The sequence below is a fragment of the Mus caroli genome, unplaced genomic scaffold (genome assembly GCF_978045245.1).
Source record: "Mus caroli unplaced genomic scaffold, Mus_caroli_1 scaffold_17, whole genome shotgun sequence".
Lineage (NCBI taxonomy): Eukaryota > Metazoa > Chordata > Mammalia > Rodentia > Muridae > Mus > Mus caroli.
Genome location: NW_028227272.1, coordinates 9,682,983 through 9,755,071, shown reverse-complemented (window position 1 = coordinate 9,755,071; position 72,089 = coordinate 9,682,983). Strand labels below are relative to the sequence as shown.

Genomic DNA, 72,089 nt, shown 5'->3' with positions numbered 1-72,089 from the left:
TATGGGGTATGCCAGGGCGGGAGGATGGGAGTGGGTGGGTGAAGGAGCACCCTCATAGAGCCAGGGTGATGGAGGATGAGATGGAGTTTTCAGACTGGGAGACTTGGAATGGGGAAAACATTTGAAATGTAAATAAATAAAATCCAAGGCGGGGGGAGGGGATATACCTTCTTCTCAGGACCTCACAGCACCTTCTTCAAAACTGACCATATAATCTAATCGGTCACAAAACAGGCCTCAATAGATACAAGAAGATTGAAATAATCCCATGTACCCATTCATATCACCATGGACTAAGGCTGGTCTTAAATACCAGCAAAAACAATGGAAAGCACACATATACATGGAAACTGAACAATGCTCTACTCAATGATAACTTGGTCAAGGAAGAAATAAAGAAAGAAATTAAAGGCTTTTTAGAATTTAATGAAAATGAGGACACATCATACCAAAATTTATGGGACACAATGAAATCACTGGTAAGAGGAAAACTCATAGCTCTAAGTGCCTCTGAAAAGAAACTGAAAAGAGCTTACACTACCAGCTTAACACCACACCTGAAAGCTCTAAAACAAAAAGAAGCAAATACACCCAAGAGGAGTAGATGGCAGGAAATAATCAAACTCAGGGATGAAATCAACTAAATAGAAACAAAAAGAACTATACAAAGAATCAACAAAACCAGGAGTTGGTTCTTTGAGAAAATCAAACTTTTAGATAAACCTTTAGCCAGACTAACCAGAGGGTACAGAGTCAGTAATGAAAAGGGAGAAATAACAATGAAATATATCTTAAAATAATTATTCTGTTTGTTGAATATTAACAGTTGAATACATTAAAACCATGTTCTACAAACATCAAAAAATTACAATTTTATATATTCTTTAAATATAGATCAAAATTAGACAGACTTTAAAAAAGGGGGACTGAAAAAATTAGACGCTGTATTAGAGACCATAGGACAGAGATTAGAGGATTCTTTGAATCAAAATAGGGAACTTTCACGAGACTCTAATGTGGAGCTTACAACAACATCAAAATGTTCCAGATCATGCTTATTTATACACATTCAGAATTCCAATGGGCTTCTGCCTCGAATTCTGAAAAAGATGATTCTGAGATTGATGACGGTCTTAGAGATCGCTGTGAAGATTTTGGCTGATGGTGCTTCATTTTATATACATTAAAATGCAACAGTTTTTTTGACATTATAACATAGAAAAGGTTACAGATATGTCTTACAATCTTACAGGGAAAACAGTTATGGATAAATCTAATGAAAAATTTAAAAAGATACTCATAGAACATAAGGGGATAAGGCTACAACTATAGGGACAGCCCCTGCTCCAGTTGTTGTGGGACCCACATTGATACTGAGCTATATGTCTGCTACATATGTGTGTGGGGCCTAGGTCCAGACCATGTATACTTCTTGGTTGGTGGCTCAGTCTCTGAGAGCTCCCAGGGCTCCAGGTTAATTGACTCTGTTGGTCTTTTTGTGCAGTTTCAGGCCTTCAGGGCCTTCAAACTTTTCTCCAGCTCTTCCATCAGAGTTCCCAGACTCCTGCAATGTTTGGCTGTGGGTATCTGCATCATTTTCAGTCAGCTACTGGATAGAGCCTCTCAAAGGACAGTTATGCTAGGTTCCTGCTTTCAAACATAACAGAGTATAATCAATAGTGTCAGGGATTGATGCTTGATCACGGAATGGGTCTTGACTTGGGCCTGTTATTGGTTGGTCATTCCCTGAGTCTTTGCTCTATCTTTGTCTCTTCATTTCTTTTACCCAGGACAAATTTTAAGTTAGTAATTTTGTGTCAGGGTTGGCATCCTTAGCCCTTCACTGGGGGTCCTACCTGGTTACAGGAGGTGACCTCTTAAAGTTCTGTATTACCACTGCTGTGAGTCTCGTCTGAGGTCACATGCATTGACTCCCCCATCCCAGATCTCTAGCACTTCCTAGAGATTTCTCCCCATTTCTACCCAGCAGCTGCATATTTCCATTCATTCTCCTGGTCCTCTGTCCCTCTCTCCTGTCTCTCCCCAAACCTGATCCTGCCCCCTATTACCCTCTGTCTCCCCTTTCCCACCTAGTTCCTCCCCTCTTTCTGCCTCCTATGATTATTTTATTCCCCCTTCTGAGTGAGATTCAATCATTCTTGCTTGAATCTTCCTTCTTATTTAATTTCTTTAGGTCTGCAGGGTGTATCATGGGTATTGTTGTATTCACTTATCAGTGAGTACATACCATGCATTTTCCTATATTTCTTTAAGGGATTTCTTCATTTCCTCTTTAAATGCCTCTATCTTCTTAAGATGAGGTTTAAGATCACAGTCATGCTCTTCAGGTGTGTTAGGATATCTAATTTGCTTGCTGTAGTAGGACAGCTGAGTTCCGATGGTGCCATATTGCACTGACTTCTGTTGATTATGTTCTTGTGCTTGCCTTTTGTCATCTGGTTGTTTTTAGTGTTGGCTAGACTCACAGTCCCTGTGTGTCCCAGGTTGGAGTGGGCTTCCTAGGTGGCAGGCAGAGCTGTGGGGTGCAGAGTGATGTGCTGTTCTGAGATTGCAGGTGGAGGGGTGGACCAGAGGGAAGATGGAGATCTGATAGGACAGGACAAAGCTCATGGTTGGGCTTGCTGGGACCCCAGCAGACAGGGGGATTGGGGTATAGGAGTTTTACCTCTATGTTCTGAGTATAGACATCAGCATGGTCTCAGGTGGCAGCCTAGGCCACAGACATCTACATGTCCTCCAGTGGCAATATGGATCATGAACCACAACATGATCTCATGCAACAGCACAAACCATAACCAAGAAAATAAAAGATCTTTGCAAGGAAAACTTCAAATATATATCAACATGGCCTTGGGTGGTAACACGGAACATAGACACCAGCATGACCTCAGGTGGCAGCACAGATCACAAATATCAACACAGTCTACTTTGGCATCATGGATCATGGCTTCCAACATGACCTCTGGCAGCAGCATAGGCCACGAGTATCAATATAGCCCACAGTGGCAGCACAGCCCACAGACACTAACATGGTCCCCAGTTACAGTAGAGACCACAGACACCAACATGACTTCTGGTGGCAGCATGGACCATGGAGGTCTTTTGAGGAGGTCTATTTTAGAAAACAAACCATTCCCCATCTCTGACATCCTGTAGTTACTCGGATCCAGGGTGAACAATGAGGCTGGGCAGTGTGTTTGTGGTCAGAGCCTGCCAGAGCTCCAGGCTGATGCACACCACCCTGCCTGCCATTTTCAGCAATGATGTGCTCCTCTAGCTCTCTCCTACATGTCACTGCTATCACCACAGTGTCACTAATTCTGCCTCTCTCCACCTCCCATACACGGATCCATTCTATCTTTCCCATCTTTCCATCACAGATTTATTTATCAAAGTGACATTGCAAGCTGCAGTGTGTCATACAGTATACTCTCCACACACACACACACACACACACACACACATGCAAGCACGCACGCACGCGCACGCACGCACGCACACACGCACACACTCACGCACGCACACACGTACACACACACATGCACGCACACACGCACATACACAAGCACGCACACACTCACGCACACACACACGCACGCGCACACACACACGCACGCACACGCGCGCACACGCACACACACGCACGCATGCACACACGCGCACACACACATGCACGCACACACGCACACACACACGCAAACACACACACGCACGCATGCACGCACACACACACACACACACGAACAGCTTTACATGAAAATACTTATTACAATGAGTCACTGGTCTGGTTCGAGGTTTCTGAAGCACCATAAGTACTGGACTATAGCTGAGATCCATTTAGGATATTCTGTTGTTGACAAGAGTCAGGGTGATCTTGGAGCTTGGCAGGGAGTCTGGGGGCAGGATCAGAGAGAGTTCCTGGGTGCTACACAGCTCTCTGCTCTGAGTGACTGGTGTCCAGAAAGGCAAGCAGGGGTGGGCAGCATGATATGCAGCAGCAGTGGCTTCATGCCGAGTCTCCTGGGAGACTAAGAACCACTTCCACTCAGAAGCAATACTACTCTTTTGTCCCTTGCAGTCAGTCTCTCATACCACTTCCATACCTGTCACCACCACAGCAGAGTATCTACCTTACTTCTGTATACTCCTCTCTGCCATTTTTTTCTTCCAATTTCATGAGACCACTTTTAAAAAGCATCTTCCCATAAGACTTGCCTTTAATTTTTTTAAAGATTCTGCTAGCTCCTCAGACTCATCCTCTGCTGCCACATTTCCCTTGGAGCATCCATGGGCCTATCAGGCTCCTTGGAGCTACTTCGATGTCCCATGGCCACCAGTGGCTGCCACCATTTTTAGTTTCTCTGAAATTGCGATTCTTAATATCTATACAGAAAACACAAGGACAACCAAGTTCATAAAAGAAATACTACCAAAGCTTGAACTACATATTGATCCTCACACACTGATAATAGGAGACATCAATATGTTACCTTTGCCAGAACACAGATCATCCAGACAAAAACTAAATAGAGAAATGCTGGAGCCTACTGATGTTATAAATCAAATGGACCTAATATATTTATAAAACATTCCACACAAAAAGAAAATACTTTTTCTCAGAATCTCATGGAACTTTTTCTAAAACCGACTAAATACTCAGACACAAAGCTAGTCTTGATAGATACATCAAAATTGAAATAATACTTTTCACTCTATCTGGCCACTATGGATTAAAAATGGATACCAGCAACAGATACAACAAAAAGTTTACAAATTCATGGAAACTGAACAATTTACTACTGAATGACTATTGGGTCAAGGCAGAAATTAAGAGAGAAATGAAATACTTTCTAAAATTGTGTGAAAATAAATACACAACATACCTGAACTTATGGGATACAATGAAGGCATTTCTTTTTTTTTTTTTTTTTGGTTTTTTGAGACAGGGTTTCTCGGTGTAGCCCTGGCTGTCCTGGAACTCACTTTGTAGACCAGACTGGCCTCAAACTCAGAAATCTGCCTGCCTCTGCCTCCCAAGTGCTGGGACTAAAGGCGTGCGCCACCACGCCTGGCTAATGAAGGCATTTCTAAGAGCTAAATTCATAGCACTATATGCCTACATAAAAAATATTGACGAGATCTCATATTAGTAACTTTACAGCACACCTGAAATTTCTAGAAGAAAAGGAAGTAATTACACCCAAGAGGAGCATACAGAAAGAAATAATCAAACTCAGGCCTAGATAAACAAATTAGAAAAAAAACAACAAAAGCAATACAAAGAATCAATAAAACAAATATTTGGTTCTTTGAGAAAATCCACAAGTTAACTAAAAGGCAGAGAAGGAATATCTAAATGAACAAAATTAGAATTGAAAAGGGGAGACATAACAGATACCAAAGAAATTCAGTGAATTGTAAGAACATACTTTAAAGACTTACACTCTACCAACTTGGAGATTCTAAAAGAAATAGACAGTTTTCTCAATGGGTACCACTTACTAAAGTTAAATCAATGTCAGATAAGCATTCTAAACAGATCCATACATCCTAGTAAAATAGAAGTGGTCATTAAATACATCTGCCCCCCACCCCCACCCCCAATCCTAGGGCCAGGTGGTTTTAGTACAAGGCTTTCAAAGAAGAGTTAATGCCAATACTTTTCAAGTTATTCCAGAGACTAGAAACAAAAGTAACCCTGCCCAATTCATCTTATAAGGCCACAGTTAGCCCAATAATACAAACAACATAAAGATTTAGCAAAGAAAGAGAATTACAGAATAGTTTCCCTTATGAACATAGATGCAAATGTTCTTAATAAAATACTTGCAAATGGAATCAAGGAACACAGCAAAAAGATCATCCACCATGATCAAGTAGATTTCATCCCAGAGATGCAGAGATTGCTCAACATATGTAAATTGATAAATGTAATTTACCATATAAACAAACTGAAAGACAAAAACTATGATCATCTAATTAGATGTCAAAATACTTTGACAAAGTCAACACTCTTTCATGATAAAAATCCTGGAGAGATTAGGGATACAAAGGATGTACCTCAATATTATAAAGGCAGTTTATAGCAAGCCCATAACCAACACCAACTTAAGTAGAGAGAAACTCAAAACAATTCCATTAAAACCAAGAACAAGACAAGATTGTCTGCTATTAGCTATACCTATTCAATATAGTACTTGATGTCTTAGCTAGAGCAATAAGACAACTGAAGGAGATCAAGGGGATACAAATTGGAAAGGAAGCAGTAAAAGTATTTTTATTTGCCTTTGATATGACAGTATACATAAGTGGCCTAAAAATTCCCATGGGATGCTCCTACAGGCAAGAAACACTTTTCAAAGTAGCTGGGTACAAAACCAACTGACAAAGGAATCAGAGAAACAACGCCTTTCACAATAGCCTCAAATAACATAAAATGTTTTGGGGTAACTCGAACTAAGCAAGTGACAGGCTTGTATAATAAAACAACCTCTAAGACATTGCAGGAAGAAAGTAAAGAAGGCCTTAGAAGGCGGAATGGTCTTCTCTGCTCTTGTAAGGTAAAAAATGTCCCTTATAATAGATGCAATGCAATTACCATCAAATTTCCAACACAATTCTTCACAAATCTTGAAAAGACAATTCTCGGCTTTATATGAACACACACAACAACAACAACAACAACAATGAATGTCTAAAAACTAAAATAAATACTGAGAAAACTAAAATAATCTGAATAATAAAATCTGGGGTAAAACGAAATACTACTTAAGCATCAACAATAACAACAACAAATGAAGCAATAGAATGAATTTTAATGTCCTTCCGCTGTACTCTTAGAACAGTGCCTTGCTCAACCATCATCAGAGGAGCTTCCTCCTGAAAGAAATGGGAACAAAGACAGAGACCCACACCAGACAATAGGCAGAGAGTGAGAGACCTTGGAACCCTCAGCTCTAAACAGTATGTCTCCATCAAATTACTCTCCTTGGGCTCAGGGAACACCACCAGAGAGGAGGCTGAAAGAGTGTGGGAGCCAGAGGGGATGGAGAAGAGTAAGAAATCAGCATGTCCAATGCACATCTGAACTCCCAGAGACTGTGGCCGCATGCTCAGGGCCTCCACAGGTCTGCACCAGTTGGGTTCCTAGAACTGAAGTAGACTTATGGCCCCACCCCAACTCAGAAGCAATCTCCAATTAATAACTACTTGCAAATAAAAATTTAGTTTCCTCTTGGAGTCTAAGTGGGAGAAGAGCTACCTTTCAGCGTTGGCTGCATGCCCAGAAGTAGATGTCAACAGAGAACAAAATTGACTGCATCTTTAGAGGTTCCTCATCTCATAATGTTGTCTTGGCTCTGTCTTTTTTTTTTTTTTTTAAGATATCTTATTTTTATTTTTTATTTTCTTTAGATATATATTTTCTTCTTTCTTTTTACCCTATAAGTCTTTGTGTATATATTATGGTTTTCAGTTTAGTGTTTTCATTGGATTATTTTAAAATTTAATTATATTTATTTACATGTCAAATGTAAATTTGGGAAGAGGACCCTCTTCCCAAACTCCCCTCTGCAAACTCCCATCCTATCCCCCCTCCCCTTTGCCTCTAAGAGGGTGCACCTCCACTCACCCACCCACTCCTGCCTCACCTCTCTAGCATCCCCCTTCCCTGGGGCAACAAGTCTCCACAGAACCAAGTACCTCCCCTCCTAATTGATGCTAGATAAGGTAGTCCTCTGCTACATATGTAGTGGGAGCCATGGACCACCCATGTATACCCTTCGGTTGGTAGTTTAGTTCCTGGGAGCTCTGGGGGAGGGGTCTGGTTAGTTGATATTGTTGTTCTTCCTATGGGGTTAATCCCCTTCTGCTCCTTCAGTCCTTACCCTAACTTTTTCATTTTTTGGGATCCGTGTGTGAATGAGTGAGTCTTTGTTTCTTGGTCCTTCTGGGCTCTTTGTCTTCTGTTTGTATGTTTTGTCTAATTCTAATGTGTTAGTTTTTGTTTTGTCTTATTATAGTACATCATTATCCCATAGAAGCCTGTTTGCTTTTTAATGAGGGACCATAGTTATTCCTACAGGAGTAGTTCTCAGTGGGTCCATTTTGCATTTGATACTTTCTAGAGATGCTTTGTCAGAACATGGAATGGGTAAAGATTTCTAGTAGAATATATAGTGAGGAGGTATCAGAGGTGCCTCAGAGAATATGGTAACCGTGGGACAGCTCTTCAGGAAAGAACTCCAAATGTCAGTTGTGCTGCCAGTGCAATCCAGCTGTGATTGACCTTTGCAAGGCTGGCAGAGGCAGTGCAACAGCTTTAGAGCAGATGCAGAGAAAAGCCCACTTAAACCTTTACCTATAGTTTACCAGTCTAATGTTTGTCTTAAGAACACAATTCATCAGAGCCTCCAAGAGGACAGTTGGAGAAGAAAGAGCTTGTGGTGGAGAATTAAAACAAATAGGAACTCTACAACAAAAGAGAAAGAAGGTATCAGTGACTCAAATATAATTCTTGTCCACTGAAGACAAATCACTCCTGTAGGCTCCAATAGTGTCAGCTACAGAGCAGAGCTATACACACAGCAGTGTCTCTTCAGCACCATAAAATTAGAATTCATAAAATATAGTCAGTCTTTGTTTGTGAACGTGGCTAGAAGTTTTTTGTTTTTTAATAAAAGACTATTTTTATTTTGTTCTCTCTCTCTCTCTCTCTCTCTCTCTCTGTTATTTCTATTTTTTAAGTCTACCCCACAAGAATGCAGTGCATATGGAGGCCAGGAGAGGGCGTTGTGTCCACTGCAACTGGTGGTTGTGAGCTGCCATGCGGGAGCTAGAAACTGAACCCAGGTCCTCTGGAAGAGCAACAAGTGTTATTAACTGTGGATCCACCTCTCCAGCCTTCCAGCCCATTTTATTCTGATCACTTTACATTTGACCTTGCCAGAACCCTGGGTTTCCCCATATTATCTTAACTTGCTAGTTTTTATTTTACAAGATACTTTTTTTTTCTTAAACTGCTTCTTGTAGTTTTCTCAAATTTAAATTTTTGCTATGGGGCGATAATAAAAAAAATTGTCACACACTTGTAAATATTGATTTTTGTTCCTTAAGCCCACGTCCTAGAAAGACAATTTGACTATATGTGTTTTATAGTTAATGATCTCTTCCGTGTAAACCAGGGAATCTCATCCTATTGAGATTGTGACAAAACATTGCCACCATCAACAAATATGTTAGGTCACATTCAAAGATAAAGTGAAATGCATGAGGTCCAGGAGACACAGACTGAATATACCTGGTAAAAAACAGGGTCAAGTCAGTCAAGTCACGGTGAAAACACACACCTGTTTCCTCCTGTCTGATCAGTATTAAGTTTTTGTGTTGTTTCTAGCTTGCATAGCAATTAAAGTCACCTCATCTAAATGTATTGTGGTGGAAAATTTTTGTCTTTACTCTTCATAGTTTTAAGTGGAAATCGTTTTCATGTTTGGGGTTTGTGGCAACTTGAAGGTATGCCATTCATTTGACAACCCTCCTGGGCTTCTGTGAGCCAGTAGCTTTTATCACAGCACAGTCTGTGTCATTGGGATGTTTTGCGTGACTTGGAATGGTGACTGGCAGTGTGTGCGATGGCTGCTATCACATCCATGGCCAATTTATGGAGCAACTAGAAGAAAATGAAGGTCAACTTTGGATTTCAAAACAAAAAACGCCTCTGGGTCACCTCTTCTTACTGTGAATGGCAGCAATAGCACCAACAGCTTAGTCATCATCACTAAATAGAATCCAGATTAACTATTTTCTGGTAAAATACAGAGATCTGTTTGGCTGCAGATTTAGGACCTTGGGGAAAGAGTTTGCTTCAATAGAGATGTTATTGCTAAGTAGCAGATGAGAATAACAGAAGAAATGCCATTCTTCAGTTCCAGAAGAAACATATTTATCTCCCCACATAAGTCAGGGGCATGGGCAGGCATGGTCTGCTGCTTGGGGTCTCACAGGCTATGGTCATACTGCTAGCTAGGGTTCCAGGCTCATCTTATGCTCACTGGGGAAAATCTGCATTGAGAGCCACTGAGGTTTAAGAGCACTGTTTACACTTGAGGATATCAAGGGCTTTTCTGTTTGTTTTTCTATTTTGGCTGTAGAGCAGCCCTACAAACATAATCCTCTATTGCCAGTGTGCTTTTAACTTCATCAAGGCAGCAGAGAGGAGCAAGCTGCCTTGGGCTGGATGACTGGCTTTGTCTAACTCAGTGAAGCACTGTGGCCATGCCTATGTAAGCACATACACAGCATCCCTTTTTTTCTTCCCAGCCAGAAAGAGTATGAATTGTGGATTTTTCAGCTAACAGAGGAAATGCTGTAGCCACAGAAGGCAGCAGCACACAGCAAGCTTTATTCAGGTGATCTTTTGATATGCTCATGATGGGGGGTCTCTCGTGGCAGGAATCCTTCTAGATCCAGGGCTGCAGGCCAGCAACATAAGGGAGCCAGAGACAAGAATTTCTAGAGAAATTGGGTTTGGGATAGGAGGACACTCACCTAGGTGTCTAGCCTATAAGGACTAACATACAAGGAGAACTTCAGTTCACCTATGAAACAGCAACTCACAAATTGTGCCTACTCTAAGGGGAAGAGACTCTATAGTGTGAATTCCAGAAAGTAGGGTCTTGGTAGAGGGGTAGCATCTTGAGCCAGGTGCTCACATGGGGTGGAGGAGGATGCAGTCAAGAGAAGGGTGTGCTAGGCTTTGTGTTTACATAGCGAAGGATGTGGGCAAGGTCAGTGGTTGCTGACTGTCCTGCTTAACTTCAGAGTTCCAAAAATGGCCTTCAGGGCTGAGTGTAGAGCTTTGAGAAAATGCAGAGTCTCTAAGGAATTGTGAGCAAAGCCAACAACCCAAGAACATCTTCAGAGGGCTACTTGTCCATGGCTATTCTGGAATATTCCTTTCTATCCATTTTTCTGTCAAAGTTCAGGAATTTCAATATATATATATATATTGACATGCATATATATATATTGACATGCATATATATATATATATTGACATGCATATATATATATTGACATGCATATATATATATATATATATATATATATATATATATATATATGCATGTCACCTTTACACCAATGGAAAATGGACATGCCAGATCTAATTCTCATTATTTATTAATAAGGCAATATAGCAAAGAACCACTTTGCAATGGTTGGTTTTGTCTGCCCAATAAGCTTTCCCACCTGCTTCATTTCAGCAGCATGCCTGCCACACCCATCCACCCTCAAGAGTCCCGAGCCTTCCTAGTCAGAGCATCCCAGTTCCCTCTGCACACTGACTGACCATAGGTGGATCAGGTGTGATGTCACCATCTGGAGAGCTACAGTAGTTTTGAACTTACCTTTGTACTCATAGGCTACAACAATAAGAATGCAAGATGGATTGAGCAATGCCAACCTTGTATGATACGTGGAGAGTTCTGTGCCACCATAGAGGATAAGACCAAGATAGGAGGAGAGATGATGGTACCAGAGCAGGAAAGGAAGAAAGAGGAGGAAGAGAGAAAGCTGGAAAGCTGGAGTCCAGGTTTTTTGTTTTTTTTTTTTTTTTTTATTCCTACACAACTCTTCTTCTAATCTTCTGGAATTGTCTATGATGTTTTCTACTTTCATGAATAAATACATTCCAATTTCTCTCCTGTAATCCAGACCCAGATTTCTGACCCTTATCATCGGAGTAGTCTTCCCCAGCTCTTTCTCCCTGCTTCACCATATGCATTTATAAGTGGGACAACCACAGAGTTGACCCCTGAGGGTTGCTGTGGTGAGGAGAAAGCTATGAGCACAAAATAACTGTTTATTCTTGTTGTTATTATTTATTATTAATTTAAAGACCTAGAAGCTAGGACTTGAGAGTGTATGTGCAGAGTCTGTCTTTAATATTATGAAAGGCTGTGATTGATAGAACCTAAAGTTGAATTAAAGAAATAGCTTTCTGATACAGTATTGAAAATCTTACGTTAAACTACTGAACAGGCCTTTCTGATTTTTAAAATTAATATTAATTATTTTATTTATTCACATCCCAAATGCTGGCCCCTTCCTGGTTCCCCCCCTCACAGAGTTCTTCCCTCCCATCTCCTCTCCCCTTGACCTCTGAGAGGGTTTTCCCCATAGCTCCCCACCCTGGGGCATCAAGTCTCTACAAGATTAGGCACATCCTCTCCCACTGAGGCCAGACAAGTTAGTCCTCTGCTACGTATCTACAGGGGGCCTCAGAGCAGTCCATGTATACTCTTTGGTTGGTGGTTAACTCTCTGGGAGTTCCCAAAAAGTCCAGGTTAGTTGACATTGTTGGTCTTCCTGAGGGGTTGCCATCCCCTTCAGTTCCTTCAAACTGTTATGGATACCTCTGTGCTGCTTGTATTTTTCATTAATTCTGCTCTGGGGGGGGGGGAGGTGGGGGAAGAGGGGGAGAGGGTGGCTATCTGGAATGAGGGGTGAGTCATGTACTCAGGTGGCTTCTTGCGAAGCAATCCCCTAATAAATAAAGGAGCCAATCACTGGGTGAGTAGGCGGGACTTCTGGGTTGGATGGAGGAAGAGGAGAAGCAGGAGAGAGTTAGGTCCTTTTGGACAGGTATAGCATGAGAATAAGGTGTAGCTCCTGGTTTTAATGGCGGATTTACCAGGATTCACCGCCAGAGGATTTAGATTTTTTTTTTTGAGGATTTAGATTTAATAAGGCTTACAAGATTAGGATTTTAGTTGCTGCGCCCAGCATTTCAGTTACCATCTTTTCTTAACTTAGTTTATGTTGTGTTTTCCTTCATGCAGCAGCTAATCTGGGTTCAAAAGAGAAAGGTACAGCGGCAAAGTGTGAGTTTGCCTAATGTGCACCACAAAGACTGTGGGGATTTGAAGCACGAGCTGGCCTGGTAGCGACCCTCCAGTGAGAACTTAATAAGCTGGGTGGAGATGTTTTGGGAGCTCCGGGCGAGAGAGTTTCCACAAGATAAAACAGGTCGGTCATTGCCCACCAGTGCATGACTGGCCAGGCAGCAGGGGCTGAGAGTAGCAGAGTGTAGTGCGGGAACTTGCAGGTTCTTTTTAATGATTCCCACGTCAAACCTTGCCTTAACTCTTCCATAGGGGTTCCTGACCTTTGTCCCACATGTCATGGTTAGGGTTTCCTTTGCTGTGAGGAGATGCCATGGCCAAAGCAACTCTTATAAGGACAACCTTTAATTTGGGCTGACTTACAGGTTCAGAGGTTCAGTCCATTATATCAAGGTGGGAAGCATGACAGCATCCAGGCAGGCATGCATGGTAGGAGCTGAGAGTTCACTGGAGGGTTTCTACTATGCCAGCCTCATGCTTCAAATGCCCCACAACCTTTGTGGTGCACATCTGGCAAACCCACGCTTTGCCGCTATACCTTTCTCTCTTGAACCTAGATGAGCAGCCACATGAAGGAAAACACAACACAAACTAACTTAAGAAAAGATGGTAACTCAATTGTTGGGCGCAGCAATTAAGACCCAAATCTTGTAAGCCTTTTGAAATCTAAGTTGTCCAGTGGTGAATACTTTTATTTCAAAGGGAAACAGGAGACGACTGGCTTCCAGATGAGGGTCTTGAAGCTCATGCCCACAGTGACACACCTACTCCAACAAGACCACACCTCCTAATAGTGCTGCTCCCTAGGCCAAGCATATTGAAAACACCATACCATTTTTAACTATGGTTATATGCAGCTGTGTCAGTTAGCTGCTGGATAGAGCCTCTCAGAAGACAGACATGCTAGGCTCCTGTCTGCAAGTACAACATAGCAACAATAATAGTGTCAGGGATCTCTGCCTGCCTGAGGAATGGATCCCAAGTTGGGCCAGTCACTAGCCAACCATCCTTCAGCCTCTGCTCCACATCTGTCCCTGCATTTCTTTTAGATAGGAACAATTTGAGTCAAAAATTTGGTAGGTAGCTTAGCGATCCCATCCCTCCAGTGGGGATCCTGCCTGGGTACTGGAGCTGATCTCTTCAGGTTCCATAGCTCCACTGTTGGGAATTTCAGCTAAGGCCACCCACATTGAGTCCTAGGAACCTTCCCCCATCCCAGGTCTCTGAGACTTATTAGAGATTCCCCCCACTCCCAGCAGCTGCATATTTCTATTCATTCTCCTGGCCCTCTGAGCCTCTCCCCTGCCTCTTCCCAAACCTGCCCCTGCCCCAATTTCCCACCCTTTCCCACCCAGGTATCTCCTTCCCTCTGCCTCCTATGACTATTTTGTTCCCCCTTCTAAATAGGACTTAAGCATCCTCACTTGGGCCTTTCTTCTTCTTTAACTTCTTATGATCTGTGAGGTGTATTATGGGTATTCTGTATTTTTTGGCTAGTATCCACTTACCAGTGAGTACATACCATGTATGTCCTTTTGGGTCTGGGTTACCTCACTCAGGATGATATTGTCTAGTTCTATCTGTTTGCCTGCAAAATTTATGATCTCTTTGTTTTTAATAGTTGAATAGTATTTTATTGTGTAAATGAATCACATTTTCTGTATTCATTCTTTGGTTGAGGGACATCTGGGTTGCTTCCAGTTTTTGACTATTATGAATAATGCTGCTATGAACATAGTGGAGCATAGACCTTTGTGGGATGGTGGATCATCTTTTGAGTATATGTCCAGAAGCAGTATACCTGGGTCTTCAGGTAGAACTATTTCAGGTTTTCTTAGAAACTGCCAGATTGATTTTCAGAGTGGTTGTACCAGTTTGAAGCCCACCAGCAATGGAAGAGTGTGCCTCTTTCTTCATGTCCTCACTACCATGTGCTGTCACTTAAGTCTTTGATCTTTGCCATTCTGATTGGCATAAGGTAGAATCTCAGGGTCATTTTGATTTGCATTTCCCTGATGTCTAAGGATGTTGAACATTTCTTTAAGTGCTTCTTGGCCACTTGAGATTCCTCTGTTGAGAATTCTGCTTAGCTCTCTACCCCATTTTAAAATTGGGTTGTTTGGTGCTTTGTAGTCTAACTTCTTGAGTTCTTTATATATTTTGATTATTAGCCCTCTGTCAGATGCAGGGGTAGTGAAGATCTTTTCCCAATCTGTAGGCTGTGGTTTTGTCCTTTGCCTTTCAGAAGCTTCTCAATTTCAAGAGTGCACTGGCTGGGTCTGTGTCAACTTGACACAGCTGGAGTTATCACAGAGAAAGGAGCTTCAGTTGAGGAAATGCCTCCATGAGATCCAACTGTAAGGCATTTTCTCAATTAGTGATCAAGGGGGAAAGGCCCCTTGTGGGTGGGACCATCTCTGGGCTGGTAGTCTTGGTTCTATAAGAGAGCAGGCTGAGCAAGCCAGGGGAGGCAAGCCAGTAAAGAACATCCCTCCATGGTCTCTGCATCAGCTCCTGCTTCCTGACCTGCTTGAGTTCTGACTTCCTTTGGTGATGAACAGCAGTATGGAAATATAAGCTGAATAAAACCCTTTCCTCCCCAACTTGCTTCTTGGTCATGATGTTTGTGCAGGAATAGAAACCCTGACTAAGACAAAGAGGTTCCATGTATCAGTTGTTGATCATAGAGCCTAAGTGATTGGACTTTCAACCTACACTTCCCTAGAGAACTTTGACAACCAGGCTGGATGCTATACATCCAAGCTGAAACTGTGTTTTATAAGGGTAGCTTGGGTTACTCTGAGTGGGACCTTGCTTGTGACCCTGGGGCTTTTTGGCTACTCTGCCTGACAAGGCTTTACTATCTCAGAGGGAACAAAGAACATTTCCTGTCTTGTCTAGGGAACTCTTATGGCTTCGTTTCCCAGAAAAAAAAAGTTGAACCTTTTACTAATGTGTTGTAGTTTTATCAGGTAATTAGAGAAAACTCTTTCTATTCAACTGATTTTGAGAATGTTCCTCCAAGGAAAGCATCTTGGGCATTTATTTCATGGCTTACCGTTCTGTTTTTGAAGCATTGCCACTCCCTTCTCAGGTGATTAGGGACCCGTCGACATGGGGATATGTGGCTGACTGCCTTGCTCTCTACAGATTTTGTTCAGAAAATTGGAGGACGATAACACCGTGCTCACGGATCCCTGACTGATCAATCAGTTACCCCTTTGGCTTCAAAATGTACAAACATTTGAAAGCTCGTCACTTTGCTCTATAAAGGTATTTCTGTGGCAGCTGCTTCTCACTGGATTTCAGAACTATGGTGGATGTAGTTTGAAATCAGCTGTGAGAATAGATAGCTTATGCGCAAGACTGTAAAGTCTTTGTGATCTTTGCCTTATAAACATCCTGAATGTGAGTGCTTATGTGTAGACATGCATGTGAATGGAGGTTAGGAGATACCGTCCGTCATTGTTTCTCAGGCTGTCCACTTTAGTTATTCTAAAAAATAATTTTATTTTAATTAATTGTGTGTGCATGTGTGTGTTTGTGTGTATGTGTGTGTTTGTGTGTGTGTGTGTATACTACATGTGTGCAGATGCCGTCAGAGGCCAGAAGTGGCATATTGGGTCCCCTGGAGCTGGAGTTATAGGCAGTTGTAAGCAGCCCAACATAGGTGCTAGGTAGGCAAACTCAGGTCCTTTGGAAGAGACTCAAGTGTTCTTAACTGCCGAGCCATCTCTCCAACCCCACTGTGGCTATTTTTTACACAAGATCTCTCATTATCCTAGAACACCACAAGTAGCTTAGGATGGCTGGCAGAGATCCATCTGCCTCTGCTTTCCAAGTTCTGGGATTACAAATGTATACTACGTGTGCTAGGCTTCTTCACATGGGTTCTGGGGATCCAGCTCAGGCCTCAGGCTTGCATGAAAGCTCTTTACTGACTGAGCCATTTCCCTGCCTGCCCCCACACTTGGAATCTGACGGTAGTTAGTGATCAGCAGATGATTCCTGGGTGGCTGCATGACAATTAGGTGCCATCAGCTGTTAAGGAAAAAGCCACCTTTCCTTTGGATGATCCCAGCAAGCCTGTTTACATTAACAATATCAATCCAGAATTCCTGTCCATTCAAATCCTTGAAGTGTGACTTGACTTGGACACAGTTCTGCCTCCATGGTTGTGTTTATTTTTTATTTATTTTTTTTAAAGATTTATTTATTTATTATATGTAAGTACACTGTAGCTGTCTTCAGACACTCCAGAAGAGGGCGCCAGATCTCGTTACGGATGGTTGTGAGCCACCATGTGGTTGCTGGGATTTGAACTCTGGACCTTCGGAAGAGCAGTCGGGTGCTCTTACCCACTGAGCCATCTCACCAGCCCCATGGTTGTGTTTATACACAGCCGAGCAGATCCTCATTCAAACTTTGACACTTTCATGGAGAAGTTAGCTCTGCCTATTCCTCCTAGCTCCACGCTCCCAGGAATAAGACTCAGACTCAAAATATATTTACAAATACCTTGGCCATACAGCTAGGCTCTTCTCTGGCTAGATCATAACTTGAAATAACCCATTTATTTTAACCTACATAGGTGGCTCTACTCAGGGCTGGTTACCTGTGCTTAGGAAACTGCATCGGTCTCATTACATTTCCCCTGGTGAATCTCTCACATGGCACTATCCCAGGATCATTTCAGCCCTCCTATTTCCTGCTTAGAGACCATCAATTTTATTATTGACAGGTGCCATCCATACAAACACAAGGTATTCTATTTACACTCTCACAAGAAGAGACACAGAGGCACAGAGGCACATCGCCACATAAGATGGTGAAGAGAGATGGGGGTCAAAGCTTCTCCAGCTGAGGAAGAGTACAATCCTAACAACTACTAGGTGCTAGAGTAAGCACGGGGCTGAGTACTACTTAACACCTACTGGGTGCTAGAGTAAGCACGGGGCTGAGTACTACTTAACACCTACTGGGTGCTAGAGTAAGCACGGGGCTGAGTACTACTTAACACCTAGTGGGTGCTGGAGTAAGCACGGGGCTGAGTACTACTTAACACCTACTGGGTGCTGGAGTAAGCATGGGGCTGAGTACTACTTAACACCTACTAGGTGCTAGAGTAAGCACGGGGCTGAGTACTACTTAACACCTACTGGGTGCTAGAGTAAGCACAGGGCTGAGTACTACTTAACACCTACTAGGTGCTAGAGTAAGCATGGGGCTGAGTACTACTTAACACCTACTGGGTACTGAAGTAAGCACGGGGCTCTGTACTACTTAACACCTACTAGGTGCTAGAGTAAGCACAGGGCTGAGTACTACTTAACACCTACTGGGTGCTAGAGTAAGCATGGGGCTGAGTACTACTTAACACCTACTGGGTGCTGGAGTAAACACGGGGCTGAGTTGCTCTCACTCTAAGCTTTGAGAAGGAAGAAAACCCATTGCCCCTCAGTTCTGAACTTAGCAAGCACACCTCAAGGGATCATCCATGATGTTGTATGTTGTTGTAGCCATCACATGGGCCTTTGAACTGTCATTTTTGGAAGCATGGGGTGTTTTAGGTAAGAGTTAATAAAAACAAGAGCAGCAGAATTTGTCCAGGTGAGATCTCATGTGTAACCTCTAACTTAATATGTATATTATTGGGCTGACATCTAACCTAGTCTTCATCAAATTGATGTGACACCAAGCACGATACAGGAAGCAGCTTGCCTCAGATACACCTGTATTGGGTCTGAACCGGGGGTTCTTCCTTCCTGGGAAATAGGCTGTGTTAGTCAGCTATCTGGTACGATAACCTATACCCAGGGACGTCAGCTTGTAATGAGAATACCTGCACATGCTTTGGCAGGCTCTGGCTCATGGCCCCGTTGCCTTTGGTTTGTGACAGGGTAGAATGGGATATGATGGGATAACACAGTACAGCAAGGTTCCTTGTCTCACAGTGAGATGTGAAAGAAAAGGAACAGAAGGAGCTAGGACCCCAATACCTCTACCAAGGACATTCCCAATGGCTTGAAGACCTCCCACAAGGCCCCGCCTCTTAAAGGTTCCACACCCTCCCAAGAGTCCCATAGACAGGGGAAACCACAAATTTAAATATCTGAGCCTTGGTCAGGGGCAAGGGGTGGGGGTGGGGGACACCATTCTCAACCATAGCAGAGGGTGAGGGTGATACCCTCAAGTATCTACCAGGACCAGGCAGGGGAGGGAGCCCGGAGAACCTGAGAGGGACTTCCCTTCATCCAATGGCTGCACTGTGGGGCAGAGAGCCCTGAGAGGTAGAATTTATGTCTCCTCCCCACACAAGTGAAGCCAGAGAACTGTATTTTTATTCAAAAATTAAAGTTTATTTTTGTTGTTAATTTTGCATATATATCAGATTGTGGGTGTGTGCACATGAGTGTAGGCACCTGTGGAGGTCACAGACATCTGGTCACCTGAGGCTGGAGGCCTAGGCAGTTGTGGGCCATGGGCGGTGCACCTTAGGAATGGAGCTCAGATCCTTCACAAATCAGTACTTGCTGTTTCTTAACCATGGAGCCGTCTTTCCAGCTCTCTTACTTGTATTTAAAACAATGCCTTTAAAGAGTGAGAGCAGATCAAAAGCCTTTAAAGGCATCCCATGACCCCTTCATATATACCCCACCCCCACCCCATTCAGAAGAAAATAAACCTGAGTTTCCTCAGACTTTGCCCATTTACTATCACAGGGACGCAAGGACTGTTCAGCTCAGGCGGCCTCTGGCAGCAGCTTCTCCAGTGTCTGTCTGTCTGTCCTCACCCACCCTTCTGTTCTGAGGCACATCCAACTGCTGTCGGTGCACAGACTGACAACAGCTGCTCTATGGTATTAAGAGGAAGGTTGTCATTGTAGATACGAGGAGGAGAACAGGCAGAGGCATCTGGAAGAGTTCAGAACAGAGAGAGAAAGAGGTAGACTGGGCATGGCCACAGACTGGGCATGGCCAGAGCTATTTGTGAGAGAGGCCAGAAGAGCAGTGGATGGAAGTTAGAGAAATCAGAGTGAGAGAAGCAGGAGGTGGGGGGAGGGGAGAGAGGGAGAGGGAGAAAATAGCAGGGTTATAGGAGGAATGAGTTATAGGGGGAGGGAAGCACATGACCTGAGGGAGTTTAGGGTGGAGAATGTGAGAGGACTGAGATGCTAGTATAGATCTTGAAACATGTATCAGGCACCTGTTGTTATATGGAGGGGTCCTGGAGGCCAGCATGAGCTTTGTATGCTAACAGACACCACAGGTATCCAGGCATGTATCCTTTCTGTGAGGGAAGGCACTGACTCCTTCTGGTAGAGGGGAACCAGTTTCACAAGTTTCCGAGGGATGCTGGTGTTTATCTAACCATCAGAAATCCTCCTCCAGTCCATGTTGAGCTCATTTCTGGGTGTTTGGTCTGTCTCTTAGGGCTTGGGAATTGGAGTTCTCTTTAGACCTGACAGTTAGGAGGAAGGAGAGGAGAAGTGATGCCAAGACAGAGAATTATTTTACAAGCAAAGTATTTATTTTATTGAACAAACATGTATGCACTATCCTCTAAGTGACTGCCCATTCTAAGTACAAGTAGCCCCTCACCATAGATGAGGCCTCAAATGTTCTCTATAGGTTCATGTGTTTGTACACTAGCTATGCTATTTTGAGTCTTTTAGGATATGGAATGTAGTTGCTGGACATAGGAGACTAGGGGTGATCTTTGGAGGTTATACCTACCCCCAATTCTGACCTGACTCTTCTGTTTCCTCTCTGCCCCTGCAGTGAGAACAGCATCCTATCTGCCCCTGCAGTGAGAACAGCATCCTATCTGCCCCTGCAGTGAGAACAGCATCCTATCTGCCCCTGCAGTGAGAACAGCATCCTATCTGCCCCTGCAGTGAGAACAGCATCCTATCTGCCCCTGCAGTGTCAACAGTTTCCTATCTGCCCCTGCAGTGTGATCAGCTTCCTGGCTGCCCCTGCAGTGTGATCAGCTTCCTATCTGCCCCTGCAGTGTGAACAGCTTCCTATCTGCCCCTGCAGTGAGAACAGCATCCTATCTGCCCCTGCAGTGTCAACAGTTTCCTATCTGCCCCTGCAGTGTGATCAGCTTCCTGGCTGCCCCTGCAGTGTGATCAGCTTCCTATCTGCCCCTGCAGTGTGATCTGCTTCCTATCTGCCCCTGCAGTGTGAACAGCTTCCTATCTGCCCCTGCAGTGTGAACAGCATCTTATCTGCCCCTGAAGTGTGAACAGCATCTTATCTGCCCCTGCAGTGTGAACAGCTTCCTATCTGCCCCTGCAGTGTGAACAGCTTCCTAGCTGCCCCTGCAGTATGAACAGGGGGGCATGCTACAGATGCATCAGCTAAGGCCTGAGAGGTTACACATCTTATGTAGCACTGTGCAGATAATAAGAAATACAGGCAGAATTCAAACCAGGAAAGCCAACGTCAGTGCAAGCATTCTAAGCCTCTGTTTCAATTGTCTCGGAAAAAAACAGCAGGAAAGGCTTTGGTTTCTGTGAAATTGAGTTATCCTCAAAATGGAGTAGAGAAAAGAATGCCAGAGTGACCTGATTCTGCCCATAGTTCAACCTGGAAAAGCTGGGTAAGGATCTGTTTTTCTCTGTGTCAGGTAACAGCACCCCTGGCTCCTTGGAGCCCCAGCCTGTGTGTGTGTGTGTGTGTGTGTGTGTGTGTGTGTGTGTGTGTTCTGTGATTGTTGCACACAGAGAAGATGGTTGCTAAAGCTGGAGAACACAGCAGAATGAGATATTAGTATCCCCATAAAAGATAATTAGACCCAGGAAGATGATTTTAAAGGCTGCCTTTCAAAAAAGGGCAGATGCAGCTGAAAACATTTCCAGTTCTTAAAAGTATTCCTAGCGATTGATTGGCAAAGGCAGGGAAGGGAGTGAAGACTCAAGGGACATGAGCATTTGTGTCTGCTTCAGGAAGTTCCATGTGGGTACCTGTGCTGCCCCACCCCCCTCTATCCCTCTCCCTTTCTCCCTCTCTCCCTCTCTCCCTTCCTCCCTCCCCAGCCCCCCCCAGCACAGATGGTATGATCAAAATAAATAGCTGAAACTTGTTGGGTTTAGGCATCCATGTGGGAGTTGCTGGGTGTTACTGGAACAGGTTGATAGGAGAACTGACCTTGGATTTTTCAAATTCAAGAGTTTGTTGTGTTTTTGTGGTGGTGGGGGGGGGCTATGGGGGGAGTGTGGACTCAGCCCGGGTCTCTAGGAACAGCAGGCCTCTGTGTAGGGAAGGCTGGTCAGAGTCTGGTCGTCTCAAGTTCCTATTTTTCAGTTGGATTTTTCTTGGCAGAAATGACATGGGAGTAACAGAAGAGGGAATGAGGACAGATGCTGGAGTGGTCTCTAGCTCAGTCCACTGAGTTCTTGCCACCCATGCCACAGCAAACTGGTGAAGTCTAAGATCCCATTTTTCATTTGGATTTTGTATGTGAAAGGGTCTTGGGATGTGTCTAGAATTTTTATTTTGCTCTCATTATTTTTAAAGGGGTGGTTTTAAATACAAATATGGGAGCTGGAAGGATGACACAGCACTTAAGAGCTGTGCTGCTCTTCTGAAGGACCTGAGATGGATTCTCAACTTGAGAATGGTTTTCATGTACTGTGGGGAGAGATGGGTAGGTTTAGTTTTCTTAGACTGGAGGTTAGGGCTGTGGGACTCTCTGGAAGAAAAAACCGAGTGGGAAGAAATATGGCAGTAGTCTCAGCTGACTGGGTTAAGTTAATCTTTGACTTTATTTGCAATCAAGTTTAGACTTTGGGACATGATCAGACATGGCACTTGAATCCCTGTATTTCCCAGAGGAAGCCTAGGAAGTCTAATGGAGAAGGGACTAGTCTCTATGCTCTGGCTTGAGGGAAAGATCTAGTGTATTTAGTTGGTTCAGGGATAAAATATACATAGATAGCACATGTACTGCATCTTCCTGTTCTGCACTCATGGCAGAAGTGACTAGTCAAAACTTTCCTATTAACTTGGATGGGACAACCTCTGCCAGGGCATCAACTGCTCTTCAGACCTCATCTGTTTCCTCTTCTTAGTTGCTGCCACATTAGAGGTAAACTATAGAACACACTCATTAAGTTTCCAGTGTCAGAGTTCTTGCTTTGAATCCAGCTCTAGAGCCTGCTTAGTGATTACTGGCTTGTTGAGTAGCCATACCAAGCCTCAGTTTTTACTCCTGTGAAATGGGAGTTATATTAATGTTATATAATATCACATTATTATAGTGGTGATGGTACTGTATGTGTGTGTGAGTGTGTGCGTGAGAATGTGTGCATATGTGTGTGAGTGTACTCAAGCAAGTTCCTTTTTTTCCCCTATGAAGGGCCACAGTTGGGTTAGAAATGGGTGTGGTGTTTGCTGGAAGGGAGGAATGTAGCAGTAGAATGTAATAGAGGAGCTAGGGTAGAGCCCACAGGGTCTTGAGGCCCGGGGGGAGCTGTTGTCCTTTATTCTATTCTAAATTGTGCTTTATGTTTCTGTCTCTGTGTACACGAGTACAAATCCTGTGGAGGGAGACCTGAAGATGGCATCAGGTCCCCTGGAGCTGTTGTCAGGGAACAAGGCTGCTGAGAACTAAACTCAGGTCCTCTGGAAGGGCAGCAAGTACTCTAAGAGGCTTTCTAGGGGGCACCTGAAACATTAGGATGGCCACTTTTGCTAGAAACATCTCTTCCTGTCTTCTATGGTTAATCCCACCAAGTGAGAATAAGACCACTATCACACTTTTGAGCCAAATTTGGAGCAAGCTTTAATTAAATACTAGTCAGGATAATGGACTTTGGTCAAGTCTATTTGAGGGCTGACAGAAAGAGTCAAGTCCATTTTTTACCAGATCCAATCAGAAGCAAGCCCATGTCCTGACGTACTCACTGCCTGTGCACCTCCCACCCACATGTGATCCAGCATATCCAGTATAGCCAGGTAAAAAAACTGTTACATGAACGATAGCTTCCCCCACTTCAGGGAACTATCTGTCCTCAGGTAAGGGGCTTACAGGCTAGAGAAATTTTTTTGTTGTTGTTTTGTGGATCTTTTAGGCGTAGAAAGTAAAACTTAAAACATAACTTTAGCCTTCATATTCTCCCCTAGAGTTTTATCCTGAGTCAAATACTTGACTCTGTGGTAGATATCTGTTTGTATTGGGATCGAGTACCCATCAACTTAATGACACCCAGGTAGGAATTTCTATATCTAAGGCATTACTGATGCAAGGGCCAACAGTAATTAGCAGAAACAGAATGGTCAACAGCCCTTTGATGGCTAACATCAGTTACTATCTAGGAGAAGCCCAAAAATAAGACTAGGGACTAGCCATTTATTTCACCTCAGGTCCCCTTTTTTATGCAATGTTTTTTGAATATAGCTAGATTATCTCTAGTGATTCCTGAGTGGTTTGTATAGAAACAACAATTTTCTCTAAAACCATAAATACCTCCTCCTTCTTCATAAAGCCAGTCAAATGTCCTCTCATATTGTAGAATTATTTCTGCTGATAAATACCTATTGATAGATCTAGGTCTATTTGTTTTTTCACAGATCCCTTTTTTAATATGTGAACAGGCATTATGGTAGCCACTTTGTCCCCTATGCCATGGTGTTTCCTTTTGATGTACTATTCCAGCCTTTTGAGGATAAGGGGCAAAGCACTCTCTCTTGTAACTATTTCCTGCTGGAATCAGGACATTGTTGCCAGAGCCCAGCAAGGCTGGAAAGCTAGTCAAAGGCTGAGAGGGATTCAGGCAGTGGGGCATCACACAGGGAGCGTCTGGTCGGCTACCCAGCTGAGGAGACAGGGAGCAATCACATTGGCCTGACTGGTCCACATCAGCTTTCCGCAAGTCCAGGGTTTGCAACCATTTGGAGCAGTTTGTGATTTGTAGCTGATTCTTAGATGATATCTGTCAGCAAAATGAAAGATGACTGAAGTTGAAGTTTAGGAATTTAAAGGAAAATCTTACATTTAGAATTTTCAGACCCATGGTCCTGGTAGTTGGGGAAAAGGAGGAGTGTTAATACTGGAGAGAGACTTTGTTAGCAGGAATAGACAGGGAGGGAAAGTTAGGCTGTCCATATCTCGGAGTCTGTTTGACCTGTGAGAGATGAACCAAAGTCTTACATGAATTTTTAGTTTACAAAAGAGATAAAAGTTCTAGATATATTAACATTATCACTGTTTGGAATCTGTACTAAAATCCACATTGTAGAAAAAGCAGCTAACAGGCGTCAGTAAAACTGATGGAGGAGACTCATGCCTTCAAGTCAGGGCAAACAGCACGGCTTTGGGATTAAAAGGATGAATGAGCATTTTTTTCCTTTGTCCAGAGATCTGGACATACAGATAGGACAGATATAATTTAGCCCAATGAGAAGCACCTTGAATTCCTATACATAGAAGGAAAGAAACGTGAAACATTTTACATTTTTTAGATTTCTTCGGTGATTTTCTTACACATTTCCAACTTGCATTTATGTATCTTAAATCATTTCCTTAGACCCTCAGAACTTACTCAAGCTTTCATATTCCACCCCTTTAAACACTTTAGAACACTTTCGTAGACCCTTAGAGCTTACATAGATTGTAAGCCTTTCCTTCTTGTCCAATCATTTACCAGAGACTTGAGTAGCTATTACTTAGAACAGTCATTGCAAAGCAAGTTTAAAAGGAACAGCAAAAAGTTCCACCTGAAACCTGTTTATCCTTTAATGTGAAGCCTGTTAGAAAGGCAAACTGGCTGTTTTGCTCAGCAGGAGTCCAAGCAGCTCTTGAAAAAGCAAGGCCTGCTTTTTACATACGAAATGAACTAACAAGGTAACAGCAGACCTGACTTTAGGAGCAGGTTGCCTGTCATTGTTAAACTGGAAAAGCTACAGTTGGTCTCACAATCAATGCCATCAGGTCTGAGAAGGATAAAATAGAGCAGGAAGTATAATCCTAAGGGCCTTTGTATCAATTAAAGTGACAGAGACTTACCCATTAACTAGATGGCGACCCTAGGCTCCAGGGGTCTCTATGGCTTCCTCAGGGGCAGAGATTCAAGGGCAGCATTAGTCTTTGTCCCTCAGGCCCACAAGATCTGAGGGGTTTTCCTGTGGAGGAGAAGCTTGGCAAGACTGATCTTACTTTGTCTAGGCAAAGTGGAGCAATCAACTCTCCCATGTCAGAGTTTGGCATGGCAGGGTCCTGGTGGCAGGCAAAGCATTGGGACAGTTTTGCTCAGTGGTTAGCATTATAACAATCCAGGTGGAGTCATCCTGCCCCATCATCTCCTTTGGAGGCCTTTGGGTCACTGCTAGGAGCTGGGCTGGGGCTGGGGGTGGGGGTGGGGGATAATGTGTGTCTCTGTCTTTCATACTAAACTTTTTCCATTAAACATTTTAAATGTCGCCGGGCGTGGTGGCTCACGCCTTTAATCCCAGCACTTGGGAGGCAGAGGCAGGCGGATTTCTAAGTTCGAGGCCAGCCTGGTCTACAAAGTGAGTGCCAGGACAGCCAGGGCTACACAGAGAAACCCTGTCTCGAAAAACCAAAAAAAAAAAAAAAAAAAAACATTTTAAATGTCATATTTAGCAGATCTTTGAAGAGTCTGAGGACCATAATCTATTAAGTATATAAGCTAAATAAACTTTGCTTGTTTTTAGTTACTTGTTTTAGGCTTAACATTGATAACACATGTAAGTTTAAATAAAGTTTTTTCTGTAATTTATTACTTTAGTTCTTAGTGTTACTACAAATATACTTCTGAACACATTAAAGGGTTTGGTCCTTAGTGGCAGTGACTGACCGTAACTTTCATGTCTTAAGTGTCTTCCACAGTTTACAATAAGTTAGCAGCTTTTATAAAATTAGGATTTTATAGCTTTATCTCTGTTAGGTTTAGCCTTACAAAGATAAAACTTTCTGAATTTAAGCTCTTTTAGTATTCAAATAAAACTTCAACTCATAAATACAGTTCACAGAGAGACAGAGGACTCTCCTGATCCTTTCCTAGCACACCAGTACAGAACATTGCAGTTTCTTATAGGATTCAGTAGATCAAAAAAACCCCTAAATCTTAACAAAGTTAGCAAAGACAAGGAGACCAGACACACATTCTTAAACCTGAATAGGCCTTAGATAAAGAAAAACATTTTCTAAGTCAGTGGCTCCCAATCTTTCCAATGCTATAACCCTCCAACACACTTCTCTACGTAGTGGTGACTTCCAGCCATGAAATCTTTCTCCTTGCTATTTCACAACTACAGTTTTGCAATGTGATCAATCATCTGACCTGTAGAAGGTCCTACACTACCCCTGTGGAAGGGTCTTTTAATCTCCAAAGATTCGTGACCCATAAGTTGAGATTCATTGCTCCAAGCTCTTTGCTAAGCTGCTTTTGCCAGACCATTTAGGTCATTGTCTTGATGTACCGTAAGATAAGAACATCCCAGTTTCTGGTGTTTAGTGTTTGGTGCTCACAGCTGGAACCATAACTCTATAGTCTTTTACTTACTTATTTTTTTAAAGATCACATTTTATAAACTTAAAATGTTCCATAGTCTTACAAATTTAAATATTTTAAACTTGTTCTTTAAAAATATCCAGTTTTTTATTTAAAATTTCCTCTTAAAAAATATAAAAGCTCTCAACTGTGTTCTTGTAATATTAAAAAATAAAGTACCCTTTTCACTTCAAGAGGGAAGAAAAAGGTACAATCACAACAAGGCAACACCAAACTCCAACTGTGCAAAGAACTCAATGCTCAATATCTGGGATTCATTCATACTCCTCTGGGCTTCATGAAGGGCTGCAAGTCTCCTTTCTGGCCCTGCCCTCAGAACCATACAGAGCCTGTCTTTTTGGACCCAGCCATTTTCATTTCATTGTGGCTGTTGTTTCTGGTGATTATCATACAGCATCAAGCATTTCCAAAATTTCTGGAGTACCTGTTGCATCTGGTCTCTCCTTAGGAACTCCATCCCTGCCACACAGTGGCAGGCCTCAGCTGCTTTCTACAACCCCTTCATCCCTTTAAAACCAATACCCGAGGGATTCTTAAGTTACAAAGTTTAGCTGCTGGTATGAGGGACATTCTTATGTATGAATGAATGCATAGAGGTATAGCTTTAATATCTTATTAATCAGGCATTGTTTTTAAACCCTATCTTTCACAAACCTTTTTATAGTTTTGTCTTCAGAACAGGAATTATGATACATACATCTATCCTAATCCAAAGAGTCTTGGAGATCTGTTATGCCTCCGTGGTTGGCCCACACCATATGATCAGCTTTAAGCAAGATGGTGGTAAAGTCACATGACATCTTTCCTCTCCAACCCTAACAAAAAATGGCTGCCAGCTGCATGGCTGCTTACGTTTTATTTTTGCAGCTGCTTCCTGCCTTCACAGAGCTTTCCAAAGCAGAAGGAAGAGGGGGACTATAAAATGGAGCAATTTTTTTGCAAACTGAGCTGGGGAAGGCCTCTCATTCCCACAAGTGGGCAGAGTCCCTCTGGCAAACCTTTCTTCCCTGTCTGTAACTAAGGTTGTGCTCAGCTCTTAAAATCCCTCACCTTGCTCTGCCAACTTGCAGCTCAAAATGCCCAGTAGGAGTGTCTTCTGAGCCTCCTGAATTAACTGCTGAGCAGAGAGGTACAGGCTTATTGAAGTCGGCAAAGCTGAAAGCAAGTATTTGAACTGCAATGTGTTCTGCAGAGCATTTCATGAATATGCAGAATCAAACAGGAACTAGTGGAAGCCAAAGAGAGCTGCTGAAAAGCCTTCTTGAGAATCCACACCAGCCAATGGAGGCAGGCATTCCAACTCATTAAAACACACACCAGCCAATGGAGGCAGGCATTCCAACTCATTAAAACACACACCAGCCAATGGAGGCAGGCATTCCAACTCATTAAAACACACAATAGGTTGTTAGAAACACTTAGAAAAGGCGATTTTGAAATTCTCTCTCTCTCTCTCTCTCTCTCTCTCTCTCTCTCTCTCTCTGTGTGTGTGTGTGTGTGTGCTCGCGCGCGCGCACGCACTCTATTTCTTTTCCTTTGTACAAAGTTTTTCAAGGGCTACACCAAAGTTCTCTCACAGGCACTGTCTCCAAAGGGCAACGTGCTGTGGCTGCGTTAATATCGGCTTTGGGCTCTGGGCATTTAAAAGGCATGATTTCTTTCTCTTCTGGGTGATCAGTCTAATCTCCAAGATTCATTTACACATCTCAGTTTGATGGACTCTACTCGACAGCACAGCCCATATGCTTGCTTCTTTTGATGGCAACGATTCTGCCTAAATTCCCTTATTTAGTTTTAATTTCCTAATTTTAGGTGTAGCTCTGAGTTTTGTAAGTATTTGTGAACTGTGAATGATTCCCCCTCCTCTCACGTGTCCTAATGAGATTCTGCCCCTCCTTCCCCAAATTCTGAATTTCCCTAGTGGAAGAGTCACCTTGAAAGTTTCTCAGCAGAATTTGGAGTCAAGGGCTGGGGATGTGGCTTGGTAGGGTGCTTGCCTGTGTGTATGAAGCCTTGGATTTGATGCCCAGAACCTTATAAACCATAGAAGAAGCATCAGGGTACATGCCTCTACTACTGGCAGCGGAGGGAGGGGTGGGGAGGGAGGAGGGTCAGGAGTTCAAGGTCATCCTTGGTGAACTCACACATAGTGTGCTGAAGCTAGCTTGGGCTGCAGACTTCTCAAAAAAACACTTCCACACATTGTTATCTCCTTCCATGATGTTCAAGCCCTGTCTTTCTTCATTTTCTAGGGTTTGCAGATCTTATTTAACCTTCAAGTCCACAGAGCTTCTACTTTCATCCCTTATGCAAATCTAGAATGTTTCCCACCAACAGAGAGAATGGGACTCCACTGGAGGGATCCATTTCTGCTTCCGTGTGTTGTTCAAGTTGCCTTAGACAAACCATATAGTCTGACTGCCAGATAATTAGACCCCGTACCTTTAACATCGTCATATCTGTGTCTCAGAGTTTACAAACACAGCACCAGAGATCCAGTCCATTCTTTTCATGTGCCCTCCCTCCCAGACTGACCCTGAATGAGCATAGGGTTTGATTTGGCCAGAGAGATATTGACAAGTTGGGACCCACTTCCTGTGTGCTCTTAACCTGTGTCACTGCTATGAAGAGCATATTCTTGGGAGTGATGGTTTAAATGATAAATGTCCCCACAGGCTTGTGGATTTGGACATTTGTTCCCTGGATGGTGATGGTGTTTCGGGAGGTTATGGACCCTTAGGAGGTGCAGGTGCACTAGAGGAAGTCTGTCATGGGAGCTGGGCTTTGGTGGTTTATAGCCTCACTGTATTTCCTACTGACTCTCTGCTTCTTGCATACAAGGACAGCAGCTTCTTTTCCCTCTCCTGCTGCCATACCTTTACTGCCATTGTGGACTTTTCCTCCAAAACTGTAAACAAAGATAAACTTTCATCTTTAAGTTGTTTTTGATCAAGGTGTTTATCACAGCAACAGTAAATTAATTACTAGGCTAGATTACTAATATCTGGGAAAGGATGACATAGCTGAAGCAAATCAAACCCAAGACACCTTGGGTAAAATAGTCCTATTGTTCTGTATTGTCTTAAACCTTGACAATATAATGTGGCTTCTTAATGTGCCATTATTCTAGCAACAGATAACTGCTTTATCCTGTGAACGTAACTAAATTAATAATGTTTTTGCCTGTTTCTTGCTATTGCAGAGACTGTGGGAGAGATACAACTGAATGAACTGGAGGGGCGTGGCTACACACACACACACACACAGAGGCCTGACAGCTGAGCTAGTTTCTGCAGAAATCTTTAAAGTGTTCTGTCAAGTCAGGAAGCTCTCGACGCTGAAGTCCTGAGTTCTGAGCTGGGTCTGTTTTGTCTCAGCTATTCTCTCTGTTCTTTAGGTGAAGTGTGGGCAGATCACATGTTGATGGACAGCTCCAAGAGTCAGTACAGAACTGGCCTCTGGTTTGCCCAGTGATGAAATCTAACATGCTGCCAGAGCTTTGTAAAACATGGTGGTCCTTGGCATGTGTCTGTGTGTCTGTGGGTGTCTGAGTGTGCCTTGGGAGGCTGTATGAGATGAACTGCAGTGAGGCTCACTGCCTGGTCAGGCCTGGAGCTAAGTCTCTCAGTGGCTTGTTTTTTTTAAGATATGCTGATTTTCTTTCCAGTCTAAATATTACCTGTTCTTACATGAAAAACCTATATTCAGATACTTGATTCATAATCAATTTTGGGTGATCCTGAAAACTCTCTCTCTTTCTCCCTCCCTCCCTCCCCTCTTCCCTTTTTTCTTTTCTCTCCCATTCCCCTCTTATTCTTTCTTTTTATCTTTTCTTTCTTTTCCTTTCTCATTTGTCTCTCCTCACCTGTCTCCTTTCTTTTATGCCTCTGTTTGTTTGTCTTTCTTTCCACATGGTAGCCCTGGGTATCCTTGGACTGGTGCCTTAAGTCTTCCATGTAGTGGGATTATAGGAACAAGCAACCATCCCTGTCTTAAAACGGAAGTCATCTGAGGGACTGATTTGTTTGGGATATTCAAGTTGTGGCATGTCCTCGGTACCATGGATAATTTAAGGACTTTTGTGTATGAACAGCCCCTGAGGTAAGATTGGCTTCTAGTGAGTCTCTGTCTCTGTCTCTGTCTCTGTCTCTGTCTCTGTCTCTGTCTCTCTCTCTGTGTGTGTGTGTGTAAATCACATGTGCATGCATGTATATGTAGGCAAAACAATCTCAACTCTTGTTCCAAAGGACCTGTCTACTTTGCTACTTTGTGTTTTTCCGAGACACTGGGACCACACTGCTGCCCACTGGGCCCTGCAGTTTATTCACTAGGCAAGGTAGGCTAGCCATTTAGCCCCATTGGATCCACCTGTCTCCTCCTCCTCCCAGTATTTGTATTACAATGTTAAATTTTTTCTCTTTTCTATAGATTCTAGAGGTAGAATTTAGATCCATGTATTTGCAAGGCAAACACTTTACCTACTGGGCCATCTCAGTAAGAAAAAAAGAGCAGTCCAGATTGTACATTCCTAAAAGCATTATTAAGAGATGAAAAAGAAGAGTTTGTGATGGGGATGCTCTATGGCTCATAAATATTTACTGTCTGCTGACTGAACATGTTCACCAGTCTATAGTTACGGCACATACCTGAGTCAGTCCACTTGGGTGTGAGACATTGCCCAGTCACCCACGGGCCAAGCGGCTTGGGGAAAATGACTTTGCATTTCAGGATCCCCATCTGCAAAGTGGAGTTTTTAATAGCACTCACTTCACAGGATTGCTGTGGAATTAATAAATTCCTGAATGCTCAGGCTCAGGCCAGTGCCTGCCACACAGTAAGGACTGTAAATAGTCTCATCTGTCTACTTGGTCACTGTACAGATGGGAAGACACCGTCCTAAGTGTCTTTTGTGCTGTATTGACTAAGCAGGAGTGTTGGCATGCTTGCCTCTGGCTTCAGGTTTGTTTAGTCCCAGGTGCACAGTGTACTGTGTTCTTAATCACAGGTAGCGGTGGATCTATATAGGTACAAAGATGCTAAGAGAAATTCAGGCTGGCATGTAAACAACTCAACAGCAGGTGGAATGAGGTTTATTCTAACTGCTCGGGTTCAGTGTGCCACTTGGCTGTTCCAGGGTTTCTTGAGCTTCTCTGGGAGCTTGGTTTCCTGGAAAAGGAAGAGACAGCAGCTGTTTCCACCACCATCTTTGTGTAGCTGCTGGTACTCCTGAGTCTCCAAGCTGCTCTGCTGGCTTGCTGAGTTGAGGGTGGAGAGAGGAAGATACCCAGCCAGGAAAGAAAATCATTCCTTCATTCTCTGCATCACTCTTTCATTCAACCACTCTGCTCTAAGAAGGGCAACAGAAGGAGAACAGATTTATTTCTGTTCATGGTTTCAGAGGACTCTGTCCATGGTTCCTTGGCCCCATCTCTGCGTGGAGGTACCTGAAGAGGTCAGGGAAAGGGCACTGGGCAGAGCATCACAAGGAGCAGTGGGGCTTCCCTCACGCTTGGCAGGGCACAATGAGAGAAGGCAAATTGAAGTGACCAGTGGCATCGCATTGTGATCCTGAAGAGGTCAGCTCAGAGCCATTGGAAAATTCCATCACACCCCTTCCTTCCTAGAAAGAGACAGGTCAGAGTGCAGGTAGGCCAGAAAGAAGGCTAATTAAGCCCCTACTACCTCATTCCCTAAAGACCTAAAGTTTAATTGGGTATACTGTTCTGCCAATCATATTGTACCTAGTTGCTGCTGCCAGGGGGTCCTGCCTCTCCTTTGGGTGCAGGATGACGACCCCAGCATGCTGGAACAATAAATTCCTCTTGCTTTTGCATCAATCCCTGGATCCACATTCTTCACTGGGGTAAGGGGTTTCCCAGTAAGCTAAGGTTCGTCAGAGTCTTACAACCCCCTCAGTGGAACCTTCACAGGCCATTCACATCCCAGGAATACTATCCATTGGCAGTCAAGTCCTTAGAATATGAGCCTTAGGAGTGTAGGTCATGTTCAGACCATAAGAACTGCTGCTGGGAGATTCTGAACCTTCTCAAATGGGCTGATTATAGACACTGTTGGCCACTGTTATTGGCTGGGACTTGGACAGATATTTCTCTCAAGGCCATTAAACCTTCTTCTTTAAAAATTAAAAAAATTGAATTTTGACCTAGGTGGGCAGTCCAGAAGAATCCAAAGGTATGGTGGGTGTCAATGCTGTTGCGATGAAAGGGGTTCTGGCTGAGGCAGCAGCCTTTCTAGAACCTGCTGCAGGCTTGCAGGGGGAAGCAGAGCTGCCTGCCAAGATCATGGGGAAGTTCATAGGAACTCTCGGAAGAAAGACAAGCTGCTGCTTTGTAGCCAGCTTCAAGTAGTGAACCTCTTACAGGCTTTTCTGGCTCAGGAGGATACTGACCAGAACCCAGATGCTTTGGCTTCTGAAGATGCAAGTCAGCAAAAGGCAACTGGAACTAAGGAGCTGTGGAAGGACATCAAGGCCACATACATGGACCATGTGGAGGCCATAAAATGTGCTCTGTCTGAGGCCTTCCCCCAGGTCAAAGAGGCTCACAGGAAGTACACAGAGCTTCAGAAGGCTTTTGAGTAACTCAAGGCTAAGAAGCGCGTCCTTGAGGAGAAACTTCAGTCAGCTCAGAAGCAGTGGATGCTGCGACAGGAGCAAGTGCAGAATATGACAAAGACTTTTGCAGAGGTAAAGAGACCCTGGAAAAGGGCCCTGGAGAAGCTTGGCAGATCCCATCAGGAACTCGAAACCTTGAAGCAGCAAGCAGGACAGGAACAGGAGAAGCTGTGGAGGACCAGAGCTACCTCCAGCTGCAGAATAAGCTGGTCATCTCTGAGGGCAAGGCTGAGGACAAAGATGTCAAAGCTGAGGCTGGAAAATTACCTCCTGGAAGCTAAGACTAGTTATTTGTTTTATGTAATTGTTTATATTGCTCACTGGCTGTCCTGGAACTCACGAAGACCAGGTTGACTGTGAACTTACAAAGCTCTGCCTGCCCCTGCCCCTCAAGTACTTACAATGTATGGGTACCTGCTTAATTAATTATTACTTAACATGTGTGTGTGTGTGTGTGTGTGTGTGAGAGAGAGAGAGAGAGAGAGAGAGAGAGAGAGAGAGAGAGAGAGAAAGAGAGAGAGTCTCACATAGCCTAGGGAAGTCTCAAACTCTCCATGTAGCTAAGGCTGACCTTGGATTCTTGAGGCTCCTTCATACCTCCAACCCAGCCCCTTGCCCCTCAGAGTACTGAGATTTAAAGCATGCACCACCATGCCCAGTTAATCCAGTGCTGGCAATACACCACAGGCCAGCACTCTATGTTAGGCCAGCACTCTACCAACTGAGCTGTATTCCAGACTTGATCCAGCTTTAAATCTATTTTTGAATGACTGAGCAACAGAAAGAGAAAATTGTTTCATGAAATAATGAAACCCTAAATCCAGTGTCTATAAGTAAGAATCTGTGAAAACAGGCTCACTCAGTCCTTTATCATCTCTGGTGACCTTCCTGTGAGAATGTCAGAGATGAGTTGTAGAAGCATGGGACTTTTCTATGCCTTCTTCATTCCTGAGTAATGACATGGGGGACTATTTTTTATTTACAATGCCTACAGCCTTAAGCTACATGTGTTTCCCAACAAGCCCTTAACTTACATTGCATATAAACACGATCCCTACAGTGACTGTGAGAGAGAATGTCTGGCTTTCAAAGCTTTAATTCCTTTTATTCTTTTTATTTTATTTTATTTTATTGTATTTTAATTCTTTAATTAAAAAATTTTAATCATGTGTAGTATGTGTACCTTTATGTGAATATGCCCCCTGTGCGGTATCTCTTGGAGCTGGAGTTCACAGGTGTTTGGGAGCTGCCTGATGTAGGTCTGGGAGCTGGTCCTCTTTGAGAGCATTGGTACTCCTAGCTGCTGAGCCATCTCTGCAGCCCCTCATACACTGCAGGCATTTTCTTGCTGGCCTTTTAGAGAGGTTTACTGATCCTGCTGTAAAGTATGACTTTTGATTGGGGTCCCCCAGAAAGAAAGTCTTTGAGAAAAGAGTTTAGGAGCCTTTTTGAGGCCTTATATGAAATACCACTGCCACATAATTTGAAAGGAAGAGAGCAGTTAGTAAGGGATGTCATGCAGGGACTAGGTCATGCAGGTCCTAGGTTGTAACTGCCATCAGGGAGTTATGTAATGAGTACAGAGCATAGCCTTTTGGGGACACAGGGGCTCAGGTGCTTCTCCTTGGACTCAGCAGTCACTGGTTGGGTGCTTCTCTGGGGAAAGATCATTGTGGGAAAACCTGCTAATTAAGGTTGAAGTCCACCGTTGACCAGATAGCCTCTGGGCTCGGTGTGTAATGGAAGACTCCCCTCATTAGTGGGGTTTCTCCTCTGACCTTGTCTGGGGAATTCTAGACCCCCACACATACTTCCACCTGAGGACTGTCACCTAGCCTCAGTTAGATTACAGGATCATTTCCCCCTGTTCAGCCAGCACCTGGGATTTCTGAAATGTTTCCCCATGCTAATGAGGCATTTTGGTATCCTGAGCTCCAAGCCTTTGCCCATCCTGGATGTCCCTACCCTCCGTCCCCCAAAGCTTCATAAGCTTGCAATCACCCAAAGTAAAGTTGGTCTGACGCCCTGCAGCTGGTCCTGGTGTGAGTTATTCACCGTATGTACTCACAAGGCTTTTGAACTCCATTTTTTATCTCTGTTCCCTTTGCCCCAGTGGACCTTATTGGCCGGCAGGCCACAAAGGCAGGGAGAACCAACAGATGGGCATCAACTCGCTGGCATTTCTAGGAATAGGCATATTCCCTACAATGGTTCTGTGTATTATTAGATATTAAAAAACAGGTTGTCAACTCTGGGAACTGGCAGAGTATGTTGATTGATTCAGACTCTCTGTGACCTTGGACAAGCACTTAACTCTTCGAAACCTCATTAAGACAGTAGTCAGGATTAAATGAGATGATGCTTCGCAGCAAGTGAGTGTCCCATACATTTTAATTGTCATGAATACTTATTGGATTGTACTATATATTCACAGTCTGAGTCAGATTCATAAAACTTTTATGAAAATTATGTCTGTTTCTCTTAAGAATCCCTGAGCATGTAATAAGATTCTGTAATTAAAATATTCAACACATCTGAGAGTCAGAGAAGTCAAATATTAATGAATCAAGTGAGGAGAACATGGGCTGCTGCTGCTGGTCTGTGGGTGCGCTACTAAGGCGCATGGGTGCCTGTGTCTGAGCATGAAAATGTCCTAATACTTAATTAGTTCCCAAGGTCTCTACTGCAGAGCTTATTTTTATGGACGTGATGGTGCTCAGAAAGTCTGTGACATGTTGCCCCAAATCCCTGGTGTCCTTGAGAATTTTCAATCCAATTTATTTCAGCAAACCAAAGTCTTGGTGCACATGTTCTGGCCATTGTGTTGGGTAACAACCCCATGGCAAGACAGCCTTCTTAACCTGCCCAGGTTGATCACTTTCTGTAACTGTCAGAAATAATGAATGAAAATTTAAGATGATTCATGGCTTCTGTCCACGGTCACTTGGGCAGGTCATCATGGAGGCAGGAGTGTGTGTGAAATAAGAACTGTTTACCATGGAAAGTGGGAAACAGAGATACCTACCCCTAGACCTGCTTTTTCTACCTTCTAAATTTTCTAGAACCTTCTCTAATAGTGCTAATAGCTGGAGACCCAGTTCCCAACACACAAGTCTCTCTGTGTCTCTGTCTGTCTGTCTGTCTGTCTGTTTGTTGGGTATGAGGTACATATGTGGGAAACAGGGATCAAACTATGGTCATGGGGCTTGGCAAAAAGTGCCTGTGTGTGTGTGTGTGTGTGTGTGTGTATGTAAAACTTCCCGAAATGTTCTTATCTTTACGTGAACACATCAGACCTCTCTTACTCCTGGAAAGAGAAGAAGGGAGTTAAACCCAAGCATGAGTGTGTGAGTGATGATATCCCTTGTGCTCAGGACTAGGTGTAGAAGGACAAGGTGGTCTGGATAAGAACAGAAAGAGTTTGCACCAAAAGGATAAAGCAATGAAGGCAGATTGTGAAAGCAAAGACTAGTACTGAGTCTCATGCTGCAGGGCAGGGTTGGCTCCATGCTGCAGTAGCCACATCTGCTGGAATGAGAACTTGATTGTGTCCCCAGCCAGGACCCTCTGGTGTCTGGGAGTAGAGAACACAGTTCTGTTAATTGCTTTTCTGGGAGCTGCAGCTCACTGTGTAAGATGAGCCCCAGAGTCTATGACAGAGTCTACCCTAAGAGAAGGGGCATGCAGTACTCCATGGGCATTGCATGAAGGGAAGCATCACAGTTGGCCACTAGGCAGGAGAGAGTGAGGGGACAATGTGGGGAAAACCTTTGTTGTAGTTTCCATTGGGGAAGGAGAATCAGGACAGAACAAGCTTAGCATTGGTCTGTTTGAATGACTTCAGTGGATGGGTGGGGTAGGGGTTTCCCACATTACTCATACTTGGTCTGTATGGAGAGGATTGTGCCTCCATGTATAAGGGTGTCCTACTGTGAGATTCCATATTGCTCTAGTCAGAATGGCAAGAACAAATCCATCACAAATGCTGGCAAGGATTTGGAGGAGATGAGCCTCATATAGCTATTATAGAAGTCAGCGTAGCGGTTTCTTAAGAAATGAAAATAGGAGTCGCCAGAGGATCCAGCTTTATCACTCCTGGGCAAATATCCGAAAAACTCTGTACCCTGCTGCACAGCATCCCACACGTGAAGTTCACTGCTGCTCTGTTTACCATAGCTAGGAAAGGGAAGCAACCTAGATGTCCATCAACTGGGGACCGGCTAATGACAATGTGCGTGCACAATGGGAGTTTGTTCAGCTGCAGAGCAAATAGAAATAATGAGATTTGCAGGAAAGTGGGTACGATGAGGAAATACATTACATTAAGTGAAGTAACTCAGGTCCAGAAGAACAGACATCGATCATCTGCTCTCACGTGTGGAGCCTGGAGCCTAGTGTCTAATTGTTAAATCTGTATTATGTGGGAGTGAGTGTGAGCGGTGATCAGGCAGTAAGACAGGATCTGGAGGAAAGAAGAAAGGTGGGAGGGTAACAAAACACAGGACCTGACAGTGGAAAGGGTAGAAGTGCAAGTGTGTGTGTGTGTGTGTGTGTGTGTGCATGTGTGTGTTGGTAAGGGAATGGGGAGGAGTGGATAGGTAGTGGAATCAACAAATACTAAGTATGTGTAAAAATGTCATTTAAAAACCTGTTACTTTAATGTTAGTTAAATAACAAAACAAAACAAAGATAAGGGCTATGGGTCTGGGATGATTGGCTGGTTTGCGTATGAATGGCTAATGTAGCTGTTTGCTAAGTAGGGTGTTGGCTAACTAACTCCAGGATGCCCTGGCTTACACAGCCAGTTCTCTCTATGGCATGTAGACTGTGGTACCAGGTTTAGAGCAGGGGAAGTGAACCAACACAGAGAAATAAATACCTACAGTACAAGATTGAGCCTGTTATCCTTCCATTACGGGGTGGGTGGGGAGGGGCTCAGAAGGCTCTCCCCTCCCCCTCCCGAGGACTTACAGGCAGTTAACTGTAGCTGGGGAAAGGGGCTCATGTGTCTTCTACACCCATCCCTGAGGATCTATTGGCTGCTAATGCTGACCAGGGAAGGAGAGACATTTTCTTCAATAATATAGCTACCGGTAAGTCTCTCCAGCACCTTCTGCAGATAACCCTTGACCCAAACTCCTGTAAGCAGCCACAATTAAAATCACTGGGCTAAAAAAAAAAAAAAAAAAAAAAAGGCTTGAAAGTAAAAGGGAAACTGTCTGGGAAGAGAAGGGAACTGGGCAGGGACAAGCAAGAGGTGATGGGGTAGACACAGTCAGAATACATTAGAGTTATATGTACGAAAATGTTATAAATAAGCCTGTTATTCTATATAATTAACATATGCTAATCTCAATGCCTGTAAGATTTCTGGAGCAGCCACCTCCATGCTGGGTGTGAGCTGTGTTCTTCCTGGCTGAGGCCTGTTTAGGACTCCCAGCACTCGGGAGCTATTTCTTTCAGTGATTTGAAGAGTGCCTTATAGTGCTGGCTGTCTCTCCTTTCTCTTACCAGCCCTGCTTCTTGGCAATATTCAGCCTCGGCTGACACCCCCCCCCCCACTTCCACACCATGTGGCCGTCCTTTGAGGCTGTATATTTAATGTTCACACTCTGGGACTTTGACATGAAGTCCTCTCCTGAGGATCCTAGCAAGGGGCTGACCTCAAAGGCTGGAGATGGCAGGAATGGTGAGATAGGGAGAAATTATATAATACTGATTTCTGTGTGTCTGCTGGGTCCCCCATTCCCTCTGTGACATTCTCTCTGTGTTTATGGTCCTTCAAGTTCATCTCTCAGATGTGTTTGCCCCAGCTGTTGCCTTGATAGCCAGACAGAGAATCCCAAATTTGTCTGTCCACAGTAGACTTTCTGTAAAGTTTAGAGTTTAAGGATGGTAATGGACATGTTGAATGGGCCCTACATTGAGCTTATATTGTGCTAAGTATGTTATTTGAGGTAAGTTATTTATTACCTGCCACCATTGGAGGCTCACAAATTATTATACCCATTTTACAGATTTGGGAGAGGAATGCCAATAAATTTGCATGAGTCTGTAGGGGTGAATGAGAACAGCATTTAGAACCATGTCTGTTTGTCTTGTGGCCATGTGTATCCTTGATAGTGGCGTGGATGGGAATTACCTGTGAGTTTTTCCTCATGTTGGTGATTCTTGGTGTTTGGAATTCCAGATTGCTATGAAGCACCGTTGTAACACAGAAATGACACTTTGTTAACCCTTCCTTGGTGGGTGAGACATTAATCCCAACTGTTTAGGCACGGTGGTTGTAAGTTTGAAAGCTGTCTGTGCTACAGAATGAGTTCTGGGCTAACCTGGGCAAATGAGTGAAACTCTCCTTCTTAAAAAAAGCTGGTGAGGTGTCTTTGAGAGCAAAGGTACTTTTTGCCAAGCCTGATGACCAGAGTCAGGGAGAGGAAGAGAGGTAGAGGGGGAGAGGGGGAGAGGGGGAGAGGGAGAGGGGGAGGGGGAAAGATGTAGAAATCTAGTCAAGGATTAGCATGTATGGATTAATGCATTGCTATCTGCTCTAAAACAATACAAGAAGATTGCTGGAAAGAGAGCTCAGTGATAGAGCACTTGCCTAGCATGTACGAAGTCCTGATTTCTATCCCTAGTAACACACACGAGTGCACACACACACACACATACACACACACAATGTGCCATTCTTATCCAAACCACCACCGTATCAGAACTTATGGAATGAAACTCTCGATATATGTAGAAAGCGGATTAATGAGAATGACTTACAAGCAGTGGTCAAGTCCGCTCACTGATGGCTGCCTAGGAATGGAGGGTCCAAGAATGTAGTAGTTTCTTAATCCATAAGGCTGGATGTCTCAGCTGGTCTTCACTACATGCTCGAATCCCAAAGAAGAAGGAGGTTCTAATGCCGCTGATGGAATTGTCTTGCCATCTAGAGTGAGGGAAAGCAGGCGAATAGCAAATTCCTTCTTCCTTAACTTTTACATCGGCTGCCAGCAGAAGGTGTGGCCCAGATTAGAGCTGGAGCTTCCCACTTCAAATTAGCAGGTGGCCCTTCCATTTTTGGGTTTTAGTTAATTGTAGATGTAGTCAAATTGACAAATCAGAATGGCCATCATAGTCTCCTTGGCAGGTTGGCTGGATGTATCCATTTTCTCCTTTCTTTCCTCTCTCCCTTCTAGTGATTAAACATGGGCCCCTGTGCATGGGAGTGTACTCTACCAGTGAGCAGTGAGCTACATCCCAAGGCACCACACACCCCCACTCCATGGTGGTTTAATGAGAATGACCCTTATTGCTTATGTATTTGAATGCTTGGTAGAACTGTTTAGGTAGGATTAGAAAGAGTGCCTTTATTGGAGGAGGTGTGTCACTGGGGACAGACTTTGAAGTTTCAAAATACTCTGCCATTCCCCGATTCTGTTCTCTCTCCCCCTCCCCCTCCCCCTCCCCCTCCCCCTCCCCCTCCCCCTCCCCCTCCCCCTCCCCCTCCCCTCCTCCTCCCCCTCCCCTCCCCCTCCTCCTCCCCCTCCCCTCCCCCTCCCCTCCCCCTCCCCCTCCTCCTCCCCCTCCTCCTCCCCCTACCCCTCCTCCTCCCCCTACCCCTCCTCCTCCCCTCCCTCCCCCTCCCCCTCCCCCTCCCCTCCCCTGATAGTTATCAATCAAGATGTGAGCTCATACTATAAGCCAAATTAAACACTTTTTTCTGTAAGTTTCCTTGGTCATAGTATTTTATCATAATAATAGAAAAATAACTAAGACAGCTTCTTTTTAATATTTTGAGACAGTGTATTGCTGAGTTGCCTACAATCTTGCCTCAGCCTCAGTTATGCTGGAATGATAGGAGAAGTCACCATAGTTTGCTTTTCTTTAGGAAAACTCATTATTATTTTGTCTGGGTGTGAGTGTAGATGTGTACACACATACCGTAGTGTGAAGCTGGGGGTGAGTGTAGGTGTTCATGCACTGTGGTGTGAGTGCAGTGGTCAGAGGGCAGCCTTCAGTAGTGAGTTTTCTTCCTCAACTGGGGATCAAGTGCAAGTCTTTAGGTTTTCCAGGTCTTTACCCTCAAAGCCATCTTGCTAGAAATTTTTAAAAATTATTCCATCTTGCTCTTTTGTGTGTTTCTTCTTGCTGTTTATGAAAGCATCAAAAGGTTGAAAGCTGAGGTTTCCAGAGTTGAGGAGAGGCAACGGCTCTTCCCCTCCCCCACTGACTTCCACCAAGGAAGTGGGGTTTGATTGTCTCTTTTTGTTCATGATGTGTTTATGGGGCTAGGAGGCCACTGCAGTCAGCCCCTTAGTTTGCTGGGGCCTCATGGCGTCGTTTACTTTGCCTATGATGTAGCCTTCAACTTCAATTCCACTCCGTTGTTGAGCTTTGCACCCGATGATTGGAATGATTGTGGGTAGTTTCTTCTTGTATTTCAGGAGCCACTGGCACTTGCAGGCTGAAAGTGGTGTTGTGAACAAGAGCTGTGGTGGAGGGGAGGCCTGAAGAAAGGGCTACCTTGCCTTTCTGACTCATCAGTTAGTTATTTAGGGACTCCCTGGGATGCATGCAGTCTGGTGAAGGCAGGCACTGGAGATGTGGTAGTGACTGCTGCAGGCCTGTTGCTGTCCTCAGACGGCTGCCACGCTGTTGAACAGCAGTCACTGCTTCAGAACCTGCAGAGACTGAGAGTGTTTTAAAATGTATTTGTTTGAGACGGACGGGGTCTTGCTCTGCAGCTCTGTACATTAGCACTTTTTGTTTCTGCTGTTGAAGACCTAACAAGTAGTGGCTTAAGGGAGGAAGGATTTACCTAAGGGGAATTAGCCTTCATGGTAGGAAAGCAATGTTGGCAGGAGCACAAGGCAGCTGGGCACAATGCATCCACGAACAGGGGAGAAAGCAACAGAGGCTCGCGCTCAGCTTGCATCTCAAGCAGGCAACAGAGACGGATAGATGCTCATGCTCAGCTTGTATCCAGGAACAGGAAGCAGAGATGGCTGGATGCTGGTGCTTAGCTTGCTCTCTCCTTTTAGCTCAGTTCACGACCTCTGCCCAGGAAATGGTGCCACACACATTTAACCTAATTTTGATAATCTCTCACAAATTTGCCAGAGATTTGTTTCTATAATAATACTAAATCCGGTCAAGCCGACAGTCGAGTCAACTTGACTATCGTACTCGGGCTAGTCTTTAGTGAGCAGACTCTAAAATGTTGGGATTACGTGTGTGCAGTGCCAAGCGTGGCCTCAGGCTTTTAGAAGAAAGTGAGTGTGCATTGAGAGTGTCTTTCAACCAGGGGGACTTTCGGTGTCCCAAGTGTACTCTTCCATAGCTAAAAGAAACTAGACATTTCAAGACTAGGAGGAGAAAGTCTTCCAGGCAGAGGAAATGAATTACAGGATGGTGGAGGCAGAACAGAGAGGGCATGTACTGGGGACAGAATCACATCAGCATGCTGGACGTTTAACTGGCAATGGGGAGCATATGGGATAGTGGGGTCAGAAAGAAGGGCAGGGGCTTGACCTCACAGTCTATAGACAATGCTTTGAGATTTGAATTTTATTCTAAATGGGGCAAAGTGCAGTATCTTCAGATACAATCAGGGAGGTGACATACTCCAAATTTGTTTTAAATATTTTTTTGTTTTTGGTGCTGGGGATGGATCTTTTATATGAGCTGCCCTCACCGGGCTTTGAATTGTCAGCAGGTATGCTGGCTCCCACATGGGCGGGAGTCTGGGAGGGTTAAGCCAGCCTCACTGAAAAACAGAATTCTCAGGTAAACATCACACTTCACAGTCACTCTTTCTTTGTGCTCAATGATTATGTTCCTCAGACTTTTGTGCCTGCAACAAGTAATTGAGAATAATGACCTAAATCGGAAAGAGCTGCTTTATCTTTGCACTCAATTTAAGATGTTTCAGTGCATGGTCACTTGGTCTCATTGCTGTGAGCTCTGGTGAGGTAGAATATCATGGCAGAGAGGGCATAGCATAGTAGACAGGAGATGAGGGACAGGAAGGGCCAGATACCCTTCTGAGGCAAGTTCCATTGACCACCTACTGCCACCCATACTCAGTGTCCTGATTTCCCACCTACTGCCACCCATACTCAGTGTCCTGATTTCCACCACCTCCCAGTGGTTATGGCTCCACCCATAGATTATAATTGTAATTTGAATTTTATTCTAAATGGGATAAGGTGCATTATCTTCAGATAGTTATAATCAGGGAAGTGACATGTTTTAAATATTTGTTCTGTTTTGGTGTTCATGGATAAAGTAATGGCCCAAATTCTACCTCTCAATTCTGTGCGTGGAATCCAAGCCTTTTATAATGTGATTGTGAGGGACAGTTCATGTCTGAGGGATTTAGGCTGAACCCAGGAGGTCACACATTCATCAAGTGTGGATCAGCCTTGCTAACATCAGCTTGGTCCTTTCATATGGGTGGAGTCACCATGAGGATGTTGAATGCTGCTCTGTGTCATCATCTCACACTTGGTCAGGCTACAGAGCACCTGGACAAGATCCTAAGAGAGCTCAGATGTGGATACTTTCTGCGACCTGGCTTAGAGCCAGCATGTTTATCATGTCTGCTACATAACAACACAAGCTGAAGGCTAGACCAGACCCAAGGGATAAGGATACGAATTCTACTTCCTGGTGGAAAGGTACCAAGTCACATGGCCAGAGAATGTAATTCAGGAATGAGCATAATGACAGACACTGTGAGAAGAACCCACTGACAAGGCGAGGGGAAAGTAGAGACTGTTCAACTTGGAGAGAGACGATAGCCACCTGGAGCGTGTTAGTGCGTTCTCTCTATTCTCGGGTAACTCAGTTCTGAAGCAGAAGGTAAGAAGCATCGCATGTCTGGTTACCAAACACTCTATAGTCCTTTAATGTAGGAGCCATGGTCCCCATTTTGTGTGTGCGAGGCTCAGAGGCATCAGGGAACTTACTCATGTTCACCAGTTGCTAAGCAACATAGACCAGAAACTCCTTAGTTTCCATAGGTGGAAGTGAGTCTAAACTCAGTTCTGTTTTCCAAGTACAACAACAATAACAACAACAAAACACACACACACACACACACACACACACACACACACACCATTACCTTCTAAGAGACTAAAGAATCAAATGCCTTAGCCTGAACTCGGGCTGAATATCTGTGGGAGACATCTTGAAGACATTTTAAATGTAGGAATTTCCATTGTTACAATTGTCAAATGATATGTAACTGGCCATGAGTGGGTGGGGATCAGAGACAGTGCATAACTAATCTGGTAACACATAGGTGGCCCCCAACAACAGTTTTCCAACTTCAAATGTCAGAATCCCTGAATCCTGCCTGGGCTACATCTTTATAAAAGATGGATTTTTCAGAAACATGCCTGGTCTATGCTGGGATGCTGCCAGCATGAGAGAGATAGAATAGGTAAGATGGTATGGGCAAGGTTGTCTGAGCAGGGCACTCCTCCATGCCTCATCTCTTAGTAGAAAGTTCTACAAGGAGGGTTGGTGGAAGCCAAGCCCACAAACTCTCATTTAGCAGGTGTTTAGAAAAATTGTTTTCTCCCTGCGGAAGAAATTGCATGAATTATATTAAAATCAGAGCTAAAGTAATAAAATTACATACTCGGGGCTTTTCTACAAATCACTTTAGTCTGGCAAGATAATTTGAGTGAGCAAAGACAGTCTCCCGGCCGCCACACTCACAGCAAGAGGGAGCAGAGGAAATAAGCTTTGGTGCTTTCTGACTGTACCTAGCTACTTGGTGAAAACTCTCTGTCCTACCCCCTTAATAGAGGTCTCTCTACAGATTAGTGACAGGACAAAGATTGGGGTCCAGAGTCATGAGATGAGTGACTTAGTTTTGTTTTTGTTTTAGGAAGATGAGAGGTCAGAGAGGGTGTCAGATCCACTGGAAATCAAGTCACAGGTGGGCATGAGACCCAGTGTGGGCGCTGGGACAACCCTTAACCATTGAGCCATCTCTCTGGTCCCAATTTTATTTCTAACTCCCCCTCCGTCTCCTCCCCTTCTGTCTCCCCCTCTGTCTCTGTCTCCCTCTCTCCTGTGTATGTGTCTATGTGTCTATGTGTCTGTGTGTTTGTGTCATTGTGGATATACATGCATGGGTACTGTTGCCCTCAGAGGCCAGAAGAGGGCACCAGACTCTCTGTAGCTGAAGTTACAGGCAGTTCTGGGTCCTCTTAATTGTCATAATGTCCATTTTAGGAGGAAACTCTAATAAATTATCAAGTGGGTGGCAGATTCTCAGGACAGGGGCAAAATTGTCCATAGAATTGGGCAGAAACAGACTGTGAATAAATGATCATGTGGGTAGCAGTGATCTGTTAGTTTGAAAGGAAACATATAGCATGCTGCATGTGATCAGAGAAATCTCTTTTGCTTCCAGAACAGTAACATTTTTAGTTAACAGGAAAAATTGTCACCCTTGCATTAATTTATGAACAAAATGGAAGGAGTAAGGAACTGAGGGTTTGTTTGATAGAGTTGAAGAAATGTAGACCCTGCAGGGAAAGAACCCTTGATGTTCTCATTTGTGTGGCCTGGGAGTCAGAGTCCAGCATGGATTCGGGGCTGGAGAGGTGATTTAGCTTCATGCTTCTCTAGAGGACCCAGTTCAGATTTCAGCACCCATGCCAGGGGTTCACAACTGCCAATGACCTCATGTCTAAGGGTATAGCTCTCTTTTGTGGGTGCACACATATCACAAACACACACACACACACTCAAACACATTAATAAAAGAGTAATAGTTCTCAGTGTTAGAGAGATAGCTCAGTTGCTAAAGTGCTTGCCTTACACGCACAAGAACTCGTGTATAAAATGCCACACTCAGCCACAGGCAGCACGCGCCTGTAATCCCAGTACTGGGAGACAGAGACAGGTAGATGCCTGGGATTTTCTGCCCAGGTCAGTGAGGAATTCTGTCTCAAAAGCGAAGGTGGATAGTGTCTAAGGAACAACACCTGAGGATGCCCTTCAGCCTCCCCCTCATGGCACCTGCATACTTGTGACATACATGCCTCATGTGCACACATAAGAAATAGAGTAATGGTTCTGAACCAAGGATGGTGTCCTCTGAGGGTGTGTCTGGCAACATCTGGAGACATTTGATTAGCACAGTCTTTTGGCATATATAAAAGAATAATCTGAGCCAAAATGTAGATTGCTGTCTGTAAGCAGGGATTGGGCAATGGAAAAAGAAGGCGGGCTGAGAGTTTTAGAGATGAGAGATGAGAGATGAGAGAGAGAGAGAGAGAGAGAGAGAGAGAGAGAGAGAGAGAGAGAGAGAGAGAGAAAGAAATGTAGAGGAGAGCAGATGGAACCTATAGGAGAGGAAGAGGAGCCAGAACCTCTCAGTCCTGGGAGCCATAAGTATTGGGGATTTCTTAGATAGATGATTAAATAATAAGTAGGGTGCCTTTGCCCCACTTAGGTGTGTAGCCTGTGTTTATATCAATTGAGTTTTGAGTTCATTGTGCAGGCATTTTGTGGGTTGAGGATGTACTAATATAAATCTGACTAATTAAAACAAACAAACAAACAAAAAAACTGCAAACCAGTCTGAGGTCAGAAGGCCCTGCTGTACCATGTCAGCTCATCATGTGTACAAGGAGCATAGGTGCTGGGCCTGTACATGGTGATGAAGTGTGGAGGATGGCCTCTGCAGTGGACAGCTGCTTTCCTGGGTCCCTTTATATTGTTCTTCTGAACTTATGCAGCATAAAAAAGAGTTCCTCTAATATGCTGAGTATAATCCCAGACCTTCCCTTTTTCCAGTTCCTTTGACTTCCATAAAGCACCCAAACTGGTTTTTGCTTGCTTGTTTGTTTTTAGGACAAGGTCTTAAGTAGCCCAGGGTGGCCTTAAACTCTCTATGTAGCTGAGGATGGCTTTGATCTTCTGTTCCTACTGGACCTGCCCAAGCCTATGCCATGCATGGATAGCATCCAAGGCCTTGTGCCCATTAGGCAAGAGCTCTGCCAACTCAATTGCATCTCGAGCTTCCTCTCTGTTGATTCCCACCACAAAATGTCGTATGCTTGCCAGCCTTCCCCCTACTCTGTCCTAAGCCTGCTTACCACACTACCTCAGTTAGTCAACTCCATTGCTTTTTTCTTAATGTCACCTCCAGAAAGTGTCTCCTGACTGACTGCCCCTGGTGGTCAGGAGGTGGCTGTGATCTGTTTTCCTACAGTGCCTTGAGATTCCCCACCTCAGAGCTTACAGTAATGTGCTCGAACAGCTTTAACATGCACTGCCCTCTTTCTCCAGGCTCTATCTTGCTCATCCTTGCATTCTCAGCATCTACATGAGCATCACCTGACCAGTTCCAGGAAATGGCTTAACATTGACAGTTCAGTAACATTTTGCCAAATGATTGAGTGAATGAATGACTTTAAGCATAGCTGCTACATTAGAAATCATTCTTTTTTATTTTCTTCTCTTCTTTCTGTGGCTTCTACTTACTGCCATTCTAATGAGCCATGGTCTCAAAGGAGAAGCTTACAGAGAAGAGGGCGACAGTGAAGGGTGGGAACTTTGACCTAATGCAAGGAGGGCAGTGCGTGAAAATAACCGTACTTTGTGAGTCAGGAAGATTGGAACTTGGTGAATTGCCAGGAGTACTAACCAGGGCTTGTATTTTTGGTGTGTGTGTGTGTGTGTGTGCATGTGGTGTGTGCATGTGGTGTGTGTGTGTGTACATGTGGTGTGTGCATGTGGTGTGTGCATGAGTTTTATGCTATTTTTCATTGTGTAACCAGTATAAATTTCACTTTCTCTGTTTTCTATTGAATTACAGGAGGGCAGGAATAACCTTTGATCTGTTTCAGGGTCTCTCAAAGCATCTTCTCTCTCTCTCTCTCTCTCTCTCTCTCTCTCTCTCTCATATATATATATCACTCAAAACCCCACTGGGGAAGTGTTTCAGGTAGAGAGATCTTACAGAGGTACATAAGTTTTACAGTCCAGTGAACTGGATTTTCTCAAAGAGGGTGAGTAATTGCTGTAGACACAGTGAGTTATTAACAAAGCTATGACTTGAAAAAGGAGAGCTTTGTTTCATGGGAGAAAAATAATAGAAGCTTGAGGTCTTTAAATTTAGAAAACAAAGTTGGCAACTGCTAGGGTTGCAAGACAGTTTTGACGTCCCCTGAAAGCCACTGCTCCCATCCAATTTTGTTCAGGAGATGGAGAGCAAAGGTTCCTGGGGACACCTGGGTGCATCCCCATTCTGTTTCTCAGTGGCTTTGCCTCTCATTATATCCATGGCCTAGTTTTCACAGGCCCTCTAGATGTCAATGAGCATAGAACACTAGGCAATTGTCCTCGTAAGCTTCTGAAGTTCCTTAGGCATTATGAACAAGTTCACGGACCCCAGCTGGGTGTCACAGCCTACTTTTGTCCTGCTCTATTTCTTCAAGAAATCTAAAGGATGCTGTTGTTATCTTCCAAAGGCAGAGACCATTAACAAAAAGCAGCCCTCTAACTGAGAACGTTTCCCTCCCTGCTTGTGGGCAGTGGAAAAATTGCTAGGATGGAATTTTATTGTGTGGGATGCTACTGTCTGAACCAATAGAACATAGGGGAGAATGTGGCAGGACCTAGAGGAGGCAAGACCTTTGCCTTTGGTGCCCAGCCTAGGGGAAGGAAGCCAATGATCTGCCTTCAAATTTCAGGCTGTGCTTGATGTGGAAGCAGAGCTAGCCTGCCTGTGTGTTCCATGTCCTGGGCATAGGCCTGGACAGGAGCATTAGCTGCTGTCTTCGGCTGGATCTCTGGGCACTGTGGAAGCTCTAGAGGAGATCTGGTTTTCTGGTTTTTGGGGTTTGTTTTGTTTTGTTTTTTTAAATTTCTGCTCTGAGCTTTATATGGCCAAGTGTAAAAATGATTAGCAATCATTATCAGGTGTCCTTGAAGTTGTCTTGGCAGATGGACGGAGTTGAGCTCCAAGGTTTGCAATAGAGTATGTTGTGCAGAGGGCTTGCTCCTCAGTGGGTGGAGTGAGCTCATACAGTATAACATGAGGAACTTAGAGAAGACTCACTCAGGCTCCAAATTAGAGCCCCCATCCCCCTTCAGGTGGCAGCCTCAATGGGAGTAGACACTTGGCCTTCGCATAACTTCCTTCCAAGGGGTGGAAGCTAAACTGCCGTTTGGCTGTTTTTTTCTTTGCTTCCTTTTGTTTTGTTTCTGGCCAGATTTTCCTCTTGACTGTCCAAATTGAATGGCAGGTTGAGGGGCAGAAAATAGAAGATGTAGAAGAATGGCTGCCACCATGTTGATCTTCTGGAAAACTCTTTTTTGCCCGTTATTCCAGCACTCATATTGTGTACCCATATTTGCAAACTCAGAGTTTGTATCCTTCAGGTTGGAGGATCACGAGAGGGATGGTCAAGCTGAAGGGATCGGAGCAGTCAGGATTCCCATCCCATAGGTTATCACTCTTTCCTCCTAAGGTCCCAGTGACACATGGAGGCACAATTCCCACATACATATATATGCATGTGCATATGCACTCCCGTACATGAGTCCACACAGAGAAACTCAAAGCAATCCAAACAAAGTCTGGACTTCTGTTAATAATAATGTATTAACATTGGCTTGTTAACTGCATCAAAAAAATACCAGCTTACGATCTTAATTGTAGGAGAAATGAGAGAAGGGTGCATGGGAATTGTTCTCTGTCTTCTTAAATTCTCTAAGTCTAAAAGTGATCTGAAATTTTAAATCAATTAAAAACCTATTATTAGCAATAATCATTTTCTCTCTTGGGTGAGCTCACTGAGGCAAGTTCAACATCCAGGAGAGCTCACCTGACATGACAGTCTTGCCTGTGACTTCCCTTTGTTAACTATGAAGTCTCAGGGTTGTGGCTGGCGTGGCTACCACACAGTACAACATGGGAAGGTACACACTCTACCTGAGGGAATTCCTGCTGGCTTAGAAGGTAGTTGTGGGGCACCGGGCGCGGGGAAATAACAGGGTGGGAGACCTGTGCCCACCAGAGCTCAGGTAGACTGCCGGGAGACCCCACGGAACCTTGGACAGGCGTTGGACCTCACAGGCCACACAACCTCGCTCCAGGGGGTGGGGAAGGTGCAGTCTCAGCTCTGACTGGTTCTTGCTCTCAGACATCCCAGACTGCTGCATATCGCAGACCTGAGAACAAACCCTCAGGTTACTGCGGGGAAGAGAGAGTCTGGCTGGCTAGCTCAGGCTGCTAGCTTGGCAGCAGCTTGGGTTGATTGGAGGCCATGGCTGGAGTGCAGGAAAGTCTCCCAGCAGAAGGTTAGAAGGGAGGCTCATTAAAGGGAGACCTGCTCCATTGCTCTATCTAACACAGCAAATCTCGATGACTAGAGAAGGTCCATGTTTTGAAGGCGTTTATTGGAGAGAGAGAAAGAGGGAGAGAGAGAGAGAGAGAGAGAGAGAGAGAGAGAGAGAGAGAGAGGAAGGAAGGAAGGAAGGAAGGAAGGAAGGAAGGAAGGAAGGAAGGAAGGAAGGAAGAGAATTAGAGGGCAGCCATGGCCACGTGAAGAGAGGGGGGAAGGGAAGGGGAGAAGGAGAGTGAGAGGTAAGAGACTCGGAGAGAGCAATAGCTTAAGAGAGAGAGGGGGGGCAAGCAGCCCCTTTATAGTGGACTGGGCTACCTTGCTGTTGCCAGGTAACTGTGGGGAAGAGCTTACCTGGCTGTAGCCAGAATACCAGGAGCTTGGGACATTGTCTACATGACTGATAGTCACAGGATTATGGAGTTGAGGAGTTGATGTGGTGTCAGGTGCTTGTGTCTGGGAGCATAGCTTACAGTTAGGTCCCTTGTAGATTTTTCTACTGGGTTTCCCCAGTAAGCCTCGCTCTACCAGGACACAGACTGCCTTTCACAGTCCAACCTAGGCGCATGAAGGAAAAGTCAGACTCACAGCTCTTGCCTCAGAGGAAAACCAGTCACTTCTCTCTGCTTACACTGCCACGCACACACCTGTGCCGAATCACTCTGCACATTGGATTTCCCATTATTCAACTTCGCTGCCCATCTGTGAACTCCCTTGCTTTCTTTATCTCTTTGAACTGGTAGCTCTCAATGGGTGGGGCCATATTTGGAAATAGCCAAAATGTTAAAACCAAACCAAACCAAGTAAGCACTGAGAAGCTGTTATAATCAATACTCCAGGGTCAGGGCTATTGGGAGATGCTGGTGAACAACAGATAGGTCTTCTGTAGTCCTAAAGCTCAACTTTCTGCTGAGAAAACAAACAGCAGTACAGCTAATTCAGCTTGCCAGGTTGAAACAACAGGATGTTTGGTGATTGACTTTGCCAACTCTAAAAAGGATTATGTTATGATTCACTCACGTGGGGCAAGTTTCCTCAAAACATGACTAGAATTCACAGCAGCTTGTCCATTTTGGGGATGCTCTCTGATTCCCCAGAACACAGGTGGGTTCCCATTACTGTAATGCACATAGTAGGTTTCTCTGCTTCATGCCTGGGTTGATTGATGAAGGATTAGCCACTCAACTCAGAGAAGCAATCCTGTACATAAGCTCTGCCACTTGCTAGAAGAATGTGCTAGCAATAGGAGGGTTCACGACTCCTTCTGATGAGATGGAGCCCAACCTGCATCTCCCGGGGCCCATGCTCAGGGTACTATCTTCCTCTTCCAGTCAGTGTCCCAGGAACTGTTGGACTAACTGTATTTTGCTCTTTTTTTTTTTTTCTCTCCATTTTTGGTGATAAAAGCAGACCTTCACTGGTACAAAATGTAAGATGTGTTGTTTCATTCCTTTGAGGTTCCCAAGGAAAAGAACTATGACCAAGGGGTCAGAGTCACTGAGGGGAGGATTTCAACTGAATACATAAAGGAGGTTGCTAAGAGCTGGTATGACTTGTGAGTTTCTAGTCTTTGGACAGTTTTAGACAAACACTAGTCAACCAACCACTTAGGTGTGAGGCTGTCAAGAGGTTTCAGGCATTAGTCCTGGCAATGGAGTGGTTTCAGAATCACATAGAATCATTGCGATTATATAGGAGACTAATGGTTGTCTGAAGTGAGTGTTTCGTGAGCACTGTGCTCTGTGCTGATCGGCCAGAGTCTCACTGAACTCACACATTAATCCTGAGAGGCTACATCAGTCATGACAAATATATATATATATATGTATATATATATATATATATATGTATGTATGTATATATGTGTGTGTGTGTGTTTGTAGATGATGCATGTGCTCACTTGTGGGTGTCTGTATGCCCTGACTTGCATGTGTAGCTCAGAGAACAACTTCAAATGTCATTTCTTGCCTTCCATCTTGTTTGAGGGAGGTCTCTGTTCCTTGGTGTGTGTACTGGCTATTTTTGTGTCAACTTGACACAGCTGGAGTTACCACAGAGAAAGGAGCTTCAGTTGAGGAAATGCCTCCATGAGATACAACTGTAAGGCATTTTCTCAATTAGTGATCAAGGGGGCAAGGCCCCTTGTGGGTGGGACCATCCCTGGGCTGGTAGTCTTGGGTTCTATAAGAGAGTAGGCTGAGCAAGCCAGGGGAGGCAAGCCAGTAAAGAACATCCCTCCATGGCCTCTGCATCAGCTCCTGCTTTCTGACCTGCTTGAGTTCCAGTCCTGACTTCCTTTGGTGATGAACAGCAGTATGGAAGTGTAAGCCGAATAAACCCTTTCCTCCCCAACTTGCTTCTTGGTCATGATGTTTGTGCAGGAATAGAAACCCTGACTAAGACAGTGTGTAAGCTGGGGTAGCTGTCTGGCAGTCTTTTTTTTTTTTTTTTTTTAAGATTTATTTATTTATTATATGTAAGTACACTGTAGCTGTCTTCAGACACTCCAGAAGAGGGCGTCAGATCTTGTTACAGATGGTTGTGAGCCACCATGTGGTTGCTGGGATTTGAAATCCGGACCTTCGGAAGAGCAGTCGGGTGCTCTTACCCACTGAGCCATCTCACCAGCCCCAGCTGTCTGGCAGTCTTGTGGGGATTCTCCTGCCTCTGCCTCTGCCCTCCATTCTCCTATCTCACAGAGGAGCACTGGAATTACAGCTTCACGCTGCTGTGTGTAGCTGGATGTGGATTCTGGGGATTCCCGCTCAGGCCACCACATTTGTGTGGTGAATGCCTTGGCCGCTGTGCTCCCCTCACACCCGACTCTGGACGCACTGTTCTTGGTATACCAGGGCACATGAGGAACCCAAGCCTCTGGATGTTAGATAGGTACTCGCTCAGGATCATTAGTCCGAGGAGACATGTTTAAGCCTAGATTGTCTGTTTAATCTTGCCTGAAGTGTTTTCAAGCTCCAGATGTGGGGAGGAGTTCACCTAATTTTCTTTACTCCAAATCTCACATAATAAAACAAATCCCCAAATTACATAAATTAAAGGCAAAGTGAAAATCTTGCAGAGTGGAGCCTCAACAGGAAAGAACACATCATGTAACACTAGAAAGACAAATTCAAACATAGGAAACACAATTAAGAGGATAGTGGGGAAAAAGAATGAACAATGGACATTTAGGGAACCGTGTGCAGGTGGAGAACTTCCATGAAGTCCATCTGCCATGGTGTGGCTGGTGCAGTACTTTTCTTTCTTCTTTCTAACTTTCATTACTTCTTTGAGTTTGAACATTGGCCTGATTTATGTCTACTCTCTCTAGACTTAATCAGGTGTGTCATTATTATTATATTATTATTACTATATTGTTTTTCTTTGAAAGGCAGAGCTTCCTTCCCAAAGAGAATTTATGCAGTCTCTGTGTGTGTATGTGTGTGTGTCTGTATCTGTGTTTGTGTGTGTTTCTGTCTGTAGTGTGTATTTGTGTTTCTCTGTGTGAGAATGTTTGTATGTGTGTATCTGTGTGTGAGTGTGTGTGTGTGGTGTTGGATCTGAACTGACAATCACTTCTGGGAGACAAAGACTGTTTTCCAGAAGTCTTGTGATTAAATTTAGCAGAAGTTTCTTTTAGAAGTGTGTTTTAAAAAGCACCCTACCTGATCATTTATTTTTATTTCAAATCATCAAGAAAATTGAAGGCTTCTACCATCTCCTTAATTGAATAAGGAGAGACAGACGTGGAAGGATCCTATTGAATGTGGAACAAACTCCAGATCCCCAATTAGAACATTTACACACAGACTTCTCTCTGCCTGGGAGGCTTGTGGCTCTGACTCTCTCCCACCTGTTTCTGATGTGTTTCCTTTTGCCTATCAGGTTAACTTGGAGACCAACCCATTGCTCGATTCCTTTAATAGGACACCTAAGTACATTCCTACTGCAGAACAGAACAGCAAATCTCCCTAAGATTTCTTGGGCCTTTGATATGTTTGTTATGAAATTCTTACTAGTCATTCTCTGTCGTGAAACTAGATGATGCTAGAGTTTAGGAAGGAATTATGGGCCTTTGGTGGCACATTTCTGAACTCCCAGTTTCAAACGGTCCTAAATTAGCTATTTCAGGTAAATGCAGAGAAGTATATTAAATTCTCAGACCTGTAGTTTTTATTGGCTTTATGTAAGAGATGCTGGATCCATTTTTTAAAAAAGAATTATTTATTTTATGTATATGAGTACACTATCACTGTCTTGAGACACACCAGAAGAGGGCACCAGATCCCATTACAGATGGTTATGAGCCACCATGTAGTTTCTGGGAATTGAACTCAGGACCTCTGGAAGAGCAGTCAGAACTCTTAAGCACCAAGTCATCCAGAGATGCTAGATTCTTAAAGGCAAGGAATGGTAACTGATTTGAATAACCCTGAGAATACAGTCGGAGTCATGGCCCCATTTTATAGTTAAAGCTTTATTGGAATATAGCCATGCTTGGTGCCAGAGCTCTCTGAGTGCCTGACCACATGTGAAGTGCTGTGTTGGGGGCTGGTAAAAAGGTACCAGCAAGACGTGGGGCTTTACATTCCTTGGAACATCAAGAACCCTATCTAGGTAGAGAACCAAACCATGAATACAATAAGTGAGATTATATTTCCTACAACTTCAGCAGCACAGTTGTGTTAGAAGTATGGAACCCCAAAGATGCACCCCCTGAGCTATGCACACTATTCTTGTGTTTGCTTATTTCTGTCACTTGATGAGCCTTTCATACAACTCAGGGACCAATGAAAATATCTGGCAAGAGTGTTGTGGGTCACTGTATCTCTGTTGTAATGACTTAGTTCTTCTAGTACAGAAATAGCCATCACCTAGGCAAACAAGCTGACTGAATTCCAATAAAACTTTATTTGTAAGGTGGTCAGCAGTGCTCACACTATATAGTTGGCCAACACAGATAAAACAGATAAAGCTTCATAAATATTTGTTAAAAACGTAACTCACATGTAGATAGTTCAAATAACTGGAGTTTAAGATAAAAGCAGTCCATAAAGGTATAATAATAAACATCTGCTTATTGCATAAAGTTTGGGAAAATGTTCTAAAAGATAATATAAAGAGAAAAAGTTAGGGCTGGGGTGGTAGTTCAGTCAGTAAAGGGCTTGCTTGATAAGCTTGAAGGTCTGCATTTATCTCTAGAATCACATAAAGCAGAGCCAGGCACAGTTGGTGTGAGTGTGTATTCCCAGTGTAGAATGGTGTGAGCGTGTATTCCCAGTGTAGGATGGGAAGGACAGGCATTTCTGCTGCTGCTGGTCAGTCAGACTACTGGGAGAGATCTAGGCCGGTGAGAAACCTTAGATCAAGAACTAAGATGACAGTCGGGCTTTGTGGCCCATGCCTTTAATCCCTGCACTTAGGAGGCAAAGGCAGGCAGATCTGTGTGAATTGAGAACAGTCTGGTCCATACAGCAAGTTCTAGGCCAACCAGGGCTACATAGTGAGACCTTGTTTCAAAAAAAAAAAAAAAAAAAAAAAGGGTGTGCATGATAACATTACCTATGGCTTCCACATACATGCAGACATGTGCATATGTGCCCTACACATGCACACACACACACACAGAGAGAGAGAGAGAGAGAGAGAGAGAGAGAGGGAGAGAGAGGGAGAGAGAGAGAGGGAGAGAGAGAGGGAGAGAGAGAGTGTGTGTGTGAGAGAGATACTAAGAGGTATCTCAGTTAAAAAATTGTATTTCTATTCTTGTTTAGTCATTTCTTTGTAAGTGCCTTTTGTTTTTAAATCAAGAGAATAAGTAACTGGGATTTAAAATTATTATAATCTGTATTTGTTCTATTTGTGTGGGAGTGGAGATAATTGATGGATCCTGCTTCCCCTAGGATTCCTGTCACAGAGCTCCTGTCCTCTGAAGTGGATATTGCTTATGCACAAAGCAAGCTCGGCTGCGTCTGCCTCTTGATTTCCAAAATTAGATTTTTTTGTCCACGATCCAGGTTTTGAAAAATCCTGAAGTGCTTTTGGATTCAAGGGAGGATTTAATTACAAAGCCTGGTAGAATCTCAGTGCTGAGGGCTGTGTTGCTTCTGTGTGGGCAACTCATTTACCCAAAGGAGAGTTCTTTCCTCCTAGCTTGGGGGGCAGGCAGAGTTCCTAGAAGGCTGTTCACAAAGGACGGGGCCTTTTGAGAATGTGATGCTTGAAAATGGTCCAGGAAGGGCTTCGATGAGTACCTGAGCTAGAAAGAATTAATAGCTTGCTGTGAGCAGAGTGTGGGGGGCTGGTAATAGAAAGTTTATATCTTCTCAGTTCTATGGTAAGGAGGGGGGAGATAGTGTTCTAGCTCCACTCTCCCAATATGCACCCACCAACACACCCTTCCTTCTCCCCTCAGTCCCCCTCCTCTTCTCTTCTCTTCTTCCTCTTCTTCCTTTTGCCCTTGTACTGGCTAGTTTTGTGTCAACTTGACACAGCTGGAGTTATCACAGAGAAAGGAGCTTCAGTTGGGGAAATGACTCCATGAGATCCAGCTTTAAGGCATTTCCTCAATTAGTGATCAAGGGAGAAAGGCCCCTTGTGGGTGGGACCATCCCTGGGCTGGTAGTCTTGGGTTCTATAAGAGAGCAGGTTGAGCAAGCCAGGGGAAGCAAGCCAGTAAAGAAACATCCCTCCATGGCCTCTGCATCAGCTCCTGCTTTCTGACCTGCTTGAGTTCCAGTCTTGACTTTCTTTGGTGATCAGCACCAATGTGGAAAGTGTAAGCTGAATAAACCCTTTTCTCCCCGACTTGCTTCTTGGTCATGATGTTTGTGCAGGAATAGAAACCCTGACTAAGGCAACCCTTCATCCTCCTCATTCTCTTCCTTGTGCCAGGCTCTCCATGCAGCACCCTTATCTGTTCTAATCTGACATTGTGACCAACAGCCTCTGCTCCCTTAAGCTTCTTTTGCATACCCCCATTTCATCACCCATCTCTAACTGCCTCCCCAGATAAATAGAGGTCTTCTATACAGCAGTTTGTTTTTAAAGGCAGACAACTCATGACATTCCAAGGTCTTTCTAGAAGTATCTCAATATTCAGATGGCCTTCAAGACCTTTTCTCCCCAGCTGGGAGGTGGAGAGCTGTCAGGGGACAATTATATTTGGCAGCTTTTAAAAGATGGATGTTTGTCTGGGTGAGAAGGGAGGTGGCCGAGTCATGTGCTTGAGGCACATTTGATATGCACCCATCTGTGTTCTTGCTATTTTCGAAGATGACTATGTGGCATTTCACCATCTACCCCAAACACCTCCTCTGTTCTCCCCAAAGGCCGAGGGTGGAGATTTATCAGATACACAGTGCTGTATACCCTTTGAGCTGCTGAAGGTTCAGTCTAGAAGCCTGTCTTTCAAAGTAGGAAGAGAAAGAGTAGGGAGGAATGTGAGCCTGAATCTCCATCATATGCCTGTTGTTGCCCATTTGTTCTTTGCTTCATTTTGTCCAGAAACACTGTAAGGTAGAGCATTTCCCTAAACTGTGATATCCCCTTGTTGCTGGCAATGAACACTTCCTTTCCTTGTAACTGTTCCCTTTAAAGTGATTGCAATATACTGTGTAGCATAACTGTAAGCATGCTGAACTCTCCTCGGTATGCCAGTTTTGATGCTCATTGATCAGAGTTGTGTGGTTTGTGCTTACCACCGAGGAAGGATAGAACTCTTGGAAGTTCACATTACAGAACCCTGGGCTGAAATAGACTGTTTACCGCTGAAGGTGTTTGTCAGCTAGCTCTGCCTACTGTGGAAGACATCTGGTCATTCATTCTTCCCATGAATATTTATATAGCTTCAACAGTGTGCCTGCTGGAGGTCTGAGCATGGAGGAAGCATTTGAGAATTTCAACAGTTAGGAGGGCAGGAACAAAGTACAAACAAGTGATCAACTGAACACACAACTTCAGGCACAGGTGACCATTGCCAGGAAACTAAAACATGGGGCTGGGGGATGCTTGGAAGGTAAGAGCACATATTGTGCAAGTATGAAGATCCGAGTTTGAATTCTCAGTGCCCATGTAAAAAGCTGGCTGTGGCCACAGATAACCCCCAGGACTGTATGGGAGAGTGATGTAGTTAGGAAGAGTTCTGGAGCTCTCGATTCCCTCCTCAGCTCCAGGTTTAGTGAGAGAATAGACAGTGTTAGGGCAGGGCACCTAACCTCATCCTCTATCTTCCACATGCATGCACAGTTACATGCACCATGCATACACATGCTTGCACATGTGCATAGGTAAGATTCGGGGACTGCTTGCATGAGGACAATAATAACAGCATGACCAGGAAAGACCCCAGGGAAAGGTGACACTGGAGCTGAAGAACGATGAGAGGTCTCCAAAGGGAAGGCTTGGCTGAGAACAGACAACATACAGTGCAAACGTGAGATGACATTAAAGGTAATGTCCCATTAGCTTCAGACTCCTTTCCTGTCTATGAAATAGCATGCTGCCTATTAATTTAGAGGTGCTGAACAGTTGTTAGCCAAAAGGGCCCCTGAACTTTTATTAGAATTTGGAAATAAATTCAACTTGAGAATAATCAAGAGTGGTGACCTTTGTGACCAGCAAATTCTAATGGGCTGCTCTTGAGTTTGAGGAAAGGACTAAGCCACTGATGGATGGTTCTGGAAACCATTCCATTCTAGAAGCCAACTTAGATCTGTCTGAGTGCTAAGGACACCTGCGTCCTATTGGCTTCCACCAAGCAAGGCAAGACATGTCACTTATTTCTGTTGTTACATCCCAGAGACTTCAAGCCTCTGGTGTTGGGTGCCACAGTTATGTTTCTAAAAGCATGGCTGCATTCGTTCATTTAGCAGGAATGTGTTACGCACCTCCTATTAGCTGGGCACTCTGGTGGGCAACGGGGCCAAAGATGACAGCATGCCTGCTCTCCATGAGCTTTTGACTTCCTGGGGACAGGAACATGGATTTGTAGTTTCTCGTTGTTTAATATGGACCATATTACTTACCTGGGCAAACTGAGAAGTTTCACCTAGGCTAGAGCTCTGCAAGCTTGATATAGGGAGACAAACTGAGCCACATGCGTGGACCAAGCAAGCTGATATTGATGGGGACGGGGAAGCATTTCAGAGTGACCATGTTGTTCATGAACTCATTTGCACAGTGAAACAGGTGTGGATTTTTATATTTTTTTGTGAGAAAGCCATAGTCAGTGAAATCTCAGATGATGGTGATGAGGATGATGATGGTGGTGGTGGTGATTTGGAGACAGGGTTTCTCTCTGCAGCCCCTGGATGTCCTGGAATTTGATGTATAGACCAGGCTGTCCTTGAACTCAGAGATCAACCTGCCTCTGCCTCCCAAATGCTGGAATTAAAGGTGTGCAATACCACTGGCCTAGCAAATCAAATTCTCTGATACCCCCCCCCTCTCTGTCTCTCTCTCTCTCTCTCTGTCTCTCTCTCTTGTCTGGATGTGCAAACGAACCTGTGTGTTCTGTGTATCTGGGGCAGGGGCAGGGGCAGGGGCAGGGGCAGGGGCAGGGGCAGGGGCAGGGGCAGGGGCAGGGGCAGGGGCAGGGGCAGGGGCAGGGGCAGGGGCAGGGGCAGGGGCAGGGGCAGGGGCAGGGGCAGGGGCAGGGGCAGGGGCAGGGGCAGGGGCAGGGGCAGGGGCAGGGGCAGGGGCAGGGGCAGGGGCAGGGGCAGGGGCAGGGGCAGGGGCAGGGGCAGGGGCAGGGGCAGGGGCAGGGGCAGGGGCAGGGGCAGGGGCAGGGGCAGGGGCAGGGGCAGGGGCAGGGGCAGGGGCAGGGGCAGGGGCAGGGGCAGGGGCAGGGGCAGGGGCAGGGGCAGGGGCAGGGGCAGGGGCAGGGGCAGGGGCAGGGGCAGGGGCAGGGGCAGGGGCAGGGGCAGGGGCAGGGGCAGGGGCAGGGGCAGGGGCAGGGGCAGGGGCAGGGGCAGGGGCAGGGGCAGGGGCAGGGGCAGGGGCAGGGGCAGGGGCAGGGGCAGGGGCAGGGGCAGGGGCAGGGGCAGGGGCAGGGGCAGGGGCAGGGGCAGGGGCAGGGGCAGGGGCAGGGGCAGGGGCAGGGGCAGGGGCAGGGGCAGGGGCAGGGGCAGGCTGACTTAATTTTTCCCTGTCATGGTTTACTCGATTGGCCACTGAGGAAGCACAACAGCAAGCTCCCACAGTCTCTTTTGTGATATCTTGGGGGAAGTCCTGGAACTGCATGAGTTTGTAGTTTTAAATCAGTGTCTTCACGACCACACCTCCATTCTGTTGCCAATAATTCATGCTGATCAGGTTTATCTTGAAAAATAAGAGCACGTTTTAGCTCTGAGAACCACAATTTTTAAAATGTTAGCCCCCTACCCTCACCCCTTCTCTCTGCTGCCCAGGGCATTCTTGAATTTCTGAGCTCAGGAAATTTCTGTCCTCTGCCAACACAGCACCTGATTTTGCAGGTGGGAGCCTCATGCTCACCTTGAATCACATGTGTTTCTAAGGGGAAGATATTGGCCCAGAAACTTGTATCATGGTGGCGGGAAAAGTGGTTCTCAACCTTCCTAAAGCTGCAACTCATTCATATAGTCCCTCACATTGCGGTTACTTCTTTATAACTGTAATTTTGTTACTATTATAAATTGTAATGTAAATATTGATATGTGACTTCTGTGAAAGAATCGCTGGATTCCCAAAGGGGGAGTGATCAATGGGTTGAGAACCTTTGATCTAGACCCCCCACAGACATACACACAACATCCCCCTGAAGCCACAAGGAAAGACTCACAGAACTAAGGATGTCTGACTAGTCGATGGCAAGTCTGGGGAAATTGGACTGAGTCTTCAGATGTTGGGAGTGGGGGAGGACATAAGATCTCTTGTGAAAATTTCGAAGGAAAAACTGCCATTGACAGTCACGATCCAGGTTACAGGACTCCAATTTGGTCTTAACAAAGGAAGCCCTAGAAATGTCAGAGAAGAATGTCTCTTCCTAGCTGGGGGAGTTCTCTTTATCAGGGGCTAAAGTTACCTGATTTTGATCTTTCTCATAAGAAGTAGACCAGAGATTGAACTTTTCATTTTCCCATTTTCTTTTATTAGCACATATTAATTGTATGAAGTTGTATGAATTATACATTCATATAATATTTTAATCATATTTGCCCTATATCTTACCCTTTCCTATCTACACCCTAATAATTCGCCTCATTTATGTCCTCTCATGCATCTCCCTGGATCTGACTCACTGTGCCCTACATGGTGCAGTCCCACGCATTCCTCTGCCTGTGACATAATTCCGCTTGTTATTAATGGCTGATCATACTGCATCACGGGCATACACCGCCTTTTTCTATATCTCTTTGTGCGTTTACAGCCACCTATGCAGATTCTACAAGTTGACTCTTATTAATACTGTAGCAGTCAACATGGCTGTGCAGGCTGTCTATGACTCCTTCGGATCTCTGAGGAACCTTCCTCCTGACTTTCAAGGTGGCTGGATGAGTTTCCACTGCCATCCAGGATACCTAGGACTTTTCTTTCCCCTGAATCATTGCCAGCGTTGGTTATACTTTTGTGACTGTTCTCTATTCGCCACTTATCATCAGGAGTGGAAGAGAAAGCCTATTGCAGCTTGACGTTTATGAAAGTTTATAAATCGGCTGAAGTATTGGCTGAAAATAATCTTTAGCTGATCATTAAAACATTTTTTTATTTATTGAAAATAGATTCTTTTATCATACAATATATTCTTATTATAGTTTCTCCTTCTACCTCCCCTCCCCTCCAGATCCACTCACTTTCTATCTGTCATTAGAAAAGAACAGGCTTTTAAGAGATAATAACCAAATATGACAAAATATAATAAGGTTAAGCAAGAACTTCCATATTGAGGTTGGACTCAGCAACCCAACAGGAGGAAAAAAGTCCTACGAGCAGGAACAAGAGTCAGAAACCCACTCATTCTCATAGCTAGGGGTCCCACATAAATACTAACCTAATAGCTATACTATGTGTGCAGAGGACATGACCTGTGTAGACTCCGGTAGAGCCTGTGCTTGATACTTTAGTCTCTGTGAGCTCATAGGAGCCTTGCTTAGTTTATTCAGGGGGTCTTGTTCTCCTACTGTCCTTCATCCCCTCTGACTCTTACAGTCTTTCCACCTCCCCTTCTATGGGGTCCTCCTATCTAGACATCCACTCTCCAAGTAATGTCTGGCTGTGGGTCTTTGCACTTGTCTCTGTCTGCTGCTGGAGGAAGCCTCTCTGATGATGACTGGATAAGGCACTGATCTATGAGTATAGCAGAATATTATTAAGAATCATTTGTTGTTGTTAAATGTATGTTTGTTTTTAAGACATTTGATTTTACACTGGGTCTCTGAACTATTTAGTCTCTGGTTCTCCGTTATCCAAGCAGTGCCCAGTATAGGTTCATTATCATGGAGTGGACCTTAAGACAAGTCATGCATTGGTTGGCCACTCCTACAAGTTCTGTGCCACCATTGCCCTAGTGTATTTTGCAGGCAGGCCAGATTGTAGGTCAAAGGTTTTGTGACTGGGTTGTTGTCTGTGTCTTACTTTTGGAAGCCTGGAAAGTACCTTCCTGCATCAAAGGGATAGACGACAGGAATGAAGGCTCCATGTAGGCACCGTCTTGACTTCGCCATGGTTAATGAGTTGTGTGAATGTTATCCTTGGCAATAGAACCCCTGCTGTCAGTTTGCAGAGAGCAACCTTTTGTCTTAGCATCCGCCTGGACTTCTTGCAGGTTTTCATGGAACCTCCTTGGCTAACACCTCAAATGAATGCAACCTAGATCTACCATTGGAAGCCTTGCCTGGCTACAGGATATGGCCAGTTGAGACGTTGTATCCTCTATTACTAGGAGTTCTCATTAGGACAAGCTTCATAGATTCCATGAAGTTTCCACTGCCCTAGGTCTCTACTACACTCCCTAAATGCCCCCAGTAGCAGCCATCTCTACCTGCACTCTCGCCTTCCATCAAACTCCCCGACCTGGTTTGTCCTGGATCATCTGCTTCCAGTTCACCCATAGAGTCTATCCTGTTTTCCCTTCCTGGGGAGATGCATGTGTCCCACCTAGACCGCTCTTCTTTACCTAACATCTCTGGTCTACAGATTGTAGGTTGGCTATATAATTTATTTAATGGCTAATATTCACTTATAAGTGAATACATAAAGTATTTATCTTTCTGTGTCTTGGTTACCTTGCCCTGGATCATTTTTTTTTCTACTTTCATCCATTTGTCTGCAAGTTTCATTATGTCATTTTAAAAAAGTTTAACCACTTAGTAATACTCCAGTGTGTAAATGTACCACTGTTTTGTTTACCATTTTGTATACCATATTATTTATCCATTCTTCTGTTAAGGGATCTCTAAGTTGTTTCTGGTTCTGGTTATTATGAGTAAATCCACAATGAACTTGGTTGAGCAAGTGTCCTTGTGGTAGGATGGAGTATGGTTGGGTCTTGAGTTAGATTAATTTCTGATTTTCTGATTTTCTGAGACACTACCATATTGATTTCCAGAGTTGTCTCACAAGTTTGCACTCCTACCAACAATGGAGGAGTGTTCCCATTGTTCTACATCCCCCAGCATGAGTTGTCACTTGTGTTATTGATCTTAGCTACCCTATCAGGTGTAAGATGGAATCTTTGGGTCATTTTGATTTGCATTTCCCTGATGGCTGAGGATGTTGAACATTTCTTTAAATATTTCTTGACAGTTTGAGATTCCTCTAATTAGATCCGTACCCAATTTTTAAATTAAAATACTTGTTTTTTTTTAAAATATCCAGTTTCTTGGGTTCTTTATATAATTTGGGTATTAGTCCTCTACTGGATGTGAACTTGGTAAAGTCTTTTCCCACTCAGTAGGCTGTAGCCTTGTTCTATTGATGTGTCCTTTGCCATGCAGAAGCTTTGCAGGTTCATGAGGTTCCATTTATTCATTGTTGACCTTCGTGCCTATGTTAATGCTATTCTGTAAGCTCAGAAAGTCTTCTCCTGTGCCAATTTCTCCATTTTCTATTCTGTCATGTTCAGTGTACCTAGTTTTATGTTGAGATCTTCATTTTATTTAAAGTAGAGTTTTGTGCAGGGTGATTCATATGGATCTGTTTGCATTCTTTTGTCCAAAACCATTATTTTAAAGATGTTGTCTTTTTTCCAATGTGTATTTTTGGATTCCTTAAAAAAAGTTGTCCATAGGCATATGGATTTATGTCTGGGTCTTCAATTTGATTTCATTGACCAATATTTATATTTTTATGACAATATCCTGCTGTGTTTATTACTATAGTTTTATAGTATAACTTGATCAGGAATGGTGAGACCCCTTACAGTTCTTTTATTGTTCAGAGTAGTTTTAGCTATCTGGTGTGTGTGTGTGTGTGTGTGTGTGTGTTGCCATATGACGTCGAGAATTGTCCTTTCAAGATCTATGAACCATTTTGTTGGAATTTGGATGGGAATTGCTTTGAATCTGTAGATTGCTTTGGTTGGGTGGGCATTTTTATTATGTCAGTCCTACTGACCCATAAACATGGGCGATCTTTCCATCTTCTGATATCTTCTTCAATTTATTTCTTCAGAGACTTAAAGTTTTTAATTATACCAGTCCTTTACTTGCTTATTTAGAGTTACTCCAAGATATTTTATGATATTTGAGGCTTTTGCAAAATGTGTTATTTCCCTGATTTCTTTATCAGTCTGTTTTTCATTTATGTTTAGGAGGGATACTGATTTTTTGAGTTAATTTTATATCCAGTTATTTTGCTGAAAGTGTTTATTAGCTGTAGGAAATTCTTGGAGGAATTTCAAGGTTATTTTTATATACTACTATATTATCTGCAAATAATGATAATTTGACTTCCTCCTTTCCAATTTGTATCCCTTGATCTCCTTCAGTTGTCTTATTGCTTTAGCTAAAACTTCAAATACTATATTGAATAGACATGGAGAGAGTGGGCAGCCTTGTCTCATCCCTGATTTTAGTGGGACTGCTTTGAGTTTCTCTCCATTTAACCTGATGTTGCCTAAAGGCTTGCTGTTAATTGCCCTGATTATATTTAGCTATGTCCATTGTATCCCCAATCTCTCCAAGACTTTTATCATAAAGAGGTTTTGTATTTTGGCAAAAAGCCTTTTCCTGCATCTAACGAGATGATCACTTGTATTTTCTTTCAGTTTATTTATATGGTGGATTATATTTCCTGATTTTCATATATTTAACACTCCTTGAATCTCTGAGATGACACCTACTTGATTATGGCAGATGATCTTTTTTGATGTGTTCTTGGATTTGGTTTGCAAGTATTTTATCGAATATTTTTTGCATCAATATTCATGAGGGAAATTGGTTTGTAATTCTTTCTTTATTGAGTTTTTATGTGGTTTTGGTACTAGAGGCCTCATAAAATAAGTCAAGCCATGTCCTTTCTGTTTCTATTTTGTGAAATAATTTGAGGGGCATTGACATTAATTCTTTGGAAGTCTGGTAGAATTCTTTTTTTCTAAAAGTGTCTGGCCCTGGGCCGCTTTTGGTTTATAGTCTTTTAATAGTTGCTCCTATTTTACTAGGGGCTATAGGTGTACTTAAATTGTTTATATGATTTTTGTCTTAACTTTGGAAGTGGTACCAATTGAAAAAGTTATCCACTTTTAAAAGATTTTCCAATTTGGTGGAGTACAGGGTTTTTCCATGGACAAACCATTTATTTTGTGAGCAAATAGTATCTGCAGGCCCAACAATAACTTGTGCTCTGCATCCAATCCTTTGAGCTCTGGACTGTGATGTTGTTGTTGTTGTTTTCTTGATAGTACAGCAGGTTCTGGCATTTGGTGTTCAATGTGTTCTCAAGTATTTATGGTGCTAGATTTGGTGGGGGAGAAGACATGGCAGGCCATGTTTCCTCATCAAGTTCTGAAATATTCAAGCTAGGAGAGTCATAGCACTGGATTTATCAATAATGCAGCCACTACAGGGTTTAACACTGGAAGTGGGAAGGGGTAGAAATGTTCCATTAAATTATGTTCCTCAATGTGGAGATAAACAGAGGAGGTGACCAAATGGTGCTGCCATCTCGCTGTGGTGTTTAGATTATCCTCTAAACTCTCAAAAAGGAGCACGTCTTCCAAAAGGTTTCTCTTTAAATCCACTCCATCCATCCATCCATCCATCCATCCATCCATCCATCCATCTATCCACCCATCTATCTATCCATCCATCTATCTATCTATCTATCTATCTATCTATCTATCTATCTATCTATCTATCCATCCATCCATCCATCCATCCATCCATCCATCCATCTATCCGTCTGTCTGTCTGTCTGTCTGTCTGTCTATCCATCCATCCATCCATCCATCCATCCATCCATCTATCCATCCGTCTGTCTATCTATCCATCCATCCATCTATCCATCTATCCATCTATCCATCTGTCTGTCTGTCTGTCTGTCTATCCATCCATCCATCCATCCATCCATCCATCCATCCATCTATCCACCCATCTATCTATCCATCTATCCATCTATCTATCTATCTATCTATCTATCTATCTATCTATCCATCTATCCATCCACCCATCCATCATCTGCCTGTTTATCTATCTATGGAGAGAGAGAGTGAGTGACAGAGGATACTCCATATCAGTGCATTACTGTTCATAATAGATTCCAGGAGAGGCAAATATACTTACCTTGTGGACTTCTTGGTCTTGTGGTCAGGCCCAACATCATGGTGATGGAATCACATAGAGGGGGACTTTCACCTCATGAAGTGAATGAAACAGGGGAAATTACCAGGTACCAGGCATAGCCTTCAGAGGCATTTCCCTAGTGACTTATTTCCCCAAAGAGGCTCTGCCTCCTAAAGTTCCAGAATCTTCTAAAATAGTACCATGACCTGAGGACCAAGTATTCAACACACATGGCTTTGGGGAATGTATTGTATTGAAGCCATAAAACATAGTATGTTTCCTTTAGGTAAGACTCTAAATCTGTATATTCATATTTAAATTTATATCTATGCAAGGAACAGTCTTACAATTGTACCTTGTTGGGGTCCAGAGTCACCTCAGAAATGACATGAACACTGATTTCAGACAGACAAGGATAGATTATTGAACATACACCACAGGACCAATAGATCAGGGCCACCATCCAGACCTGGGAGCTAAACCTTGACATTGAGTTAAGATCCTACAGGGCTTTTAAAGCTTGAGATCTACAAACATCTGTTACAAGTTATTCCACCAATCAGGATTTAGGGATAGGTGATTTCCTCAGGAACGTGTCTTTGTACTTATCCTGATCCCATTGGTTGGGATATTCAACTGTTTTGGGGGACTTGCCTTGTCTAATATTCATGTTCTAACTTGTCTACCAGGATGAGACTTGCTTAACCTTCATGTCTTAACTTGCCAACCAGGATGTCAGTTACCCATGACATGTTTCTTTCTAACAAGTAGGATGTCAGTTCCCAGGGAGGTCTTGGGAACTTGAACTTTACTTGACACCTACTCAAAATAGAAATCTTACTCCAAATAGTTTCTTATATTGGTGCAGGTGTCTCTCTTATGTTGTCCATCCCAGGGCAACTTATGCAGTGCATACATACCATAATAGCTCGCACATAGGTGCAGGAAGTGCTGCTGGGTGGTTGGTTCAGGTCCAAGCTTATGGTGGCTAACTATACAAAGCAGTTCTAACTGACTTCTGTTGGGATTGGTTTCCAGAGCATAGAATATAACAGAATATGCAATCAACTTGGACATGAGAAAATTTCTTAGTAACAGTGGTAATGACATGTGAGAAAGTGTCCCTGTGACATTAGTAACAGCTCAAAATGGCAGACTAGACAGGTATCAATTACCTAGCCCTTAATCTTTTACCTAGGCCTTCACACTTATCTAAAACTATATTGATAATTCTTGTGTTGACTTGGAGTAAACATAATTGTGTGTTAAGATTTGGAAGAAAATAATTAGGCTTCAGTGCATGACCATGCCCAGACACATGCACAGCACAAACAAGTTGTTCATAAAAAGAGCACATGAAGTCAGGGGGATGGATGAACACACTCAAAACGCATTTGAACAGAGGTCTTAGAGAACTGATAAAAACAGTTTAAAGACTCTGGTTAGTACTCTTATTTGAGACTAGCTAGATAAGGGGACAGAAACGAGAATTATCATTTCAAATTCTTTCATTCTATTTAATCAGAAAAAGGATTGCATGTATGACTTAAAACAATTTAAAAATAGAAATCATTAAATCACATGTTTTTAAGATTTTAGAAAAATACACAGTGCCTAAGTAGCCAGGCAGAATCTGGTTTTGACTATCCCACAGCTGTGGGGTTTAAGGTTTTAATCTTCTTTGTGGAGCTGCTGGATTCAAAGAGATTCCAACTGGTTCATTCCAAGTTCAGTTATTTTGAGCTGAATCAAAAATGGAGAGGAGGAGGGCCCAAGGGGAACATGCAGAGAGAAGTCTTGGATCCCCTTAGCATTAATCCATCAGTAAGCGGGTTCATAACACACACCTATGCTTGCTGAGAGAGCTTGAAATAGCCTGAAAGGTTTGAAAGGACAGAAAAGAAAGGAATATTTCTTAAAAATTCTTTTGGTATAGGCTCCAGCAGTGGTACTTTCTTCAATTCTTATAATATCCCCCCCTTTTTTTTTGCATAGGAGGGTGTAAAAAGTTGAGAATTTTATCCAAAGTCCTCCACCCAACCTGTGAACAAGAGAGCTAGAACTGAAGCCCAGGTGTATCTGGCTCACAAACCTTAAAGGTTTTGAATATGGCATAATTTGTAGGCTAAAGTTTGCAATGGAAGAGGTAAGCTGGCACCCAGGCTTGTGGAGTGTTATGAGATAGATGCGGCTCATCTTCCCAGAGCATCCCTTATTCTTGCTGAAAAGTGATTGGAAAAAAAAAACTCTGAAGGGAAACAGAGGGGAGTGGGGAGGGTGGGCATGGAACTGGGTGGAGTAGAGGGAAGGAAAACTACTATCTGGATGTGTTATTTGGCAGGGTTGGGGGAGAACCAAGGACACAGTGTAGTTGTGGATTTAAATCCACTTTGAGGTCAGACTAAGTGGTGCAGGTGGGGTTTGTGCAGCAGCATCAGATATGCCAGGATAACAAGAGGTAAGATGGCGTCTTTAATACATAGGTGCACAAGGTCAGCCCTGCATAGAGGATTCTTCTGTGATCGTGTATTTTCCATCTGACATGACCTGGAAGCAGACTGATGAAGACGCCACAGATCCATCCCACTGGTTTCCTGCCGTGTGTCTGCAGCAGATATTGCTTTGAACGTACTTCCTCCATTAAATATAGATCATACTTTACAGCATCCCAAACGTTGCCTCTGGACTCTCTGTCACTGGGGAAACCTATCTGTTAAATATGAGCTAAGTATGGTGGCTAGCGCACACTTTTGAGAGCCAGAATGTCTAGGCTTGAATCCTAGTTTCCACACTATGGCTGTTTGGTTGTGGCTGAGCCACTGATCTCCAGGGAGTTAATTTGCCTCCTGTGGGAAATAAGAATAGAAGAAGTGCCTACTTCATAGAGTCATCGGAGCGATTAAATAGGTTAATGTCTTAGTTACATTTCTCTTGCTGTGCTAAAAATAACAAAAGCAACCACAGGAAACAAAGGATTTATGGACTTGGTTCAGGTCCCATCCACCATGGCAGGGTAATGTGGCAGGCACTCGGAGCAGCTGGACAAGAAGAGCGACATGAATGCTTGAGCTTGGATAATTTTCTCTTTTTTATTGAGATAAGGATTCCATCTCAGGCAATGTCATGAGTGGGGAGTCAGGGATATGCACTTTGATGAAAGAGTTCAGTTGTTTTTGGGTTTTGTAGGTATGGCAGGAAGCAGTTGAGTCAGTCTAGTATGCCATGTCTTTATGGAGTGTGTGCAGAAGAGCAGGACCTGGACACACAAAGTTCTCATCTCCTCGGCACCTATCAGTGGCTAACAGTGGCCTCATTATTCACCAGGCAGTTGAGAATTCCAAACAGTGGAATTCTCTTCTGGAAAGTGGATTTGTGTCTCTGAAGTAGCATGAGAGACTGGCTGTCATGCACCTTTCAAGGGGAATGGTTTGTCTCTCTTTGCTATGATAGACAGACACATGAATTAACCAACAGGAAGAAATGAAAGTCATGGTATCAGTTCTGAGCTGTAGGCCTGAAGAATTCTTGTAGCTTTCTCATTATTGTCTGGAATTTTCTACTACCATGTAAAGAAGTCCAGGTTAGCATAATTGTTGATGGGACACATGTGGTCATAGGCCCTCATTGCTTCTGTCGTAGCCACAGGAGTAAAGTCATCTCCAGGAGACCCCAATCAGCTATTATTTGATCACAGGCACATGCATGAATCACATTAAATGTCAATCAAGTCTCCCAGGTACAGAAGAACTTTCCAACAAGGCCAGCTCAAATACCCAACTCTCAGAATGGCGAATGCAATGAGCACTTATTGTTCTGAATCAGCACCTTTTTGCAAGATTGTTACATACACAGCAACATAGAATGGATATAGCATCTATACAA

At 43.9% G+C, this 72,089-nt stretch overlaps 1 long non-coding RNA gene and 1 pseudogene across 2 annotated transcripts; both read left to right on the top strand.

Annotated features, from left to right (window-relative positions):
• The first annotated feature begins 33,662 nt into the window (after positions 1-33,662).
• LOC110312005 (outer kinetochore KNL1 complex subunit ZWINT pseudogene) lies at positions 33,663-34,383 on the top strand (annotated as a pseudogene).
• A 10,269-nt stretch (positions 34,384-44,652) lies between these two features.
• Positions 44,653-70,870, top strand: LOC147000579 (uncharacterized). 2 transcript variants are annotated; one of them, XR_015045778.1, is made up of 4 exons: positions 44,653-44,956; positions 45,996-46,046; positions 70,203-70,353; positions 70,691-70,870. It is a non-coding gene; the product is annotated as an uncharacterized LOC147000579 (long non-coding RNA). The 2 variants fall into 2 exon arrangements; XR_015045777.1 differs by lacking the exon at positions 70,203-70,353.
• The last annotated feature ends 1,219 nt before the right edge of the window (positions 70,871-72,089 follow it).